Here is a 64,912-nt window from a genome sequence, read left to right as displayed (position 1 = left end):
CTAATTAGATTTTTTCCATCACAATTGGGTAACGGTAGAGTATATTCATTTTCTATGCTCAACTCCATCAGCTATGCCTGTGACCCACTTTTGCTTTGTAAAGAGCAGAATCTTTTTAAAGTAAACATAGAAAGCTTATGTAGGGCCTATCTGTTCACATGAGAGGGGAAGATCCAGTTCCGTTTATGGAGCGCAATGTGCAATTTCTCTTGTAGTTCCACCCACAGTTGTCATTGTCACCTAGGGATTGCCTAATGATCTATAGTTTTTTTGCCAGCAGGAGCAAAAGAGGAGGCATTCCATTTATGTATCAGAACATAATGAAAGCAAAGATGAAAACAGATTTAGATTTAGTGATAGTTCTTGCATTACACCTACAATAGATATCCAATAACATTTTCCGAATAGACATCCAATAAGTTTTCTCTAAAAGTAAGAGGATTTTGAAATTACTTGAAAAGATAGCTTTAAAAACATGCACAGTCATGCGTACGTGGTGTGCTCATGGGACAACATCTCTAATTTTCAGGAATAATGCTTTCCAGCATCCAGGCAATTTCTTAACTGGTGAAATGTTCTTTCTCACACATGTAGAAGGGCATGTCTGTAGACACAGTCACAGTAGAAAGCTAACACCACTTGGCTTAGGCAAGCTCCAGGGGTGTGCATATACCCTATACAGACACATATATGGATAAGAATTTATCCTATATAAACAGACAACTGTGTGCATAGAGGAAACTACACATTCACAGCTGGGTTTTTCTAAGATAAGTTTTGGACCCTTATATCTTAAATTGCTAGAGAAAACCCAAACTGAAGGGTTTCAAATTTTTCCTAATGTGTTTCAGAGGCTTCCCTCCATTAAACATATAAGGAGGGACCTGAAGGACAAAAATGGGAAGCTCTAGCAAGCTAGGGTCAAATGATTTCTCGGATATGACTGCTAGTAAAAAAATTAAAGACAGGAGACAAAGTAAGGAAATTAGTTGCATTACTTGAATAGATGGCAAAGAACAAGCAGCAAAGAAATTAGCATAGAGAAACTGGTGGAAGCTGTAATTATTCCCAAAGTTGCTGATACAATGGTTCAACGGTAATTCTGACAAGAAATTAGAGATAAGAAAAGGCACATTGAAACTTCTGTTTGAAACGTGCTTTCCTAAGAATCAAAGACAATCAGATTTAGCCTCCTCCACACGTCAAACTCAGGGAAATGTGGCACCTTAGGCAGAACCCATCCATGCACAAGCACAACAGTGGGCTAATCACACCAATCTGCAGTTAAAGAAGCACAAAGCACACTCGCAAGGCATGTTTTCTACTCCTGGTACAATCCAGTTTAAATCACATAGACCCTCTTCTGTCATCCAGCAGCATAAGGGCTGAGGAGCAAGAAATTTCCTAGCATTCACCTTTCTTAAACATTTTATATTTTGGAATATTTAGGATGGCTTTTTCTTCTACCTGTGACTGAAAATACTTTCTAGGATTCCATGCATGTCTGAATCAGAAACTGAGATCCCCACTCTTTACAAAGATAAATGGGCAAGCACATAGTACCTTTTAATCAGAAAGGCTTGTCTCCAAAGCATTCACCTGTGAAATGTATTTTCACATTGACATGTTTCTATAAAATAGCATTGTCTGTAAGCATCAAAGACCACCACCCCTACCAAGCCCCAAACTTTGCTAGGGGAAAGTTGAAATGGTTTGTCCCATTTTCCCAACAATTAAGTCTATGGGTACATTGACAAGTGGGATGGCCCAGTAAGAGCAGTGCTGAGGACTCAGCACTTACATAGTACCATGTCTGGGGGTTACTTCAGATGACCTCCAGTCTGGCCCCACAGAATGACTGTGCATTAGCAGCTGCAGCACATCAGGTACACTGCTGAAGCACGTGTTCCTGTTTAGACTCATCCAAAAAAGAATCCAGTTTTTGTGCTCTGAGATGACTCTGTACTATGAACCACAGTGGTATACAGAGGAGTCACTTAAGAAGTACAAACGTGCTCTGAAGTAAGTTACCAATGTCAACACATGCACACTAACTTCCTTTGCAGAGCATTCCGTGCCAGCTTTCAGATGAACTCAATTAGGCCTCTGCTACACTACAGAAGCTAAAGCATTCATGGATTTGCAAGCAAAACAGGGAGTTCTTAAATAGAAGCAATAAAAAAACCGAAAAACTTACCACAAAAGCTTACCTCATGTGTGAGTACTGCTGTGCTACGGGAAAGAGAAAGGTTCCTGAAGCAGTGTTGAGCTTGGCCGGAAAGAAACACATCTTAGATGCAGTTAGCACTTGCAGAATAACACTGCTCAGTTGTAAGGAGATTGTTTTAATCCCCTGCTTGATACAGAACAGCTCAATCTGTGAGTTTAAGGACTCCTGAAAAAAAACCCTGCAAATATTCAATATGAACAGAACAAGCACAATATATTCTGTACCAGGAGGCTGGTATTTCTGAAGGTATTTCTTCTGATTTGAACAAACTCTGTACTGGAAAAGATGGTGTCAGAAGGGTAGTTCTGGTAGCATTCGGGGCCTTGCTAAAAAAAACCAAACTGCTGTCATGACTAATTAGGTCAGCAACTTAGTGAAGTTGGTACTGTAGCCAGAGCTTTAAAAGGGATGAGGCAGTGCATTACAGCTTCAGAAAACGCAATTACCAAGCGAAACTGACACAGAAAGGCTGTCTCCCCTGAGGCAAGCCGCAGGGTGCTGGCACTTTACATGACCCAGAGCCCTGTCACCTAGGGCAGGTGAGTGGGATTACTGCAATTTAGTTGGGGTGAAGTGAGTTCAAACACAAAACCGCAGGAAATCTGCATCAGAACCGAAAGAAACAATAGGGACCATTAGTAACATTTCCAGTCGAAAAGAAAGCTAAAGTCTTTTCCACTAGGCTCACGGCGCTGCCGCTGCCGCCTGTCACGTCCCCTCGCCGCTCACGGCGCGCCCCGCAGGAGGTGGCAGCCGCCCCCGGGCCCGCTGAGCCGCTTCCTCACAGGCCGGGAAGGCCGCGGCCTGCCAGGCCGAACCAAACACCGCCCTGACATCAGCGTGCAAACATTTATAAAAACTGATAAATTAAAAAGTCACACACTGGCCCTTAAGCAACTGCCTCCCAGACCCCTGCAGTTTGCCCTGTCTCCTGGTCTGGTGGGAAAGTTCTGGAAGAATCCTCCGGCCCTGCGCTGCAGCCGCTCCTGCGGCATCAGAACTCTGAAATAGGCTGCAGAGGTTTTCATTTCAAAAGTGCACCTGATTCTTCACCTGTATTGCCTAAAAAGAGTCAAAGACATTATAAAGCATAGACACGCTCTTGCAAGCAATGATTTTTCCCACAAAATCATGTGGTTTTACCAGACACCCACCCGCCCGCAGACGCAGGCAGGGCGCTGCGCTCCCCTGCTCCCGGCTGAGCCACCTCATCACATCAAAGGCCTGAAGCACATTTAAAACAGCAGACACCTCTCCCGCTAGCAAAGTATGGAGGCAGATGGTACATACAAAGCAATAGGTAACAACCAGTAGTAACTGGTGGTATGACTTGGTTTAGAAACATTTGTCAGTACTCAGAGATTAGTACACGTTACTGTAATTCTCCATCTCAGCAGCCTGCCCTGGGGAATACTGGAGATCCTCCATCCAACATTTCTTAAGCCATTAGCATATTCAGTGCTAGATGTATGCTAAAACACTTTAAAATATAGTGAGACAATAGATTTAATGGTAGCTCACAAATTACTTTGCTGTCTTACAGTCCTAATCTACTCTGATCTGCACCATGCTTTCACAGCTGTGCTGAGGTTCTGCTACAATGCCCGTAATGTTTCATTAATGCTATTTCTGCTCATTCACCAGTTGTGTGAGGTTTGTAACCCCCCCCTCCATTCTCAAAGTGGAATAAACACTCATCTATGTCAAGAAGCCTTTATCCCTCCTTATTTTATTATGCAACTCACAATACCAGTCTGGGCAGACAGCAGCACCTGGCACTTCAGCTTTTTGCAGTATGAGGCAGCTCCCAAAGAATCCACTCCTAGCATGGCCAGGACTCTCCAGTGGTAGCATGGCCTTTGCCAAGAGTGCAAGCCATGCTTCTCCAGAAACATGACAGGGAATCAGAAGTTCATCATTCCAAGTTTAGTACCTTTTGTTCTGGAAACTAAAACCATATTATGTCCACTGAATGCAGTGTGAGATTTTACTGGGATTTTTGGGAAGAAGGGCCAAGGGAATGGACTAGCAAGGTCCAGCATATTTTATGTTGTAAAAAACACAAAAACAATTATTTCCTTTCCTGTCCTTTGAGAGTCCTCTTTATTCTTACATCAGTAGAAAGTAGCATGCTAAAATAACTAGGTGAGAAAGGGTCAAGCTAAGTGAAATCTCGTTAAGAAAAGTGTGCCACCACCCCATCCCTGGAAGACAGATGCAGTAGAGTACTACACTATTGCAAAGGCCAAATGTGTGTATTTTAATAAGTTAGAAGAAATCCAGATACAGAAGCCATAGAGTCACTGAAATGTTAACAAGTTAATATATTTCAAAGCAAATACAACAGTGTACACATAAAAACCATTTAATACAAAGTGAAAACCATTAGATGCACCTACTAATGCAGATTTTTGGTTATTTTCAGCTCTTTCACTGAAGCTTGGAAACAATGCTCTTCATTTCAGTTACACCAGGTCAAGTGGTGAAACTGATCTATAGCAAGCAAATCACTGCCTTTTCACTCAACTGGGAAAGACAGCACCACCACAACTGACAGTCTCTCCAGAAGGGCATCCAAACAAAACAGGCTGTGCACATATGCCCCACTCGCTAAGCGACAGAGGAAACCAGATGTGGATTAATTGCTGCTTCTGAATAGTAAAGCTCAGTAAGTGCATCCTTGCTGTATAAAAAAAATATTAAAGTGACAACATAGAAAACTGGCAACAGATAACCATGTCTACCTAAAATATACACATATGATACATAATTAAAGGCCATGCTGGCCAGTACGTAAGTCTGTTCTGGAGCAAAGCTTTAATTGCACAGATTAGAAAACTGAACAAATGCTTTTACAGAGCAAAGCACAAAAGCTTTGGTTTATGCCGACACAGTGAACATTAAACCTTCAATTTTTATTATAACATCTATTACAAAAAATGGCTCCTTTCACTGCTACATGCAATAGTTGTTTCTCTATGAATAAGCACTCCATTCCATACCATGAAATGAAGCTCAGTGTCTTATTCAATGAACCCATTAGCTGTATCTAGACTGGGAATGCATTACATTTTTATGAAAAGCTACTGAATTACAAAAAGTTTTACTTCCTTCAAATTTCCCAGCCCTCCCCCCATTTTTAAAATGCTGCATATATAAAAATAACTCAAATATGGCATGAAAGTGGGATTCTCAAGGGAAGGCAAAGAATAAAGGGCCAAAAGGAAGCCTGCATTGGCAACATTAACAAATTGCATCCAGTCCAAGGAGAATTTGCACCCTATACAAAGTGAGCTTCCCTATGTTCCAGTTCTTGAATCCTTTTTGGTCTCAGTCTCTGGTAAGCAGGCTTCACATCTGTGGCATGAATATCCTCTGAGCTAGTTTTTTGTTCATTTGTGTTTTGTTCAGGATCACCTGATGCAAGTGCAGAACTCCCAGCCAGTTTCACAGTATTATCCTGGTGAATCACAGAGCTAACACTGGTTGGTACAGAAGCTTTAGCAAAAGAAACCTCTTCATTTTTCGATTTGTTAGAGGGTGGTTTATAAAATGTCCCTGGGGGTGGCTGCAATGTTCTTGGTGCCCTGAAGGCAGCAAGAGGATTAGCATCAGGACCATTCTCTTCTGTTCCTGTCCTTCCTGACCTGGCAGAAGCAGAGTATGGCTTACTAGGAAGAATGGCATTAGGTGAATTGTTACCAATGCTGCATGAAGATAAGGCACCTGCAGTTCCACTCTCAAGAGCTCGGTTCTCCTGGGGCACATTAGTCATGATCATTGCTGTCCTTTCTGTGATATCATACTGTTTATATTGCTTGTCCCAAGTTTTTCGCAGCATCTGGGTATTGTAACAAGGAAGTCTGCAGCAGGTGTTAACAGCAGGGAGTGCCTTCACCTCTGAAACTTCTTCAATGGTAGGGCTCCTGCCGAGCTTCTCTGGACTTACTGCTCCCATATTGCGTGAATTTCTATCATTCAAAACACAGGGAGGAAGTATTCTGTCTACAGGGAGGCTCACAGGGCGAGCAGCTGGTTTTGTCCTTGGAACCCGCAATGCGACCTTGGTAATCTGACGGTCGGGTTTCACAGGAAGTAAGTTAATTTTACAGCTTTCTTCACCCACAAATGATTCACTGTCTCTCTCTGAAGCTGGACTCAGGGCATCACCTAGAAACAGATAGATGTTACTGGATCATTGCACCAAATAGAGAAGTCAGCAAGACTTCTGCCAACAGAATATGAACTTTATTAGTGATCCCTTGACAGCTGGTGTTTTAATGGGTTAGCAGTTTTTAGATACACCTTGTATATATACTAGGAGTATACTACTTTAACCAAATGTTAGAGTTTAAATAGCAGTAACACAGATGCTGTACAGATGTAACCAAGGAAGACACTAAAGGGAAAAGGCAAAAGAAACATGGCACTTTTTTTTTGGCTGGTACTTTCCGAGCCCTGAATATTTTCAGTTTTAATATGTTTCAGAGTGTTGCATTTCTGTTCAGGTACAGGACATAACTGAACTGGTAACACCAGCTGAAAATCAGTATAATTAAAAGGGATCACATATAGTTACTCTTAAATAAAGTAGATGACATCATATCTACATTAAAACAAACTACTGTAGCAGTACAGGCAGATAAGCAGAAAAAAAGTGTTATGGAAGATTTAGAGTTAGGTTAGCAAACCTGGCTTTTTGGAAGCAGAAATATTAGAATCCAAAATGCTGGTAGCTGATGATTCTGTCAGAGAATTACTCTTCCCAGAGCCTTCTTGTGTAGTTCCAGTGTGTGGCAATGATACAAATTCTGGGGGAAAACAATGGTCAAAATATGTTAATTGCTGGATATTGGTTGCAGCATCATAGTAGATTTCAAAGATCCAGTCACAGCATAATTATCTTTTTTTAAAAAATATATATAAAAGGGAGAAACCAAAACATTGTTGTATTCTATTATCAAATATTTTAAGCTCAGATTCCATAAACATTTAGGATTTAATTCTCTGTTCCTCTTGCAAGGATAAACAGTGTATCAAGCAACAATAAAGCAGGTTTCATCTCTTGCTTCTGTCCAAACTGAAGAGCTGCATGCACTACAATCTAACGCATCCATGACTGCTTATTCATGCACCCCCAGACTTAATAAAAGTGCACTAACCAGTTACAGATGTATCTACTCGTTCTTTTGTGCTCCTGTTATTGTTTGATTCCAGAAACAATGCAGCTGTTTCTGAAGCTCTGCTTTCACTTGGAGCTATCAGAATACCCTGTTAAAAAGTCAGAGCAAAAGTAAATGAGAACTCAAGAAGAAAGGCACTCCTTTACAAAAACAAACAAACAAAAAACCAAAACAAACCCAAAACAACCCACAAGGAGTTGACAGAAGTGTGCTCTGGAATGCTGCAGCATTTGACACAGAAGCTAAGATGGCACAGGTAACATTGCAGCAGCCCAAGAAAAGTCACTCACTTCCTTTGCAGCCACAAATGACTTCCTCTGCTGCTGAGGCTCCCTCTCTTCTGCTGACAAAGCAAGTCTGACTGTAATGGCATTTTCTTGAGACTGAGACGTGCTCAGAAGTGGATTCAATGGAACATCAAATATTTTTTCATAGTATGTTATGAGCAGCTCCACTACCCGGGCCTGATAAGGGTAATCCACAAGTGATGACAAAGAAACTGTAGCATCTGTTTGACGTGGCCTGATCAGAGTTGGACCAAATATTATGCCAAGGTTGCTGGCTGACATTTTGTTTTCATCAGACTGTTCTGTAACCCTGCATAAAGAGGAAAAAAATCCCAAGCCCCAAGAGTTAGGTTTTACTACTTCAGAAAGATTTTAGATATTAAAATATTGTCGTATGTCTAAAGAAGTTGAAAGACAATAAAAACCTGAAGGTGGGTTTGGTAGACAGGCAGAATCTTCACTGCAGACTGCATTTAGCAGCAGCTTGGACTAAGTGCTTTCCATGCAGGGTGTTTTTACGCCATATTTGGCTAATGTTAGTTGTAGCTATTTGGCATTTCTGGGGAAAAGAACATCTATTTTCTAATTAATAACTTGGTTGTTGCCCAATATCACCCATTTTTATTGGTAGTGATCATCTTGGTACATTCTCATACATCATCATACAATCCAGAATTTGCAGGACAAGGACGTGATATGTAACTGGAGAATGGTTATTAACAAACATGATTCAAGTTTCAATTTTCTGTAAAGAGCCACCAGTTCACTGCCCTATCTAGGTCACATCTTGATTTAAATCACACCTAGGTTCATTCAGCTTCCCCAAGTTACTACTTGCTGACCACAATGCTAACAGAGAATCAAGAATAACAGAGCTCAACTCTTCCCATCCTTTCTTTGCATTTCATATATTTCTCATCTGAGAATTCATTTCATTGGAAAGAGAAACAGCAACAGAACAATGTCACTCAAGGCCTACGTGACTTCTTTCTCTACAGTCACCAAAAGGGCATGCTACACAGCATGTAGCAATTAATTTTTCAACATCAGTTTGCATTTAAAGTCTTTTCTCACCTGTGAAGGTGTCCAATAAGGTACTGAAGAGTGTTATAGTTTGGTACGGGCAGTTGTTTCAGAAGATCTTTAATTTTAATGATGATCCTATTCAGTTCAATACAGATTGACTGTCTTTTCTTTGATTTGGGGCTAGCTTGCTTAGTGTCCAATTCCTCAGTAATATTCTGGCTTTCTTTTGCAAGTCCAATGAACTCATTGTAGAGCCGAAACAAAATCAAGGGTTCTGGAAGCTGAAGAAATAAGAACATTTCAGAAACACACTGAAGCCTGAACTTTTGTTTCTTTCCTGTTTAACTTTGTCTGGTCTGGCATATTTTTCCAGTCTCTGATAATATATTACACATGGTATCAAGTTTGGTCCATGGTATCAAGTTTGGTCCATATTCCATCTTTAAGATTGGATTTTAGGCCACATAACATTTCTTTTTAACTGTGATTTAACTATTCTCTCAGTATGAAAAGAAATAATACAACAACAAAAATAATGTACAAGAAAGACAAAAACCTCAAACGTGACCTGGCTATTTGCACTGCCTAGATAGCTTAGATAAAAACAAAATGTAGGAAGACTAGATAAAACTCTCAAGTAGGGTTTAGCTGAGGATTAGTCGAAAAATGTATGAAGCCCAAGTTTCTAACACTATTCCTGCATTTAAAAGGAGTAGGTTTACCTTAAAACCACACCAATAGATCAGCTACAATGAAGTAGTAAGACCAAAAGAAAACATTATTTGGTTATTTAATTAATCAACCCCATTCAAAATTCAGTGCAGTGCCTCAAACTGACACCCCAGTATGATGTATATAATATGCTGTCTTTTCACTTTAATAAGTAGGCAGAGTACACCTTCATAATTTTTCAAAAGCTCTTAATTTATGGTGATAGTCATAGGATTGGAATGCCCATCTCTGACAGCCAGTGTGAGGAAGAAGACACGACCATACAGCTAAGGATTATTCCTTTCAGGGTTAACAGTTTTTCAGAGTGACTCAGTAATTTCACTGGGCAACATCCCATCTCATTTTTCCAGATATATACTGAAACTGTTTGGGAAACTCCATCATGAGGCTTTAAAGCTCTGTTTTGAGAGAAAAAGATTTATAATCTCTCCATACTGAACACATCATCGTTCAGTAGCTGGAAAGGCTTTAGAATTTAAAGCTTCACTGCAAGTTGATAGAGAAAAGCTTGTTCAGCATACAGAACTAATATTTAAAGACACATTATGGCCATGTGGAATACAGATTATAATTCCAGCAGTCAGTAATCTCACAGCTTTACAGGCTCCATGTGAAAATAGGCACTCAATCTTCAGCTGCAGGACTGCAGAAAAAAAGGATTTATTTTTTTTTTGCTCTTGTACTGAAGAAATGTACTACATTACTATGGCTTTCCATCTGACCTTTCAAGTACTTACCTGGCGGAGATACAACTTGAGAACATTGCTGATATCATGTGCATAGAGTTCTGAGAGCTCAACCAAATCCTTTCCATTTTCAAAAGCTTGACAAAGCTTTTCAACTCTTGATTTGGCTCCATTCACACGATAGATGCCCTAAAATTAAAAGACCAGCACAACTCTATTTTAATTTGAAACACAAGTGTAAACCACCGATTATATCAACAGAACAGCATTAACATCTTAAGATTATTTAAAAAAAAAAAATAGATTGTACTTAAATTTTATAGACAAACTTGAGCATACCTTGACATTCAGTGCTCTGTTTTCAATTTCTGAGGTACACTTTTTGATGATGAAAGGAATGCCATCAGGAGCATTTTTAGCAGCTTGGGCAAATTCCACTCCAATCAAGTGAAGCCTTCCATGAAGTTTTTTGTGCCCACATTGAATAGCTAAAGTCTCCAAACATTTTTTATGGCATGCGAGTGAACACTACAGGGAAGGAAAAAAAAAAGCAGAACATGGTTTAATACACTAAGAAGTATTTCTGCTGTTTGATATCCCATGTGTGAGCAAAAGGAAAGATTGATTAGTCTATTCTGCTTTTGCTTTGAGTTCATGATGATCCCACAAGCCACAAAGTCTGTACTTCTTATAATGCAAGTTTCCAAATCTCCTGACTTCACATATACCCCAAGCAGCAATTTAAACTATTTTCCAACTTACCTCCTCACATTCAGCTCCGTGAAATACCACTAAGCTGTCACATTCTCTGCATTTAGATGGAGCTCTCAGCTTCCGTAGTTTGTGTGTCTGTGCTGCTTTGGACATATTAGCATTTCTAAAAGGTCCTGGAGAATTTGCAGTTTCAGATGTCAGATCATTTAAACCTAGAGAAAATTTCTTTGTTACTGTAATTCTAATACCTACTGTTGGGATAGGTTATTGATCTGATTCTTTCATTACAGAACACAGAATTCTGTAAGTACTAGCAACTACTGCAGTAATCTAAAACACTTCAATCACAAGGAAGCAAAACAATGTTACAGTTTATATAACAGACACATTAACTAGCAAATAATCTTACATAAAATCAGAATAAATCAATTTTGTATTTTTAAGTATTTCAGTTTTCTTCTCTATTAATGGCATGTGAAAATATGAGGACATTTAATTCCAACTGCCCTGCAGTTCAGACAACTATTCCTGTAAATTTCGTTCCATGTATTTCAAAATCCCGTACTAGACGATGAAAGATGATATTATGGTTTGCCCTGTAATGCTTCTGAAACACTTAAAAAAAGCAGTGAAGAATTAACACACATTCACAGCAGAGCCTATATAAAAAAAAAGAATCACTGATTCTCAGGCTTCTGTGAGAATATAAAAATATTTTCTACAGGATTCTAAAACAGAAGAGCAACTGGTGCTTTTTGTGACCAATTTTTTCAAGCAATTTACTTAAAATGCTATCAACAACCCTGAACCGAAATACTTTTGTTTTACAGATAAAAACCTTAACATTAACACACACAGTTAGTTGCCCAGAAAGCTTCTTAGAAGTTCAAGTATTAATTAAAGAAGCAAGTGAAAGTCTGCATTTATTAACGCGTCGCCATGCTTTAAAATCTGGACCTAAATTAGTATTGTTAACCACAGGGTCATTCCTAGAAGGCAAAGTATACATTTAGGAAATCAGGACTAACTGAAGAACTTCCTAAAGGCTTTACTGAGAAAGTGCCACAAATATTTCAGAACTAGTTTGTAAGTACTGCAGACGTCCCACAGAACTATTTCTGATAATCCAGTTATTCAGGTTTCAGTACCTGTGGCAACGTTGCAGTTATACAGTCAGAATTAATTTGAAAATTAGAAATGGTTTGGTCAGATCTGGGACAGACATTACCAAGCATATTATCTAAGCTGAAAAGGGGAAAATTTTAGTTATTACCCTAAACACCTGGATCCACTTTTTTCCAATTATCAACTCTCCATACCTGTACATTTCACTTTGAAGTTTAGCAGTGATCTCAGCTCTAGTGCCATGCAGCTAATTTTAAATGCAAGCATCTGGAGGGAATGGTTAGTGGATCGTTTATGTTTACCTCAGGGGGGTGAAGACACTAAAAATGTTCAAAGGCTGTCCATATAGTTAAGCTAAATGTATGAAGACAATTGTGCTCTTCTTCATTAAAATGACCTGAACACTATTCTTCAGCTCTCAACCTCAAGTGGATGCACATTGTATTGGAAGCAATGCTGCTGGTTATCACAGCCTTGTTAATGTACTTTTCTTAAGCACATTAAAGAGAAAAGCCACACCCTACAACAAAAAGCATCTTCTGGGGACTTCAGGTATGGAAACAACATTACCACAGTCTGAAGGAGATGGTGGCTCTCTTTCATCAAGATCATCTGCAGATGACATAGTACCAGTGGAAGGTGTTCGGGGAAGTCGTCTTTTAAAATCCCCTAGCAGATGAGAAAAATTTTCAGGAAGCTGTAAGTATCAGTTCCACCCAACTGCTCACTTTCATTACAGGCTCTGTCCAACACTAGCTAAACTAACAATGGTGTCTTCATTAATGTAAAACAGTTCAAAGAAAAGACTTCAAATTAGTACATAAGTGAGTGGAGCTGTACCTGGGCTAGCTGATGGAGAGTCCATGGATCGTGACTCGCTGCTTCCCCCTGCACTTTCAGAATCACTGCACATTCCTCCACTCTGGTTGCCAACTGACCATGATCTGAATGGTGGTGGCCCTCGTATTGCTTTTGAAAAGGAAATCCACAAATTCCAAATGTCAAGGACAAAAAGCAACCAAACAAAAATTTTTATTGAAGTCTAAGTCTAATGATGATTAAAAATAAGACAAAATTGCAGAAGTTACATCAACATGAAATATAGTAAAAAAAGCCCAGCATACATTCCTGTAAAAACTTCAGGATGTAAAATTAATTTCAGAAATGTGACACTCATGCTTTTGCAAAAGACCCGAAATCAACATGAATCTAAGTGTACATACAGGCAATTCTCCATTTCTCCTTAGGCTCAAGTACATAACTTACTACAGGCTTTGAACTTTAAAACACATTTTTGACCCCTTCAGTGCTATATTTCTGACAGTCAGACATATAGCACCTGTATTTTTATTTAGAGACTGAACTCCAGTTCAGATGAAATACAGAACTACCTTGGATATCTGTGCTGCTGGAAGATCTCTTCTCTCCCATCTTTTGTGAACGATGATACATTGGGCTTCCCACATCTTCTAATGTCTGAGCAGGAAAATCTCCGTAACACTGAGACAAGTTACCATGTGACATATGGACACTGTTGGTTGATTGCTTATTAAAAACCCTTCAGAAAGAAGAAAGTAATTTGAAGAGTGAGATATAATTAAAAAGCAATGTTTGTTTGTTTTTATCCCCAAAATGCTTAAATTTAATTGCTGTTCATGAACATACATATTTTACATGTAATTATTAAAGCCCAGATTAAAAAGAAAATAATAAAAGGAAATGGGTGGCAATTTTTCATTAAATATGTGCAATTTCCATATGTTTCCCCTTCGCCCCCTTTTAAATCAGCTTTTCCACGTCTTCAAAGTATTACAAGTGGTATTTTGCAGACTTTGAAAAAACAGCAAAGCTGTTAATCTAAAACCCAGAATAATTCAGAGGCTACTGCATCCTACTTTTATGCTTTCCTCCAAAAGATTCTTTGTCCTGCTATGAGGAGCATTCACCTATGAACATATAGGTGTTAAAATGCTGTGCTTTTTTAAAAGCCACAGAAAACATGTTGAAGCCACCAGAGCGCTTATAGTCAGCCTCTTGTGAGAATCTGCTCTCAACATAAGGACAGAAAACAGTTAACAGTAATTAATGGAAAATGTCAAAGCACCCTGTGGACAAAATGGCCTGCTAGCCAAGTTAGCATCAGGAAGCTGTTCATTAATCAGTTCTACTCTATCCAGCTGAAGGAAATAAAGATTTAAATACATTAAAATTTGCATTTTCTGAGCTATTGTCCCTTAAAGGGATGCAGACCTAAACAATAAAAATGATCACTTCAAGTACACAAGAATGACAAGGCCATGTCAAAGAAAAGAATAGGTGGAGAGAGGGGGGAAAAAACCTCCTATAAATCTTAAGCAGTAAATAGCTGGGAGAGCACACAAGAGTTTGAAATTTCATGCTCATCAGTTTCTTGGGGAGCTGAATAGTTAAATCCCCCTAAGTCAAAGTTTATGAGTATAGCTAAATCAGTCTCAAAAGGCAGGAAATTTACAGACAAGAACTAAGAATCTCAGCTTTAACTTTGAATTTCCTGGCTTTTGTTGGTAGAAATCTGACTCAAGCATTAGGTTTTTTGTATTTAGTTTCCTTTTGAAAGAGGATGACGACACTTTCCTGTAGAACTGTGAAACAGGCAGATTGGAATGGATATTCTGGTGCTTTAGTGCCAAGAAGACTATTTTACAACAAGTTAAAAGGTGGAAAAGCAGTTGGCATACTGATACTAGGAGTTGCTTTTTTGTCTTTTAGTCTTTACTTCCAGATTAGCTGTATCTTTAATAAATTAACAGTAAAACCTGCCATTGCACACAGGTTTGAAAAATATAATTTAGTTATAACATGTGGATTTCAAACTTGTTTTAGTCACATAGCATTAGACAGAAATTGAGCAACACTTCCTGCCAAAAAAAAGTTGCCCAATGTAAACAATATGACAGAAGGTAATGTAGCAGCAAGGTCTGCAGAAGAGGAAAAGTACCTCCTCAGGCTTTCTAAATTGATTATCAAATACTAGATGGCCAGACCCACACTACAGAGTTCAAAAGTTACATTTTTTATATTGAGCAGAATCTAAGTTAAAATAGTAACAAGTCACTTCTTGAACAACAACCATCAATGGTTTAGCAAGTCTTACCAGACAAAATTCCACTCTGCTTCAGAATTTAAAGTCAGGTTTCAAAGTCAACATTATATATAATCTACCAAAAGATGACTCAAAGAAACAGAGAATGGTAAAGCATGATGAAGTGCCAGGACTAACTGTTCCTCCAAAGAGGCTGTTTTACTGTTAAAGATATGTGCCTAGCATTTAATTCTAAACCAAGTATATGCCACCTGTAGTTTGGGACTTACCCATCAACTTGGGAACTCTGGATTTCAAAACCTGATTCAATAGGAACACCTTCCTTTGGCAAACTTTTCACAAACTCTGAATACTGCTGACCAGGGTCATAAAGTTTGGCACTCTCACAGAGGGACTGGCAGTTAACTGGAAGAGATACAACCTGAGCATGCTGCAGCTGGAACAGGTTAACTGTTGCCTGTTAGGAGAAAAGAATTTTAGTATTTGTAGATCCATCCACTAAATATGTCACTTGCACTTTGCTCAACCCAAATTATCATCACAACAGAAAAATAGTTGAACAGTAAGACTAGAAAAATTCTAGAAAATACAAAATTTGTAGGGATAGACTTTCTGCAAGGTTCCTGAAAGCCAACTGCAAAAACTTCATATGCAGTATCGATACTAGTATTCCTCTTCTCTCTGGGTTATTAAACACTGTAGGTAGTGAAGGCAATTCCAAAGTCTACCCACTTTGGGTTGATCAAGATAAACAACAAGGTTTGTTGCTATCAAAAAAGGCAATTCTCATGCTCTGCTGAGAATGTTAGTCACCATTACAATTATGAAGTTGGAGTTCCAAACTCAGATAAACTCCCTATCACCTTGAGACAATAAATGGACAAAACTTCTTGTCCCAGCAGAAGAGATTAACTGAACACTTTCTTTGTTAAAGTACATAATACTTCTAAAATATTTTATCATAAGGCAGAGACAAGGAAAGAGACACTGCATAGCTGCTTCTTCAGCTTGGGGGTTGCAAATTATTGTGTAATTTAGATATAGTTGAATTGACAAGTTTAAGCTTTCTACTGGTCTTACAGGATGGTTTTTGGTTTGCTTGAAGGAGGGGAGTCAGTTTTATTTTCCCTCCTCCACCCCAGCATTAAATTGTCTTCATCTCATCTAAAAAAAACTACAGATCTACTGGGATAATGTGCTCTTAAAGATTTATTTAAAATGTGTATGTAGATACACTGTTTTGACAATCCTTGGCTTATTTACACACATTAATAGCTATGGATGCTGTAGTAATCGAGACTGTCAAGATAAGCAGGCTCCATGCTGCAGCTTGTTAAGGGTGAGTGTCAGATGGAGCCAGGTTTTTTCCAGTGATGTCCAGTGCCAGGACAAGGAGCAATGGGTGCAAAGTAGAGCACAGGAAGTTCCATGTAGGCATCAGAAAAAACTTCTTTACTGTGAGGGTGACAGAGCACTGGAATAGGCTGCCCAGAGAGGCTGTGGAGTCTCCTTTGCTGGAGACATTCAAAACCCGCCTGGACACGTTCCTGTGTGATGTGCTCTTGGTGATCCTGCTCTGGCAGAGGGGTTGGACTGGATGATCTTTCGAGGTCCCTTCCAACCCCTAGGATTCTGTGATTCTGTGCATCTGCCAAACAGATTTGCTAATGCACTAATGAAAATAATGGGAGTGGGAGCTGTACTTTTAAGGAACCAAGTAACACTACTACTAGCAATATTCTTAGGGAGTTTTTACAAGAATTCTGTAGGCAGGGTTCTTGCAAGGCAACAACAGCTCATGAAAAAAACCCCGAAGACACATACAACACCCTCTTTTGTTAAAAGCCTAGCAGAAGGAGAACACTACAAACATTAAAAGTTTTCATTCTTTTTCTATTGGCTTGGCCTCCATCCTTTGAAAACTTTCTATTTTAAGCAGTTAACACTATAGATGGGGCTTTCTCTTAATATTTAGATATCTGTGCCAAACATATCTTAAAAAGCATACTTACAGCTTTAAGAGTAAGATCACACTGGTAAATAAGCTCCCGAAGCTGTGTTAAGACATCACTTTTAAAGTTTTCCAGATAATTTCTTTTTTCTTCAACCTCTGCCATGCTTGTTTTATAGTGTTCATTGGCCTCTTCAGCCTAGAGGCCAAAACAAGCAAGAAAGGTTTGATGGACTACAGTCCTTGATACAAGGCAAAAGCCCATTTAGGAATGGAAGCTCCCATTTAGGATAGAAGTCCAAAAGAGCATAGCATGATTAAAATTAAGAATTATGAGCAGAACACTTGCTCAAATGCTCCAACTGGGAAAGCACAAGTAATACCAAGTGCAGGCTTAACTTTAAATGCAAGGGACACACGTACTTTTTGAAGAGCTTCCTCTTCTAACCTTCGCTTTTTTTCCAGTTGCTTGCTGAAATCTTTCACAAAGCTTCCACTCGAGCTAAGATGTTCCTCCTCAGCACGAGCAGTGCAGGATTTTGCCTTTTCATACTCATCTTGACGCTGTGTATATAGCAACTTTGCCTTTCGTAAAGCAGCTTCCAGCTCTTGCTGCAGAATGCAACAGAAGAAAAAAGCAAAACAATTATTTCAATTTTCCAGTTATTTAATATGATGTTTAAAGAGACTATTATGCACAGGTCTGTACACTGCAGTTCAAAGTACATAGTCATAGAAAGATAACGTCTTACAAATAAAAATGTCATGAAATTGACAGTTATTTACTACATAACAGCCTATTTTGAAGGTTTTGTCCTTTTGAAGAATTTTAGATTGAACCCTTAGATGCAAATGAAATACCAACCATTTTTTTCTGTTCTCGCTGCCAGAGCTCCTTGATATCTTTCCTTTGTCTATCCAACTCATTTTTCCTTCCAAGAAGAGGCTAGATGGGAAACATTAACAGAGTACATAAAAGTATATAGTCTACAAGTTTGTCCTTTTAAATAATCTGTGCTGTTACAAAACTTTTTAAAACCCTAAACGATATCTGGTCCTTTTCAAGCTTACCTGCACAAATTTGTTAGACTGGAGAGCAGCAGCTGTTTGTTGCCAAAGTTGATTGCTCTCAATATCATTTTGGAAAGCATTAATGAATATAGATTGGAATGGCATGTAATCCTAAAATTAAACAAAACAAAACATTGATGTCCTAGGTAAGGTAGAAGTATGAAGACATTCTAAATGGTTGTATAATCGAACTAGATTTTCAATTATATTTCATAAGATATTTATATGTGTGGAAGTCAGAGTAAGGTATGAATGTAGAAAATGAATACTTTCTCATTTATGTCTCATTATACTAGAAAAACACTCTGAAAGAGAAGTCTACATGTCCAAATCACAAAGCATACAAGACAGAAAAAAGCATACAGTGAAAACGACAAGGCTATTCTGGGTTTTTAACAAAAAATAATGTAAATATCCAAATTTCCTTAAGAGATGGGAAGACAAAATGAAACCGACCTTTCAACTAGTGATTTACATGAATATAAATTCTTAAAAATCCATTTGTCAACATTGCCAAAGTTTCACTCTTGGGCAAGACATCAAGACATATTTAAGACTTAATAAGAGCCCAAACCCCTAAGATATACTCACCTGCTGTCCAACAACAGCTTTAGCAGTTTCAGCCATTTTTGCTAAGTTTTTAGCACACTCCACTTCTGTTAAAAAAATTAACAGTTACTGTTTACACTAACAACTATACCACATGCTAAATGCTTTTTACATTCTTCCTCTAACCAACAGGCTATAGAGGGGACCACCTTCAATTTGTTACAGGCCTTTAATTATAGGAAACACACAATAGTTTTGTCCACTTCAGTGGAACAGTTACTAATTTAGAAATCACATTATTGACAGTCTGCAGAACAGAGGCCTGACAACAGATTTAATTTCATCATGACAAAGCTGATTAAAAGCCAGAAAGAGCCACTCACCCAAGCTAAGCTTTTTTTCTACCCATCCAACTACATCCTTGGTATATTTTGACCACGCTTTAGCGTAGGACAGAGCTGATTCAATCCCGCTGTCATTTCTTAGGAGCATGTTGTCCACCTCCTCTGCTCGAAGATGTCCTGAAAATAAAGCATTGGACACAAAGAAGTGAATTTTAGACATGACCACACACTGAGAGCAAAGCCAGTATTAGCCAAGTGTGAATGCTTAAGCAGCTCTGATCTTGAGTTGGTCTTTAATGCTATTTGACTCTAAACAGGACTGACAGAGGTTTTAGAACAAATTAAAGGGTCATAGTGTTTTATCTGGAGTAGTCATATGGTCAGCATAACATTTTTTTAAAGAAAGTGACCCAACAAAACACCAATCATATGATGACATGCAGAAATGCTTCAGGCCTTGATTCTTTCCACCCCCAAAAAAGCAATCCACGTTGGTTATTCATAAAAACACAAAACCTGTGCAATAGCAGGTTTTTACAGTGAAGTTTTAATGGCAGCATTGGTATAAAAAAGTCACCAAGCAAGCCATTGGTAACATTTTAGAAGATGAAAACACAGGTAGTGTTTTTTAATATTAAATTAATGACCTACCTGGAATATCATCCCTTTCATGCAGTGAGCCCCCAGACTCCACAGAAAGATTCTCAAAAGACTGGTGTACAAGAAACAAAATATTAAGTTAGAGAAGAAGAGCTCTCACTAGAACTTAAAGCTAACAAAAACTGTGACATCTGTCCCTTTTATTTTGCAGATAAAGCAAGAAATTGTGCTGTAACTCCCTCTCATGTAAGGTACAATACCCTCTAAGCTCCCATAGCTGTCAATTGAGCCATAAAAACCAGGAAGGAGTCATTATATATGCTTAAACTATCAACCTTGAAAGGCTGTGGTGAAAGAGTTAATTGTTTAACAAATCAGGTTGATATTTAAGTGACCTCCAGCTTTTCTTAGTTCTCTACCTCTTGTAAAAAGTATTTAATACAGACCTAGTAAAATATACATATAACAGGAAACATTGTACAAGCCTTTAAAATCCTGTCTTTCTTCTTAAAGGGAATAAAGTTATGATTTCTCCTAATTTACTTGCAGGTGTGCACTGTAGGCACAACAGCTGACTAGTAACACTTGCTAATGAAGCCCTGATAATCAGTACAACCTGACAGAATTTAATCCAACAATAAAGGGAATTTAGCACAAAATTTCATCCCTTTGTCCTCATGATGCATTTTGCTACTCCTTTAGTTGTGTGAGTTGAACTATTAGTGAGACTGTGCCATAAGCCAGGCCACTGAACAAATTTAAGTGAATAGTTTACCTACTAACTAGCCCCTTTTTAAAAAACACAAAACCCAACACAACCCTGCATCATTTTAAATTAAGAAGCTACTCTTGAAAACAAAGAGAAGGCAGAAGACAAAGGCTGAGAAATAGCTGCAATGTGGCCTTAAGATTTACAAGAACAGCTTGTTTCCACTGAAGGTTTTGGTGCTGTTTTATTTTCAGGCTTAAAGCTAAAACAGAGCACAGCAACTATGATGCAAGTAGTTCTTCTATGTTTGGTTGTTTTTTAAAAATGTAAATGGTAACAGATCATTAATCACATAAAAATTCCTCAACAATCATTGTTTACTTCACAGCAAAAGCAGCTTTTCCATATACCAAAACATGCAAGGTATTGTTAATAATTTACAATGAACAGAATCAAACCACAGTCTAAAGAAATGCCCCATTCCTAAGAAAGCAGAAGACCAGTACAATTGCTGTACAATACAAGAGAGCTTCAGGAAAATGGAAGGGCTTTTTCAGAGCAGATGAGTAATCCATCCAAAGTTATCAACAAAAGAGTGAAAACAAAAAAACAAAACAACTACCCTGAATTTAGAGATGGATTAATATTCAGTCACACAGAAAGCCTAAACATTCCTAGATTAAATTCTGCTTTGGGTGTAAAGTATTAGTCTCTTAAAGTTGATTTAAAAGTGGCATACTGTTGTTAGAAAAAAAAAAAATAGAGGAAAACCCCATAGTTTATATAACTCAGGAGGCACTTATAACTTCTGGTCCTAAAAATTATTTCGCTTTCTATAAGAAATAAATAATGTCAGTCCTGAGAATTGTTCACTCCTTTCCAGTAATTCAGGCACACAATCTAACTAGGGCAGTTAATCAATGCTCATTCATCCCACTGCAAATATGAAATGCCACGTTTTAAAAGCAAGCACATGGACAACTACTTTTACTTGTGTCCTACAACTTGTTATCAGAATTTGATCCATACAGCTTGCCCCCTCGAGCATCCAATGACTCATCCCAGTGAGCCTAGGGAAAAAAATGCATCCTGACTTCTAGATAGATTTCACTTCTCAACTTTAATAAGTCTCTTCTGCCTTTTTTTTCCCCCATTACTCAGGAACTCTCACCCTGACAGAGGCAAATCTGCATGCATTTTCAAAATTTTATCCTTCTCCTTTTTTGTGCTCTCAGACCTACATAGCAGCGAAGAGTATTCAAATAGCTTGTTCAGTAATGAAAGGTCAGACATGTCTGTCTCAGCTATTCCAATGTATTCTAAAGCTCTTCTGTTTTTAATTAAGAAATGTCTTTGCTTCCACCTTGTACTTCTGGTTGAACTACAAGGGCTAAAATGAGAACAATTACATTTGCTAAGAGGGGGCATATGTATCATTTAACTCAAGTTTCCAAGTGAAATGCCTGAACTAAGGAATGTAGACTCCCCTGCAGTCAAGAGAAGCAAGATCAGCCTCCCCCCACCTTAGGGCAATCCTCAACAGCTTAGTTAGGGAGGTCCCTAACATAACAGGCAATTAAAATATCTCTCCTTAATTAACCCGCAAAGTATTTACATGTTAAATCCTACCAAAATGTTATGCTCTAGTTTTTTTTAAGATACAGCCAGCTGCTATATTCAGCTACTGAATGTACTCATCTACAGAAAAGTTAATACAACCACTTAAATATTTTGCATTTAACTCCCCCTAACACGCAACTCCTAGTTGGCCTCTGAATTCCTCTCTGAATTGCAAATCAAAGTGAAATGCTTTTTCTGTTAAATGTGTATTCATTTGCCTGAATGAAAATGCACTTAAATTTAAGACAGATTTCCAGGAAATTGAACCATATTATACCCTACCTGCTCCAAAATTTTTAGTTGTTCCCTTCCACAGGAAAAAAAGAAAATAACACTAAAAAAAAGGTTTTTATTTAAAAACTGGTGACTTCTGGAAAATCTAGAAGAGAATTTCTTCTTAATTTCACTATATGCTAATTTGCCCATTGTCTTCCCCCACCCTCATGTTATAATTTAGCTAAGCATTCACTTCACAACACAATATATGGGACCATTTAATTTCACAGGAAGACATTTTTGCATTGTAAACCCATTACAAGACTAAAATGTTGGCAAATTCAACACCTTCCTTCTAGTGAACAGATTAGCTGAAATAGTACTTGTTCAAATTATCTCATTTAAGTTAAATAAGATGCTGGGGTTCTTTGCTATTTTATTTCATACTTTTTATGAGCAACCCAATTCTCTGATTCTAAGTCTCCTGGAACCAGTTTCCTGAGAAGCCTCCTTCCCCCCTCCATGTAGTTTACAAAGCTGAGTTTTGTAGCAACTACAGAAGTAGAGCTTCTGTGATCATCTTTCATATGTATCTGTTAACAAACAGTGAAAATTTAAGATGACTTCTTGCTGTAGCTGCACAGCACTGCTGCAATCATGGCTGCATGAGAGAACACTAAGTTTCAAGTACATTTAAATGAAATATTTAAAAAACCCAAAATCTAAAATTTTCAGCCGTGCTACAAGTTGGCCTTTCACATGCATCAATTATTATCTGCATTTTCCTTGCATGTAACTTTTAATTTGACTTGATTTACTTGAAAGTCTACTTCCAAATACACAAAAGCTCAGAAAAGAATTTGGTATGAACACTTTTAAATCTCACCTTCAAAGTGTATAAAGGGCAGTTTAAAATGATTGTTTTTCTTTGACTACCTATAAGTTGACAGTGCTATTTCAGTTCACTTAATGAACTGTTGAAACAGCTACAGCACAAGCTGGTCTCTGGAAGAAGAAAAGGTTATTTTTTAAAAATAAATATGAGTCTTTAAAAAGCCAAAAAGGGGTCATAAAAACTTTTCCTTCTAGGTCTAACAGGTCTATTCTAACTACTCCAGCATGCAAATCATTCAAGTATCTTAAGTATTTAGGTCTTTTCACTTAACCAATTTAAAAATCTCAAACACAATTATAGAAGGTTATCATTTACATATTTGAGCACTAGACCTGTTGAGTCATCACTGGCATTTAGAAGAGAGAATACATTCAAGTCTCTGAAACCTTGAATGCATTTTTTTCATGCATTTAATCTTGTTTGAATACCCAGAAGACTCCCAAGTGTCCCAGTCCCATGACACAGAGTTTAAATATAAATTCAAATCTCCTCTTAAATTTACAATTCTCCACTCCAAGAGAACGTGTTCAGCCTACCCGACTTCTCCGAGATACAGGAAGTCCCAATGACGAGCCATTGTCTACATCTCCCATAAGGAAGTCTGAAACACTGCCAGAAAAACAAAGAATTGTGTTACTTCATTACTTTAGCTCACCAAGCAATTTCAGATGACTGAGAACAAAGATTCAGATAATGTTTCTAGTATCATTTAAAAATTCTGCAAAGCAATTTTTAAAAGTGGTTTTATATTCCCTGCAATTTCTATACCACCGTAATTTTCCTTGCTAAGAAAAACAACACAAAACCACACAAACAAAGCTGTAAAACTGTTCTGGATTAAGTTAATTTGAAGCAGCTTTATCAGCTAATATTGTCCAAAATAAAACTAAAGATTTTTTTGTTGTTGTTCAGTCTTAATTTGATTCAGCTCCACAAAGCTCTTTAAAAACACCTTCTGGATTCAAACTTACACGTTTCCAAACGTGAATGCCAATGTTTCAATAGAAGAAAATATTTCACTGAAGAGTTCTCTCTTATTTTCTTCGTTAACTTCTTTGAAGTTCACCGCTTAGGAAAAAGATGAAAACCAAAAGATGAGAGGTAGGGTCAATCAAGCAAGTTTACTACACCTAAAGACAAATTTTATACGCAAAGTCTTATACAGAATGTACAACACTATACTCTTCCTAACAAGTGAAAAAACACAGTTTGAAAAAATAGTAAGAATGTAAACACTAAAAAATTACCACAATCCAAATGCTTCCCACAACGACATCAGATTACTTTTTCACTTCCTAGATCTTCCCATGTAAGAAGCAGCTTTGTGTGGGAACATGACAGTAACGTGAGGGGAAGAGAGTCAAATCACACAGCAGCACCAACACCACAAAGCAGCTCAAGAATGCAGTTAAATATTTGAAAAACTGTTTCTTTTCTGGGTATGAATGTCAGAATTCAGAACAGGAGCAGTAGTTTATGGGGGTTCCCCCCAACTCTGCCCCAGCTGTATCTGATCCTATGTATGAATCCAGAACACACGATTTCTGTCTTGAGTTCAGACAAACAAATCTATCAAAACGTAGTATCCATTGCAAAACCCTTTAATTATTAGCTCCATTGTCTGGCAAAAATCCCTCAGTTTTGCCTACTAATGTTGGGGAAAAATCTCAGCTATATAGCTATTGTTCCAGAGTGGGAAAATGAGTGTTCCTGGACAAAGTGGACAGTTTGAACTGGTGATCAAGATCAGTATTTAGGCACTCAACACTGAACCTTTAATGTGCTTCCATGACAAACTGGAATAATGAGGCAAGAATGATTCAACCAGAATTTCTATTAATGACTACTGGACAAGTGGGACAAGGGAAAAAGAAGACAAAAAGCACAACTATTTTTGTCTGTTTCCAACTTAACTCCTTAATCATTGGTTACTGGAAATTTTTTTTAGATAAATTGAGTATGCTCCCTTAAGCTGAAGCTGAGAGCTCTGGATGGAAGATTTCCCAGTTTTACATTGGGAAAACATGACTACTTCATATTAGTATTTATTTTTGAAAAGCTTTTTTTTTTTTAAGCAATGCAATATTCTTAATTATCTAGGTACCTAAGTTTACACTTATGATTGTCTGTTTCAGAGATATTGCAACAAGACACATATTCATCACTTATCATTTTTTGCAAGACCTGTGTCAATGTTAATTTATGCATCCTTCTCACATTTAAAGCACAGTATGGAAAAAAAGGACTACAATGACTTCTAGAAGTAGCAAAAATTAAATCACATTAAAATGTTGCCCATTCTATACACATTTTCTTAGCAAATTAAAGTAACAGATTTGAATCTTAAAAAGTATTCAAACTTCCTGCCAGGTGCTTAAACACTAATGGTAACAAACAAAGTAAGTAATCTGCTCCCCCATTTCACTTCCTTTGTGAAAGGAAAAGTTTTTAATCAGTAAATTAACACAGCTGAATCCATTCCTTTTTACACAACATGCCAACAGGTCTGATCAACATTTTTATAATAACTATTTCTATACTAAGCTAATAGGGAAGACGTATTTTTCTCATAGGCTATTTTCACAATTACTCGCAGATTTGGAAAAATGTGTTGTAATAAGCCTACAGCAATTACAAAAAATACTGCCTCGTATTACACAAATATTAACAGTCTCTGTTGCCAGAGTTCACTGCTAAATTAAAGCTTCTCCTATTTCTTCATAATTACATTTAAAAATGCCTCTTACATCTTGTTTGAAATGAGACTCAAAGCTCTGCAGATGATAACTTTTTAACAACATTGTAAACAGCAGTGGATTTCTTTTTTTTTAATTCAGGTTGGTTAAAAAACCTCACTTTTCCACAGATAATGTTGTTTATACATCTAAACTTTGTATTACAAATCATTAAGCAACAACAGCCATTGCAAGATCTATTGATTACCAGTCAATGACTGGAAAGATCACACCAGTGCTGGCATGAAACGCAAACTGTTAAAGGGAACCAACAAAAACTGTCCATATATTCAAAGCACTTACCACCAAAACACTCGTATATCCATTAGCTTCACTGTCTTCAGAGAAAGAGCACTTCTTTCACTTTGCTAATAAGACATCAGTATAGATTGCCTCCCCCTAAAGAAATGCCGTCCTGTTTCACTCTGCCTTCCTGTTTCAGGAAGAGTTTTGTTAAACTTTACAAATTATATACCAGAGAAATCTCTTCTTTTAAGAATCCATGACAAATGGAATAACCAATCTCAATTTTCTCAGAATTATCACTTCTCCCAAAAAAAGTTAAGTCCAAGCTCTTGGTAATTCAGTGGAATACAAACAGCTTTCTTTTAGCTTACTGCCGCTGGAATGCTGATGTACTTAACATCAACTTTAGACCATGCACGCTCTTTCCCCAGGACATCCTGACTGCACACAATAGCTACTGACAACAATGAACTACAGTAATCTTTCCATGTCTGGAAATGACAGCTATCTATCTATAGTTCTGCAGATTTCAAAGCAAGTATACAACTTAAGAACAATTTTAAGTAAGACTTAAGTTGCTACATACTGAACTTCAAAAAAAATTGTATGACAGCAATATATTAAAATCCAGATTCCACTATCTGAAATGCAAGCCAAGCTTGCATAAAAGTGAATCTGTATTTCCAAAGCTAGCAAAGCTGTCTTCAAACTGTGGTGTGTTTGATAACCACATCAGAATGCTGCAAGACAGTGCAAAGTTCTAACTCTAGAGTCATGCCATCAAAAGCTTTCTGAATCAAGCACAGAACGTGCTGGGGAACCAGCAACAAGCATGGAAGTTTTGGAAGCCAGAATCCCAGAAGCTGAAGTAGTGCCTAAGGACATCAAGACCGTAGTGCAAGCAGGGCATTTAAACTATGGTGCTTAAACAGTTCACAGCGAACACAGCACAGCACACAAGCTTATGAGTTGCTCTCTTGTCCCTTCCAGTCAAATCAAGATGGCAGAAGGGACACAGCCATGCCAGAGCCTCCAGGAGTTCATTTGCTTCCTCCTTCCCCCTCCCCACAGACACATGCAGGACTGGCAGCAGCAAAACTACCTTGCCATCCGCCCGCAGAGCCTGCACAAGTCTAAATCACACCAGCTTTACTCTTCGCAAGTAAATTTTCTCATATAATAGACGAAGTAACATGACCATTTATTTCCCTAGACAAGAATACAACTTCAATTCATACTTTACTAGCTGACTTTTAAACAGTAAGCAACTGTCTGACTTGGAACAGAGTATCTTCATAATAAATTTTCTGTCCTTAAACTCCCAACAATGCTTTCAATAACCTTTCAGAACTATTTCAAAAATACCACCAAAGCAAACAAAAACTCCACCCAAGACACCACATCCAAAAACACTCGCACCCCTAAAACAAAGACTTGCAATACCTCATTATTACCTCTCATCTATAAAAACAATAGTTAAAAAAAATAATAATGGGGGAAGGAACCCGAGGAGAGAGTAGTAGTATGCAGACTGGGAAGAGGCAGAAAAGTATTCGCAAGATCTCACAGCTAGAGAGGATCCACAGGCTGTCCAGGCCCCACTGTTCTACTTTTAGTTCTCAGTGCCATATAATCTCACTAGTCTATAGTTACTACCAAGTTTGGTAGCCTCCCCAACTTTAGCTAGATACCAACAAGACAAGTTTGAGGAACTGTTTCCTACTCCCTCTGTAATAATTTTGCTCTGAATTTCCATCACAGATACACCAACAGAACTGAAATTACTTCACCTTGCTAGCGGTATTTAAATTTTGTGCTGAACTATTAAACCCCATACCTAAAAGGGGAACTTCTACAAGATAATTTTCAGCTTTACCAGGAATCTGTGTTCATTCTGGTGATTGAGTTACATCAAAGGGTGCAATTTAGAGCAAGAGAACACTACAAACTTGAATTCAGCATGGGATCAGGAGAACCATGTACTCTGTGGCCAACAACTATTTAAAGACACTAAATGGGAAAACAACAACTATGAGAATGATGGTGAATCACTTTGGGAAGTAACTTCCAGAAACAGGAGTATAAACAGGTTCCAGACAAAATCCTTCAGAAAGTCTCAGCTCCTCCAGATCAAGTGAGGCTCTTGAGTAAGCACGGATAAATTCTCCCCCAGCCCCATTTTCCTGCAACTTCAGTCTGAAGTGGTAAGGTGAAATTACCTATTCTGCCAAAAATAATTATCTGTAGCAAGATCAAGATAACATGCTATAGCTAGTTGTTCCTTCAATCTGTCCAGAAGGAAAAGCAGCAGACATACAATGCAGAACTGTATGTTCATATTATTCCCCCTGAAGGGCCTGAGTAATAGCTGAGAGACTTGAAGGGTAGGCACAAGCACTCTAATTTTTGCTAGCATTAAAAACTTTCCCACTTGTATTAATTTAAAAGGGGTGGTCTGTCTGCACTGGACATTACATTTAAGTTGCAGTGCAACTTGTCTTACTTAAAAGATTACAAATCAGAGTCACTCATAGTCATTAGTTTCAAAGTTAGTGTAACTGATATCTTTAAGAGCAAAGCCAATCATTTGCCAAAAAAACCATTTGCCCCTATGTGAAGTTCCAAATACAAACTAGATTTGAAATCCTGGCATTACTTAGAGGTTCAAAAAAGTCCTTCTGGAACTTAAACCAGTGATGCTTCTAGTTCTGAAGGGAGGGGAAAAAAAAACAACCCAAAAAAGTGTAAATCACAGCTTGTTTCTATTTCATCTTTTCCTAAATAAACATTAGAAATTTTCCATGCCAGGTTAATCTTCCTAGTCATAAATTTGACTAAAGATACAGAGTGCTTCCATGTCTTTTTATAGTTCTTTCCTCCAATGACAAAAAACAGATGAATCAGATGAACTTCTTTCATAACGCTGCATTAGCACAGCCTAGGAAGACAGAGGAAAAAGGATACTGGTTCTGTCCTACTAGCTCCTCACATGCTTGTAGCTTCCTGTTTATTCAAAAGTAACATTACTTCCAGTGAAATAACCACAGCTGAAAACCTGTGAAAGCATGTGTTACTGACAGGCCACTGTAAGCAAATGTGAGGTCTGATATGCTTACGAATCACCACAACATGCTGTATTTCTAATTCAGCTTCCTCAGTTCCAGCAGCTGTACACTTCAGTTTGAATACAAACATAGAGCAGTGTGATCCTCACAGAAAATTCAGCTGTAAAAAATGAACAGGTGCTACAAAGAGACAAACGGCCTTCACATTTACCATGGCTATGCTGGGGGAGGTAAGATATTCTCATACAGCAAAAGTTTTTATGTTCTCAGAGAAGTAGGACCAAAGTACCAAGCTGAAAGAGCTGAAGCCCTGTAACTCCCCATTTCGATCTCCAGACACGTGACGAATACAATACATGGCTGGCAAACAGTGACAGGTGTTACTGAAGTCTTCATATGAAAGTACTTGTTTGTATCAAAGGCTAAAAATACTGAGGCAGGACTGAGACCGCTTTCTTCAGTGTGATCTGGAGTTCCCTTTCTTTGCAATTAACTTGGGAACTCCACAAGACCAGGTCACAGGGCACTGCATCAGAGGAATGACAATTCACCACAAAGTGTGTTTATGTTTGCTTTAGCCAAAAAATAACCAGTTTACACCAGCCTCAGTTCTAGGTCCAGAATGAATGCTACTTATAAGACAGATAAATAGCTTAATGAGAAAAGTGTGAGAATGCTATGAACATCAATTGCATTCCGTACTCTTTTATTCCACCAGAAAACAATTTATTCAAGCTGGAAGAACACATTTGCATCAGATCAGCACTGTGCACCATTTCATCACTGTACTTTGGATCATGTAGCAGGAGTCTTATCAACTCCTTCTATATGCCTTTTTCTTTGAGATGTTTCATATTATATTTAAAGTAGCTCAAGTGAGCTACTGCTGAACATCAACTTTTCAGATGTACCTGAAGTGCAGACTTACAACTTGACCCACTTGTACACATTTGACAGAAAAGTGGCAAACAACTGTACTGCTTTTGTTTCAAGTGGCATTCTTAGAACAATAGAGTGAAGTTACTTTCAACATTCTGTAATTATAATGTATGCACAGTACCTTCCTAGCAGTAGTTTTTCTTTCCATGTAGAAAATAATGCAATTCCCTCCATGACTAACCTGCCATAAACTCAATATATTACCAGTGAGCAAACTCTACAACGCAAGCAAAATTTTAGTAATTAGTTTATTTCAAGTGAAAGCATATTTACTGCATGATCTAAAATCTATTTGGGGGGCAAAAGCTAAAAACTATTTGTGAATATCTGTATTGCTAGAAATGGCTTAGTTCTGAAGTTTTTTCTGCCGACTATCAAGAGAAATTAACAAATCCTAAAGTAAGTATTCAAATAACAGCTACTCATCAAACCAGGCAGAAAGAAATGCATATAAAGAGTATGTATGAAACACCAGGATTCAGTGCTATTGAAACTGTATGACAGAACAGTGTCCACCATGAAGAGAAAAAAATACATATGCCATCAAATTCAAAGGGCTGCAAGTACTCTGGAGGAATGGATTATATAATTCAACCAAGTGCTTAATTCTTTATTTCAGAAGCAGAAGGGTAGAAGCCTAGATCTGAAAAGCTGGTTCAGCACTAGAACGACAGAAAGTGACCTTGAACTTATCATGAACTTGAAATCAAACACAAAAATTGACCAAAAGGCCAGCATAATTAAGGAATCAATCAACAACATAAGACAAGGAAACAAGGGGGAAAAGCCCCAGAACAAGGAGAAAAACTTATTTTGCATCTCTGAAGGAAGATTTTTCACATGATTTAACACAGGCAAGAGGTGGAGATTTAACCCTACTCAAGGTGTTCTCCATGCCACATGGAAGAAATTGTACTGATTCCACAGTAATACACTGGACATATTCCAGAGTAGGAAGAGCTGAAGTCAAAGCCTACATAGACAAAAACCAGCCATGGGTTATGGGGCTTAAGCAGCTGTGTGCTTCACCATTTGCATTTGACACACAGAGGACTGCAGCAACAAAGCCCAGCAACAGAAAGTATTAACATGTGTGTCTACAAAGCTTTTTTTGTTGCTGTTGACACTTCTATCACCTTATGATCTGTTTCTGAAATTTATAAATGAATAATTGCTCACTTAGATATTTCTTTCACTGGATATAAATACAACACTGTCGTGAGCTGACATCCATACAAATTCATTAAATTCAAAGGTTTTTGGCAAATCTCTTAGTGGATAAATGTGAGGTTTATTATTTTGTGATATTATTCTGCTATACACTGGCAAATAAAAGCTCAAGATCAAAGGCTTATGCTTTTGGTATTCAGTGGGGGTTTGCATCTAGCTTCAAAATCTTACTACAGCAACAGGAGAATAAGCTATTTAAGATTACTTTTTACTTAGGGTATTTTTAAACATGGTAAGTTGTTACTATTACAAAAAACCCTGTTTCTTCTGTATACATTGAATCTATTACTCCAAGCCAGAGTAAATAAAATTAATAATTACAATTTTCCAAGAATAAGAAAGGTAGTAAATTCCTTACCTTTTACTTTTGCAATAACTGTTCCTGCAGCACTTAGAATATCAACTGAGTTCAGAGTCTGATGTTTATTTATCACTGCTTTTAAAACACGCAACAACTCTCCCAGGCGTTCATGTACTACCTGATGCAGGCCATCTTGATTTTCTACAAAAAGGAGAAACTACATTAGAACAGTGAATTAACTCCCAATCACATTACAAACCACTTTGGTGGTATTCAGTTGCACTGAAGGCCATATGGACACTGGGTCTGCTTAAAACAAAGAAATTATTTTTTAAAGAGTTATACTAGCATTTGCAAACACTTTACTTCTAACGTGTGTCGCTTACCTATAAACTCATTTATCCCAAAAAGTCAAGCAACTATATATATTTTTTAAATGAAGGACTCTATACCAGTACCCTAAGATTTCTGAACTAAACCATCTTCTTTTTCCTCATTTCATCAACCACCATTCTTAAAATTACATATATTCAAAAAAGGGTGTCAACAATACCAGATTTGGATTGGTCACCTAATACAAATTCAACACAATTTCTGTATATTCAAAGAATTAAACAAAGATTTTTTTTTTGCAAATACTGACTAGCTTTCAACTGAAGTGTCAGCCAAATCTTAAGCACCTTTAGTATATAAGCCTAGATCTACTAAGGGCTGTCTTCAAGCATGTCAGTCCTGATAAGAAGTTGAACAGCTAAATTATTTTGTAGAATTAGGCCTAATCTATAAAAATTCTCAAACAAGGGGCAATGTTTTTTTTTACAGCATATGCCTCTCACTATACACCCTTTAATCCACCCCCCACCTTATTTTCTAAAAAAAACCACAAGCTCTTCCGTTCTGTTACAGAAGAGGTGCTGGTGCACAGAATTGCAGTTCCACATGCACTAGAGTGCTGCGTTGCAAGTTGCAGTAAAATGCTTTCAAATTCAGGAAAGTCTAGCTTATGAAAAAGAAAAGAGGATCTAATACAAGCTGACTCACTTCCCCACCAAGCAAAAAGGAATGGCAATTCTGTGTTGTCTGTGGCCATGATAACAAACAGGTCAATACAGACAATTACAGCACAGAGCAAATTGATGCAGTGTTATTCAGAGAACAGTTTCAAGTCTGAGTCATTTTGTTCTGGCTACAAGATATTATATTTAGGCTAAAGGCATTTACATTTCTCTAATTTTTCTGAGGAATCAAAGTACAACATGACACATCAGTACAGTATATCACTACTGTCTGGTGGGTACACAGGAGGAATACATACGAATGACACACAATTGTAGCAACTGCAAAAGCAAGTCCTTTAAGGACCACTGTGCTTCAGGAGATTTCTTTCAACTCAGACTAGCTTATACATGGTCAAAGGAAAAACCTTTGCTCAGGAAGCAGACTGAGGCAAAAAGTTTATCTACCATTCACCGGCACTTTGTGTGTTTTTTCCGGCTGGAGGGGAGTAGGAAGCTATGTATCGTTAACAGCACACACAGAAGTCTAGGAAAATCCATCTTACACACCAGTAAGTAAGCTCTATGTAACTTATTAAAGAAACCTAGTTGCAGCTTTGTCTTCATTTACATGTGTACATCATTGTTTTTAACTGAGGACTCAAACACAGCAAAGGAAAAAAAATGTTGAGACTGGTACTAAAATGTGGCCATGATCTATTACATACAGATTAGTAGCAGAGGTAGTTTATGACAAACACACATTAATCTAAAGCCATACTATAGTTGAGAGTTTGAAATTTAATGGCAAAGCAATACAAGCTTGAAGCAGTTTCCATGCAAGCAACAAGTGCGCAAGCTGGGACCTTGGATAAGAGATGATTTGTAGGGAATATGAAAAAATTCTAGAATATCATGAAAGGTATGAAAATAGTGGGTAGAATCAATCACTTAACAGTGTCTGTTAAATATAAACACCTCAGTTGATTAAACAGAGCAAGCAGAAGCCAGATTTCAAACATCAAAGGGTGATTTCTTCATGTAAGAGACCTGTGGAATTTCTTGGCAAAACAGCATTGGCACAAGAAGTTTACCTGGAAACAAGGACAGGCTGGACAAGCTCTTATCAGTTTCCCTGGTTACTCATGGGTTACTGATGAGACAGTAAATGCCTTTACCAGGTCAGGCCATTTGTCCAACTAGCCTGTGCCTTCCACAGCAATGGGCAATGATGCTTAAGAGACTAGACCAGACACTTTCCACAGTCCAGTCCTCTAGCACCCACAACTGCTTTACCACAGTTCCTATGCACTTCAGTCACTGCTTACAGACATGCTGTCTTTGAATTTATTTAATTCCTTTTGAGCCTGCCCCCACAACTTTTTTCCCTCCACTACTATTCCACTCTTTAGTCTACTGAACTACTAAGCATTGTACTAAAACAATGTAACCTGCAACAGCTCAAGAACTCTCCAAAGCAGAAAGAGTTCAGAGGATGGTAGAAGTACCACATGTCCAACTTCTTCACTTTTCTCTAGCTATTAACTTTTGGCAGCCGTCAAGGCTCAAACACTGAGTGAGACCCAGCTGTAGTCTGAGCCAGCATGGCCACTGCCACCTTCCAATACTTGGAGAAATTCTATAACTGTCAAAATGAAACCAGATAATTTTAATGGTCCCTTCAGGCTTCAGTCCATCAAACTCTCAACTTCACTCCCATCAATGCAGGAATAAATGCTGTTGGGAGTACTGGGCAGCTCCAAGCAAAGGCAATAGAGAAAAGGAAAGACAGCAGAGCTGTACGGATGCCCACAAACCCCAAGTGAAATAAACATAGAAAATTTATCTGAAAGTTATAGTAACTTTCCCCCCCCCCAGGAAATAGAATATTAGATAGCTTAAAGGTAACTCCAATTAGTTCATTAAGAAACATGTCCAGTGTATAGGCTTAAGTTTTGAAGCCCTTAAGGAGCAGGTAGTCTTCAGAGGTAGCACCTTGTCTCTTCCTACAAACCTCCAGAGGCAGATAAATATTCCATAATGCTTCATTGTGCCTAATGCTTTATATTGGTAGAACTAGGACAGATAGGTTTCAGTGAAGGTATCTGAAGGCTAAAGGCCACAAACCTTCCCCACCAACTGTCCCTGTCCAACCAGAATACATGCAGTCCTCACATGAAGGGCATGAATACTGTGGTCAACTGATTAGCGATGGTCTGCACAAGTGCATGGTTTGACCAGAAGCACCTCTTGCCCAGCCAAGATGAAGGTGCCCCTGACTTCAGATGCAGAAATGTCCACTCGTAGCAGGAGAGAAAAGAGTTCCTAATCATGGGATCAGGAATACCGATGTACATACCCCATAAACATGTTTTTTTAAGCAACATGGTGAGCAGATTTTTGGACAACTAACAAGAGGGAAGGGGAGACAAGGAAGGAAAGCAGTCAAACCAATCCACAGATTATGGCCAGCCAGAAAGTCCTCAGTAAGGAGTGCATCACAGGCATGCAACAAACTGCATTAATTACTCTGGGGAGTTCAGTGTGACCCACAACTACAGGGCTGTCATTACAGGATAAAGCGACCCCTTAAGGTTCCTTACAGGTTGGGTCAAGGAAAAAAAAAAAAAATCATAGAAAAGACTAAGTAAGAGCATATCTGCTCCCAAAATCCAGTTTCTTAGTTTTAAGATTTGCTATCTCATCAGACCAACAGAGTTGGATTAAAAAAACAAAATAAGTGAGAAGAAAAAAGCAACAACTTAAGAGATAGAAGCCTCTTTAAGTCTGAAACAGAAGCAGTAGTCTTCAAAGGGAAATGCAAGCTGAAAACCACTGCTGAGTTGAATTAGATGTTTATCATACCATCCAGGAGAACATTATCACTAAAATAATGCATTCAAGCAGCAGATTAGTTATTTGTACTCTCAAAAGCAAAGGTCTGGCTACACCCAACTGAGATATCTTTGGATTTAATTACAGAATTATTTGTTTACAAAATATCTGAAACATTGTTTCTGTGCCTCCAGAAGACAAAAGGTCTGTGACACAAATGGTGCTTGAAGAGGGGTGGGGGCAGAAGCCATCAGGAACCACAGCTACACTGCATTCTGTAACTGACACCCAAATAGATACTAAAACAGAGATTTCCTGTTCAGGACAGATGTATAAACCTCTGGTAGTAAAACAATCCAAATATGCCAGATTAATAGAAACAGTTTTAATACTAAGGAGCCCAAAAATGTTTCAGAAACCAAAACAACAGTAGAACAGATACTGTTTACTGTGGAAAACATGCATGAGGAAATGTGCCTTCAACAAGTTCCTGCAGCAATTAAATCTGACTTAAACAGTCATAAAAATTAATATTTACTTTCAGTTTTTCTTCTGGTCCTTGTCTTACTGTACAAATTCATTTATCTACATGAAGTCAAGCAGGAAATTCCTCCACCAATGGATGCTATATTTGTTTTAAAATCTCTCTGAAACTTAGTAACACAAATTGCAATACTGTAGAAGACTAGTTCGTACTTGGAACCAGACTACTGTGTCTGTCAGTGATCCTGTAGTACAGAGGACCTCCTTGGGCACCTGAATACAGCTGTTTGCTTAGGTGACTAAAATCTCCTGGAACGTCCTGCTAAAATCAGTAAGCTTTCTACCCCCAAAAGGAAACAAACAAACAAACAAACCAACCACAAACCAAACCAAAACAGGGCTCTTAAAACTGGAAAAAAAGAACAAACCACCAAACCAAAAAAATGGCTTGGAGAGAGCTTAGTCTGTCCTACAAATCTTTTATTAGGGTTTAAACTATCATTTGTGTTATCTGAAAACAAGCCCTTCCAAAATATAAAGACAACCACACAAAAGCATACTCTGTAGGAGAAGTGGAGAAAAAAGAATAGGGTAAAAAAGTGTGTATTCAAAGCTGACAAATCTAATGCACAAGAATGATATAACAAAGCAGCTGGGGAGCCTGTCAGTGTTAGCCAAGCCACCTCAGTAGCACAATGTTGTCATTAGCATCCCACTCCTCGATGGTTTAAGTCACCTCATTTTAAAACCACTCATCTGTCTTTAATGTAAAGCCACCATAAACTACCTTTTTTCTCATTTCAGGTGTTTCTCAACAGGAAGCCTTTCTTTAGTAAATATTAAAAAGCAATAATGCCTTTACAGCTATGGATTCTATTAATTTAAAACAAAATGTGCTCATCAAGCTTGCCAGTGCCAGTCACCCTCCCTGCCAAGTCAGGGCTGGTCACAATACATGCAGTCAGGAAAGGCACTGCTGTGTCAGTTGGCTGGTATTCTTTTGTCTGACCTGATTTATTGTTGCCCCAAACATTTCTGAAGCTGTTTGTTTCAACAAATGTTTGTCAGGGCAAATTTAAATACAGACTAATGTACAGTTTTTCCCCTCCATGACCACTGCATATCCTACATTGCTATTCAGACCAGTACAGAAGATGCATGAGTGATTCTGCTTACCACTTGGTCCACCTAGAACATTAACAGTTTTTAACAGTGGCAGACTCTCCCTCTGCTACTCAATTTCCACCAGTCAGAAAAGAAAGGGAGACACTAATACAACTATTGTTTCGCCATAGCTACAAGTTTGTTAAGAACTGGTTGGTCACAATGATGAAAATGAAAGATAGGGTATTAATCTAGATAAACCAAAAGTAGCACATCTGTGAAAAATTCCTGAAGTCTGATTACATGAGCCTTTCCAAGTAAATATTCTAGTTCAGACCATCTAATAAGGTCTTGCTTTCCATAAGAAGCTATTTCAAGTAGAAAGTTATGATTATTTACTTCATGCATTCAAAAGCTTGTGAGAATGCTACGGACAGGGAAAGATACTATCAGTGTGGAAAAGCCTGCCATTCATACTCTCTAAGTTTATAAACAGAGACCAGTCTTTCTACTATTTGAGGTGGGGGGAACACATAAAAACTCATCTTGCTTTTGAAAATCTTACTATAAAAACAAGGTAACTTGTATTATTGCACAGTTTCTCCATCTGCTTTCATGAACATAATTAAATGCCTTGACTTTGTTAAGCGTCTACCATGAACTAACTCTCTGCATGTTACTGCTAGATTAAGATGATGAATAAATGCAACTGGATGAGAACACTTAAATGCCAGTTGTGTACAAAGCCACTGGACTATAGCCAGTGGCAAAAACTAATAATCCTTGCTAGGTCTGGTCCCCATTTTAAGGACTTCCTTTGTAAATTACTGCTTTCCTGGGATCAGCCGAAGAGTGTGTACTTCAGCTCCCCTTTTACTTTCACTGAAGTACAGGAGCCTTAATTCTGGTTTCAAGTACCACTTCACATGTTCTGCATAAATCCCAGTCTCCTTCAGGAGAAAGGGAGAAACCAGACAGAATAGCCTTGCAGAATCATGGCAAGAAGCAGCACAAACTGGGAAGCAATTTCCCCAACATCTGAATGGCTGGATCCAGAACTTGTTATTAAAGTTTCAACAGCCAGCATCTCATCACTTTCCATCTTGGAAGGATTCAGAACAAATAAGTTTGAGTAACAGTCTTTCAATTTGCAAGACCAACATCTTGGCTAAAAGACTGTCAACTCTTATTTACTAATAACCTCATTTTAAGCATAAGGTAAACTACATCCTGTTTCCACTATGTTACACTGGAGGATAACACAGTATCAGTAGTTACACCACCTAGGTTGGAGGGGGGGAGCAGACAAAAGTCAGAATTGCAAAGCTAATCCAAAGTAAAACAACTTCAAACTGAAATCACATTTATCACCTTCATCAGCATCTGTATTGCATACTAGGAAACTATCAGCACTCAGTTCTGAACCTGGTCCAGACTACAAGACTTCCCAGTGAGCATAACAGAATAGGTGAAAAAAAAATCATACAATAATGATCTATGTGGAAATCTGGAAATCATAATTTCTATATCTGTTGTTCAGGAAACAGTCCCAGATTAACCTATAATTTTATTTTTTATCTCCTCCTCCTATTAGTCCTGATATAATATGATTAACAGCCTGCCATATTTGTCTGATTTGACAGAGGTCACTACCACACCCAAAACACAACAAGAACTCACAAAACACACAGTGAAAGTGCTTTTCACACTTTGGTTTGACCATAAATAAAGCTGACCTATGTCACTGCTGTCTAGTCTCAAGGAAGCTTTTGTAAGGCAATAACTATATGGGCTAGATGTGATTTTCATCAATAGTTCATACATAAGATGAATAATATTTTTGTCACTTTTGGTTGTGGTGTAGATATTTTATTTGTTGGTGGCCACTGTTCAGGAGTGATAAGAAAACAACAGTCTTAGCTATCACATTTCCTCCTTTACTTGGCTGTGTAAACACCCTGCTAATTGTCCAGAACGAAACATTTTAATTAAACAGAATGAAATACTTTAACTGAAAAAAAATCTCAAAATATTTCTAGAATAATTTATCCTTGTAAAATCTCTAAGAAGGCTGGAAGCTGCCAAAGGCACTAGTGAAGTCGTTACATTTCAACCCTGTGTTACGATGCATAATTAGCAGCTTCCTACCCATCCCTGTGTCAGGAAACATCACGCTTGAAGCTTTCAAATTAGAAAGCTAGCCAGACCTAGCTTTTTTTGTTAATCAGTATCATGGCAACCCTTGTTGTCATGACATCATTAAAAGACACTACACCAAATTCATACAGTCTTTGGCAACATGTGCTCCAGAATCCACTGCAACCAATATTTTAATCACATTATATTGCAGCAAAAGTGAAAATGAATGGAAAATAAACAGTTAAGCAACTATTTCAATGAAGAAAATGTGAGGAACGAGGAAAAGAAAGGCATAAAAATAGTAAACCAACCCCCCACATTTGACATAAAAGCTATAAAGTTTGGGGAAGTTTTTGAGAAGAATACTACATCGATCCAATTCAGTGAGAATGCATGGCAATATCCTGGAAATAGCTTCTTGAATACAGTATACTGAAAGTAGCAATGTTTGATTTCACTTATTATACACAAGTAACATTTTTATAAAACCAGGAAGGATTTAACATTTGGCAAGTCAGTTGCCTATTTACTGTTAAACTATGAAATTTGATCTTAAAATTAGCTAGTATAAATTTAGGTTAAAATTAAGAAACACTCTGTATTTACAATTTTTTAATATTTTAAGGATAGAAATTATCTCTTGACTTTTTGAAATAAACAAGGTGAAACTGCTTTTGGATAAAACAAAACTATACCGTTAATACAGCCTTCCAGATAAGATTTCTAGCATGAGCTTTTGTTGTGTACCACAAACACAAACCAGCCCTTTTCAGATTTGTCATTTGCTGTCAGGGATTGGCCAAAATACAGCAGTCTATCCACTTAAATTCAACCATTAACTAAGCTGACCAGTCTTTGTTATGTCACTTGAAGCTGTGGTGATTTTGGTTTGCTTTTAAACTGGGCTAGCATTCCTACCTCATTTTAACTATGGTCCAATCCTGTACTTCTAAACAGTGTAAGCATATGTAGGAAGTCCTTCTTGCCCGTGTATAAACAGATTCATTTTCAGAAATTAAATGAAAGTGGTAAAAATCAAGATGTCAGCAATATTTTCAAAAAGTCAAGAAAATAAATGGTGTAAATGCAAAATGCATCAGAAGAATAAAAAATCCTTAGACTTCTGCCTACACTGAAAGCATTAAAATATTTTCATTATGTTGATTTGCCAACTGACACCAACAGAATAGTTGTTAGTTCACATTCATTTCATATTTAAATTCATAGATGAGCTCCCCATTTATGTATGTAGGGAAGCCTTTCAGAAAAAAAACCCTACCACAATGCAGCTTCTCATTAATCTATTTCAAAATGCTGTACACCACATTCCTTCAACTTTTGTATTCTACTAGCCTTGAGATTCCAAGTCAACTAACCTAGATGTGTTCAGCCAAGCAGTTTAATCTTTAGAATACATTAATCTTTCATTAACCTAAAATTTAAAGAGCACAAACCAGTAATGAAAATTGCTGGAGCTTCATTATTTACCTGTTTCTGACAAATGAGAATCAACACACTATGTGACTATTTCATATACTGCTTGTGTAATTTCCTTGAGTCTGCCAGGAGTTTAAGAATAAAACTAGATGAAGATAATGCTTCAGCACTTTCACAAAACATTTTAAATTAGACTTGTAAATTGTCAAAGGGACATAAGACTACATTCTTTATGATTAGTACATTTGCAATAAGCCTGATCACTCACAATTCACCAGAAAGTCATATCCATGAGGATTAGGGACTATACTTTCAGAAGAATGCTACTTATTTCTTATTTAAGGATATTGCAGTAAAACTTAGCAGAGTAGTCCCTGGACTGAATACTTGCCAAAGACACTGTTATAATAAAATAAGAAAGCTTCTCTGCTCTAAGCAACTTATCTAAGTTGAAATATTTGTTCAAGTTCTAGAAACATATGAAGGAATACTCACTCAACTGTCCCAGCACAAATTTCTACAAAAAGAACAAGTCAGAAAAAGAAAGACTAAACCTAGAAAGTTGATCTTACCCTATCAAATTGGCACACAGAAGGGGCAGTAGGAAAGTTGTTTTATTCATTCAAAAGAAAATAAATTTAACCTTTGCTAACCTGCATTGAGAAATCATAAAAAAACCCTTAACCTTTAACTCACTTTACCTTTAGTCTAAAATACTATTTGTTCTACATGGCTGCTCCTTCCACTTTTAGCCTAAATCAGTGATTGAGTGAGGAAGCAATTTTACTGCTGCCTGCCCACCTAACTTTCAAAAGACCACACAAAGCCTGGATTATGAGATTATATGGTGTTAAACAAGAGGTGCATTACTTTGTGCATTTTTTTAAAGGATCTTTGAAACACAATTAGAGATGGCTATAGGATGCGATAATATTCCATTTCTGTTTTGTTAAGAAGGAAAAGCTTATCCAAAATCAACTTATTTAAGTGGGATTCAAATCACTAAAACTGCAGCCAGTACCATTAGTTGTCTAGAAAAACGGTGAACAAAAGGGATTAATGATTTAAAGTGCCAGCATTGAAGTCCTTCTGAAATAACCACCCAAGAGCATAAAGCCTGACTATACAACTTGCACAGGTGACAACAGTGATGAGACATTTGAATGCTCAAGTGGAAATACTTTCAAAATCTTCCCACTTCCTAGATTCAGGGACAGTCAATCCCTTCTGCAAGATAATGTTCTGGCATCAGATATTTCACAACAAAACATCTTTGACAGTTTCTTATTAATAGAAAACACTACAACACTGTCATTATAGCAGTAACTGGTGTCACATTGGCTTTTGCATGCCCCAAAAGACACCAGCAACCCACTGTACAGCTCACTGCACATTTTTTATTGAGGCATATTTCTTCACAAATACCTTTAATAGAAAGGTGAAAAATACAAACCACAGAACTTGTTTGCTTTACAGTTCTGGATTTACACAGCTGTTTCCTCCTAGTATGACTGAAGTTGTCATTCCAGCAATTTAAGTTACAGAATCTGAAAATTTTAGAAGAAACAAACAGAACTTGGTCAACTATATGTTTAAATAGTAGTCCTATGCACTTTAATTTTTCATCCAATGGCACAAAGCATTTGGTTGCTGTATAACACGCCTCTCTCATTATAAATAATCCAATTTATTTGTACACTCTAGACCTATTGCTTTCTTTCCAAATTAAGTTCTCAGCCATCTTCTCTAAAAACTCATATCTAGCCATCAGCTGAAGCCAGCTACAGTTAGTAGGAGTTCTCCGTTCCCTGCTGAATTTATTTGCTTATTCTTAACACAAGGGCTTAAACATGAATACCAGAGCATTTAATTTGACCACTCTGCAATCTTAATCCTACTGCTGGTTTCCCCTTCTTCACCACTGGCATAAGCTATTTATCACGGGCAATTTCTCAAGGCCCTTCACAAACTGTCTTCAGTCAACTATCACAATTCACAAGTTATGTATGCTACTAAACTTTCAGATAAATAATTTGCACATTATCAAAGGAAGCACAAAACATAGAGAACTACCCCTCCAAAGAGCTGCCTCCTTCCACTGCTCTCCTGCTGGCAGAGGTTAACCTACTTGTGTGCTGAGACCACAGCCCATGTGATGAACCAGTACTGTTCTGTTTTTTTGTACCTCCAGTTTAGTGATTCCATTAAACATAATTTTTCCTCTTGTCAGCACTGAAGTACTTCTGGACAGACTTTGAGTTGTGGTGCCATAAAGAACAAAGTACCCTATATACAATCAATTAATGAAACAAAAACCACCCCACAACAACAGGAAAAAACAAACAAAAAACCTAGACAAAAATGCAAAATAACTTGAGCATCATACTACAGAATACTTTCATATCACTATCAACACTACAACAGCAATAGGAATTGGCTAACACTGAGCACTCTTGAAGCTAATGCATCGGGATATTTCAGCTACATCTGATCTTACAAACAGAGCTAAGAATATGCTGTAGTCCAAAGCAGAACATTAACTGAGAACTTAAATCTGCTCCCAACACAAAGCCTTAAACAAATCATACCTGCATTGACTGAAAAAATCCAACACAATGCTCAAAGAGGACCTTTTAGAAATCACATACTACAAAACTGAAATTTGTCCCAAAATCCTATAGATGTCAAAACCTCTTGTTAAAAAGGCACAGGGTAAGAGGACACACTTTAACTCCACCATACAAATATACTTCCTGCAAGTTTTTGATCTACAAGCCTGTAATTAATTTTAATCAAAGACAAAACTATTTTCAATTCATCTTAGCTGAAACTTCCTCATCAGGCCTTCCACATCCTGGAAACCTCTAAAACTTGAAAAGGGCTAAGACATTGCAAAATTTAGAAGAAACTGCACCATAAGAGCCTTTGTTTTCTTTTAGCATTCACAGTATGCATAGCCACATACATAATACCATGGGTCATTCTGTCTCATAACTAAGTAGTACTAACAACTTTCTAAAGTAATGAACTGCTAAAACACCCACCTGTGGGCCCTGAACCCAAGGTTAACACAGCTCAGAATATCAATACATTTGAAAAAGGGAACACTATACACTATACTACAATAGCTCTTTGGAATGGCTTATATCACCAGAATCTGAACTTTAAGCTTTCTTATTTCCTCCATACATTCTCCAGTACCCATTTACAAAAAAAATTAAAAAAATTTAGAAGTCCATATGTTATTTCACATATTAACATGTCAGGAGGCGAAAGACCAAAGTCCCAGTATTCTTTCCCTGATCATCATTCTAGACCAAAGCAACCAGAGTCATTTTAAATTATGCCTCACAAGCAAAACTATTACGTAAACAAGTGCCCCAGAAATAAGTCTTGCAAGTTCCTTTTCACTGCTTCTTGCATTAAATATATTTTAATTGCCATTTGAAATATAAACAATAAAGGGGTTTTCATTCCCAATTTAGATTTCATCTATAACTGGACTTGCTCAAATATCTGAAGCAGTTTAATCATGACACAGTACACAACTCTGAAGAGGTAAGTTTGATAAACCAACTTTTGTCTTAAGCTGACAGTATGCCCAAAATAATGATAACCAAAGTTGGCAAACAAGAATTCCTACATAGTTTTAAAAATTAGCCCAAGAAAGTACCTTCAATCTGTAAGCAAGGAAAACATGGTAAAAATAAAAAGTCATTTGTTCAGCTAAATCACAGCCTCTCAAAAAAAATTCTGCAAGTCCGATGTTTTTCAGGTACACTGTTCTTTAACTAATGTCATTAAGATGAAAGTTTAACCCAAACATAACTATTTTCTACAGCCTTACACAAGTCGTCTCAATCTCTTACAAAACAGGGCATTTTAGGGAGAGGAAGGAATGAGCCCTCATAAAATTCCTACTTTCCTTAAAAAAAAAAAAAAAAATCCCTATTTACCTATCAAGGTTGAGGCTCTGTATTGAATCTCCTACCCTGCCATGCAGTTCTAACTCCCATCCAATAATGAGACATGAGATCTAACATAACTAAACCACTGCAAGTGACAGATCAGATCAACATTTGCCTGGAATTAAGAAACAAGTCAGCTTTAGTTCTGTGACCTAACTACATAAATAGGAAGAACAAACACTCCCAGTGAAACCAGTGAAAAAGGAATTATTTAGTCCATGAGGTCTTCATTAAGTCAAGATCATTAAAACAACAGTCACAACTCATAACTCTGTGCTCTCAGGCATACAAAAATTACTTGTATTGATGTTCATGTTCTATGTTGCAACTCTGATAAATTAATACATCAGAGAAATAAGAAAATGTAGTAATTGTGTGGATACAGTATAATACATTTTGCCAAGAGTAGGAAACTAATTTAAAGCAAGAGGTTTTTGTACTGTTTTTAAACACAAAAGCTCTTATATGTACACAGGAATTTCTGTTAAGAACATAAGAGCTCACAGTAGATACGGATCAAATCTTGTTTCTCAGGTGCTGGGAATTCTTTAAGTGATACAAGCTTTCATACCCATATGTTCCCCTGCTTCTTAAGCTGCAAACTATACTAGATGAATTTTTGTTGTTGAAAGGCCCAACTTTACATTTAGATTCAAAAAAGGAAACTTGACTGTTCATTCTCTTCCTCACCTTTCATCTTGCTAATCTTGTAATTTCAGTGTCATTACTCTAGCTACTGTGAGGGAAAGGGAAGGCAATTCTAACTAACAAACTAGTTAAGGCTCTTTAAGCATTTTGAGATTCTTTTCTAAGAAATGTGAAAAGAAGGAAGAACTGAGATTTACCTCATATTGCATTTTTTGCACTTCAAAAGCAACATAAAAATGGAGAATGCCTGCGCCCTCTTATAAATAGTTCGGAGTTTTCCTAAAGACAGATATGCTAATTATGTAAGTGAACAGAAATATCCAGATTGCACATAAGAGTTGATTTTACATTTTAAACATTCACAGGCCTTCAAGACACACACACCCCTCCTGACTGCTGATCTTAGACACTATAGCAACAAGTGAACATTTGTTCTGAAGGAATGCGGAGTATGCAACTGGGGGAGGGGTAGTACTATCAGCCACAAACTTATCTGCTGGTCCACTAAGTTATTATTTAACTTCAGTCTTCCCTGAAACTGAAGAAAGGCATTTACTATCCAACATTAGCAACCTACATTTAACAATCAGCTTACACTTTGACTATGAAGAACACACCTTTCCTTGAACTGAACTTCAAGAGAAGGTTGGGTTTTCTCCTCTGCTTATTTAGAGTACTGGAAACAGCAGAATTGTTCCATGACTGCAGCTTAATTAAGCAGTGCTCTAATATTGCAAACCTGCAAAGAAAATGCCCAGCTCCTGTGGCTCTGTTCACAGCATCTGAAAGTCCAAGACTCCGTAGCAAAATCCTGCAAGATGGCAGACTCATAGAAAACGGGAAGCTTGGCCAAAACAGGTTGTGGAATGATATGGAGTGAAATACAAAGAATGCTGGAAAGTTCTCTCTCTCAGCTGAAGAGTAACATTCTCAGGGAAAACCATGGTCCGTAGCTATGGGTGTCTCCCAGACACTTTGACTGAAAACTGCTTTTTATTGAATTCATGTGGGCTTGCCTTCATTCAGTTTTCACTAGTTCTTTCACTAAGTTCTCGGCAGAACTCCTCAGGTTTGAGTAATCTGGCACTGGACAGGAACAGGACTCAGAGCCAGGGATCTTGGTGTACTCTGCTCTGCTCATAAGAAGAAAGGACAGTGTGAAAGGAAAGCACGGGAAAATGACCAGGAGGTCTACAGCTTGCTGAGGTCCTAACGCTTGATAAACAGAAGCTGTTTACATGCCTACCTTTTTTTTTTTCTTCAGAGTTTTGCCATAAAAAGCATCAGAACCTATTAAAAAATAATAACTACTATTTGCTTGTTAAAAAAAAATAGGGATATATTTACTTTGTTCTTATCCTTGTTTACATCCTTTACATCTTTTAGCTTGAAAGACTATTTCACATCTGTCAGAGCAGTTTCAATTTCAGATTGACAGAACTAATACTTAGAAGTGACTCTTACTTGGAGATATATGAAAGGATGTACTAAGAAGTTTCCAGGTCAGCAAGACTGGAAGCATAAATGTCTTTGCATATAAGAAGCAGGTTTTAGGAAGGCAAGTTTAAAAGATGACTGTCCACTTCAAATATGCCAAAAGCTTAGAGCTCAGAAGGCTGATTAATTTGCCATCTACAAAGGGCATTTTCTGCTTGCTGTTCTCTCCACCCCTCACTCTTCCACCTTTTAAATACCATCAAACTTAACATTGAATAGAGGGAACAAAAGAGCTGGTACAGGGTGCAGCAGTGTGTGCTGTAATACCAGGGTGAAGTGACACACTAACTCTGCCTAGACCCTCACAGTCTCTTTCCATTTAAACCTCTGGCCACTCATTCCTTTGCTTCTCCCTTTTTTGCTGGTACTTAGTACAACCTTATAGTCAGTTCACAAAACTGATCTGGCTGAAGACTAGTTCCTTTCTTCCAAGGACTAGTTTTCAGAAAGATCTGCCCCCAGAATTGGCTTGCTATGCCAAATATCTACTGCAAGTCTTTGAGCTCACACTCAAGTTTATTCTCTAGCCTGCTATGGAAATACACTATTACCATCATTTAAACCAGAATCCCAAACATAACAAGAATTATAAGACAAAAACAACAGTTCTAGATGCATCTTTTAGATTTACAGTTACAGAACTGTCCCATCAGTTGAGCTGTTGGTGAGGAAAAAAAAAATCTGATTTCTGCAGGAGCATCTTCAGAAGTTACTCCTTCCAGCTGCCTGCCATGATCCAATTCAGTCCTGGCTTTTCTGCTACTGTGTTTCACAAGGTCACTTCTGCCAACCCCGCTATGGGAACATCACCATACAAAGCAGCAAACACAAATGGTCAGAATTCACCTCTTAACCTCCTCTTGGTTCACCAGGAGGATGAACAATGTTATTGCAGGCTAATACATTTAAAATACAGTTACCTCTTGTGGATCAAGCTTGGGTAGAATTACAAAGTACAAAAAATGTCCTATTTTAATAACAAGTTTCAGGATTATACTTCAGCTATTACAAGTATATAATACCTAGATCCTGGAAGTGATTAACATTAAAAATCCACTTCAGCACTGTCAACATCCTCAGGTGATGTGATTTCTGTAGTAGGATTTATTATCTACTAGACAGTTTGTTTTCCCCTTTTATGTGCTACATGGAATAAGAGAAGGAATATACTATGCTTTACATAGTATATTATACATATATATATATACACATATATACATACATATAAGGTATATTTACACCTTTTCCTTGAAGATTCTTAAAGGTCATGTAATCAATTCACAAGCAGATTATTTACATAGTTGATAATCACTACATTCTCACTAGCCCTGAAAGTTAGATGCCATGACGTTTTCTTTCTCTTTTCTCAAAGATTTTTCATTTAGGACACAAAATACTATCAAACAAAAACCTAACACATTATTTCACAAAAATTTTCAATAAATCAATCCAACTTCCCTCAAAACAAACAAACAAACAAACCCAACAAAAAAACCCACAACAAACTCAAACCCTCCAAACATTCCTTTCAGAGACTATTGCAAAGAAAGGTAAACACTTTATCAGATCCTTGTTTAGAGCAATTTGCCCACCTACCAAACATTCAGACTATGAGATGTCATTAGGTAGGTAAATTCATCCAGTTTAAGTGTATCAAAGACAGCAGCCTCCACTGAGAAACATCAAAATTGGAATAAAGAACAAACAGCAAATTACACTTAGCATAAATTATCATAATTTCAATCTGCAGTCTTCACTACAATAGCTAATGAACTTAGCAAAACTGGACTAACTCACTTTCAAAAATACTGCCTGAGAAGAAGGACATTAATGATTTACCTTGTAAGAAAATAAAGAAAAATCAAATACTGACAGTAATACACTGACTTAATTATATTAAAACTATAGACCGTACTAAAAAAGCACACATAATAAAGCCTGGAAGAGCTGAAGAGAAAACATTCATCTTTGATTGCCAGGCTCTAAATTCAGTAGACAGCTTCTGGCTTTCAGTATAGCATGCAAATAATACCAATCCCCGTGAACCTAAAACAAGGTTTGGGAGTCACTAGAGATTACAAGTTCCTTATTTTGAGGAAACTATTTCACTTGACACACCTTTAAAATTGTCCCACTGAGCTGAATATCTTACCCTTCAAAATTAAGGACCTGAGGTTTCAAGTTAGGTAGGATTCCTGATCCTTTTGAAAGTACTGGTGCTACTATAAAGAGGATGCAGACATTCCTGACCAGGCCAATCAGCTTCACCAGTATTTTTACCTCTGCTTCAGTTAAAATAAAAATAATCTTATCAAACTCTAAGAAACCAGACAGCAAAATCTGATCCTCAAAGGGAAACCTGAAATGAAAGGCAAGAGCTTCGTATTGCTATTCTGCTTTCTAAAATACCTGGGAAAAAAAGGGTTTATTAGTATTTTAGAATAAGATACTAATTTCCATTAGTTGAAGATAAGATGAACTTGAGGAAAAACATTTTTGCCCATGAAAAGGATGCAGAATTACCCACATGAAGCACACAATATCACACTTTGAAGATGACTTCAAAGTCTATGATAAAGTAAGCAATAATTCATAAATATGTCTTAAAATCCAGTCAAGATTATATATTAACACATGAAGTATAACTACTTCAGCACTTTTAAACCACATGCAAATTTTACCCCTATAGCTATTCATAATGAAACACAATCTTTCCCACACTCCCAAGGGCAGACCTTACAGTATGAAGCTTACCTTACATTCCTTAAAAAAAAAATTAAAAAAAGCAGATGTCACAAAACTAGTTGCTGACTATCTTCAGACTAGAGAAACAGGAATGTTTCCCCTATCTCTGATATGATAAAACTAAAAGCTACTATTTACTGTTTAAAAGTGAAACACTTAGTAAACTTAGTAAAATATCTCCTAATGAGGAACTCAGACCGTGTCCTAAATACCTTTTGTGTGGTGCTTTTAAACCAGAGTAAATGAACCTCATTTGAGCAAAGACCACACAGTGGCATCATTTGCTTGAAGCAACAGTGGAATTTTTTATATGCATATAACCAGCACAGACTGTAGTGTCACCAATCTCATACATAGATACCTGTTCTTAAATACATTCTAAACTTTGCATATCTATGCAATAAGCAATATTATTTTTGAACTGATAAATCCCACAACAGGAGCTTGTATGAGGTAAGCCCTGCACATTTTGACCCAAAAAGTGGCTTACATACTTTCTACAAAACTTTCATGAGGTACAGGCCTCCCTGTATTTTGAAAATATTGTAGGGTACATAGCAGTTCCCCCATCACTGCTATTCTCCAAAAGAATGTATTTATTATGCATGTAGAAGTCACTCAGCCTCAAAATTCAGCAGTGCTTACTTGCAGACACATTAAACCCATGCTTTGGAACAAGACCAAACTCTCTTCAAGGTACAGGATTTAGCTTAAGTATACCTCATGTACTTCAAATTTTGAAGTTTTTCAGTACTGTGGTCAGGTTATTAAGCATATCTCCATGGGAGGCAAACAACTTCTAAATGCCCTCTACCATGGAAAGATCCTTTAAAGGTCCCTTCCAACCCAAAGCATTTGAAGCTAATTCCTTTCTTCCATGCCACTACCTCTAAAGATTACAGATAGCTCCAACCTTTAGGTTGTACTTCACTGTATGTCCTACCATTTCAAAGAGGGGTGCAATTTGAAGATACCAGTTAGGTTCTCACATTTTCAAATATAGCTGAAAAGTTACCACTGGAATTCAAAGGAAGAAAATTCACCAGCTTTCAAGTCATTATATTTTATGTACTTAGGATGCACATTAAAACTGAAACAAGAACTAAATCTGGGTTACAAGAAGGAAACCAAATGTCATCAATAAAACTGGAAACTCAAATGAGCAGTCCTAAGAGTGGCACAGATTGCAGGTAATGATCTGAGCCTTCTAGGTATTAATTCAACATATTCTCTCAAGTTTGGCCTTCTAGGCAGGGATTTCTGAGGAAACAGTTTGATTTTCTTTTTATCAGAACGGAAAGAAGATTGACTTATTTTGCATCTCATCAATATGTTTGAATTATTTCTGACCTCATAAAGTACTAATGATATATATGAGTGAGACCTTTCAGTTCTAACATGAAGACACGATGACAATATAACTATCCTTACTAATATCAGGCACATTACACAATCTTACACATCTGGAAATTTAACTGAAGACCAAATTGAGAGAGTGATGCACTGTTTGTGCACTTCAATCACTACAGATTGAGTCTGTCATTAAGTAGAAATAAATTAAAAAATAAATACTGTGAAACAGCACTGGATTCACTGACCTAGGTTCAAAAAATGCCCAGACCTCCTCTTTAATAAGGACATTGGTAAAGAATCTTGACCCTGTGCCTCCAGTTGGATCATTAATAACAGACTGTTACATTCAGTGAATACAATGCCTAGATTCAAAAGGGAATTTAAAAAAAAGACAGCATGAACTGAAGTGTATGGAACACATGGTATTTCACTCAACACGAGGCAACTGCAGCTTCCTCATGTCCAAACAGCTGACAAACTTTTCAACTCTATAGTTTAATTCAGAGATTTTTTTGTTTATGGATTTGAGGTGGCATTGTTTTGTGGGGTGGACGTGTTTTGGGGTTTTTTTATGTGGAGCATCCTTAAGAAACAGGTTTCCTACTTGGTAATGTCAAGGTTTTTAAAACTTCAGTTTACACAACAAATATTGTTAGGTGACCATGTGAAAATAAAGTAAGTTATAATGCTGGGTTTACCTTTTTAAAAAAGTAATATCCAAAATTTATTCAGCATTATGACAATGAGACTACTGTAAGAAATTAAATTATATTAGCATAAGTAATGCACAGAAAAATAGCCTTGAAAGCTACAGGAAATTTCAGTTATATAACACCTCTTAAAAGAGTTCTCAACTTACACTTCATGCTATATATCAAATTGCATTGGTACCATACAAAACATAGTGCAAGTCTATAATCCAAAGGCACTTATGATCTAGCTCAGACACCAATATTTACTATAATCCAACATAGCTTAAATTTTTCACCCAAGATATTACTACATCAGGAAAACATTAAGTGAATGATGAGTGAGTAACTGCTAGGCTCTTCCAAGGCAGTTCAGATAACACAAGGAGGGAATACAACCATGAGCTGGTGCAGAATTCAAGGCATGCACAGACTGGAATCAGCCTACTTACTGATTCAGACCCCAGCTGTGTAACAGCTGGCCCTGATGAACAGGAATCCCTGTTGTCAAGAGTGAAGTTACTGTGCATTAGAAAGCTTTTCAACAAATCTGCCAAAGTGGCAATATTACAACTAACAGTAGATGTAGGAGCTACTGAGAGAAATTAAGAGGTTGAAAGACCTACAGCAGACTCTAGGATCACCTGCCAGGCTAATACAAGAGCCCACTGGTGCAAGCCTGTTGCACCACTTATGCAGCATATACACATGAAAATATTTTATTTTCTGTAGCAGAATATTTTTTTTTAGTTCTTATTTCATAAGCTTCAGAGCAAAGTTTACTACTCAACAAAATCTACAACAGGGCAATAGATGAATGCTGTCCAAAAAGGAAGAAATTAACTTCCTATCCCTGCAATTGATTCCACCTTAGAATAATTAATGCAACCAATTTCAGGATGGTGTTAAACTGCAAGTATTAGGAACCAGAATTCTGTGTGTAACAAGTCTGTTCAATCACCTTATTAAGTTTTTGTCAATTTTTGGACAGACAACTGCCCAAAGATAAGTAAGACAGAGAACTGCAATTCAAAACTATGCAACTTCCAGAAGGTTATCTCCAGACAGCAGTAAGCATGCCCAATATTATAGAACTCATCATATTATACAATATTGGGGACAGAGGTCAAAAAAACACACTCCCAGCTGTGGAAAAGAAACATTTCTCCTTTATGAATTATCAATCCTTTAAATGGAGAACACTTTCACAAATTATTTCCACAATGTAGTATAAAACAAGAAGACAACTTCTGTCTTCTATGATGGCTCTTTACAACTTCTGAGTCAAATTCTTTAAATTGAACATTAACAATTGCTGCATAGCAACTGAAACACTTCAGTATTTTGATAGTCTTTTCCTGCAGGATCCTCATTTCAGTGTCAGTAGGCAGCAGACACTCCATCTCACAAATAACTCTGCTCATCCTGTGCTCTCAGCAAAAACACTGTTGATATGAAGTGATCACTAGTTTCAAGTTATTCCTCTGTTAAGATTTGTTCACACCTTTTGGCAGAGCTATTTCAGCTGTGTGCGGACTCACCTGAAACACAGAGGTGACTGCAAATGCTCAGCACTCAGGACATCTTAAACAAAACTGCTCTGGATGTCATTTCAGCTATTAATGTGATAAAATTTCTGTACAAGTTAAATAAAAGCTTTCCTGCTGATGACCAAAAATTAATACCATTTCGACCAGAACACACAATAATGCACACTCCTCCTAAGCAAGAAAATTAGGCGTTTCCACCTGCTGGCAGAAGACGGTAAATACTTATTTTGCAGAGGAAGTAAGTGCAGGGTTACATTCTACCTTAAAAATCAAACTACTAACATATAAGACTTTCAAAAGCCAAACCAAAACAGCTTAGAAAACCGAAACGTCACAATAATATTAACAGACATTTTTGGAATTACAAACAACATTCAGGTGGTTAAAAACTAATCAGTTCATGGTCTTGCAAACTTTTAGCATCAGCCCAGACAGCCTGCTAAAACCTCTTCTCCCTTGTTATGATTATGAAACAGATTGCAGTGTTCTGATGAGGAAACAGAGAACCCAAACTAGCAACCACCATTTCCCGTAACCATCACACTGGAGGAGTAGGAGGGGGGGAGGCAGCGTGGATAAAGGGGGAAGGTAAAGGGCAAGGGGGAATAGCCACAGTAAAGACTAGCCAAACAATTATTCAGAGTTTAAAGAGTTTAAGAAAATCTATTAAAAATAAAGAACAACTTACAAACCTTCTGAAAGAATTGCTTCCTTTAAGTAGAGTAGCACATCTGCAAATTTTCTGACATCATTCACCAGTTGCATGATGTACTCTGGATCCACAACAGGATTATCATAGCAGTCAGAGTTGGAGCTAATGCTGCTCAGAGAGCTGCTCTTGGTGCTGCGCCCCATTCCCCAATTTCCTGAATTAGAGATGGTGAAGAAGTTGGAGGTAGACAGTCGGGCTAATCCCAAACCACGCTTGTTACTTCCACCGTTCTGCCGCAACATCCCAGCAGCCGCTGTGCTTAGAGAGCTCCTGCAGTCAACACTCAGTGCTGCTTAATGTCCATTTGTCGAGGCAAAGATGAAACCCTTAAAAATGGAAGGGGGGGAAAGGAGATGGAGGAGAAAGAAAAATGTTACTTAGTATAGAAATATATGTGAAGTAATATATTTGTACCAACAAGATCTAAAATTTGTTTCAAGATGACACTGCTTTACATCGTAATGCTTAACCGAAGTATTATAAAGGGTTTTGACTGTTTGAAATTATTTTAACTGTATAGCAGACACACAGTGTTGCATAAAAACCAATGGTATGCAGAAATTATTCCAAAAGCTAAATATGAAGCATGCTTATTTCACGCACAAAGTTTCTTCCCTGAATATTTATTCTGGAAACATTAAGAATCACGTTCTTTACATTTATCCTGACACCTATTCTTTACCATGAAACGTTACTACAACCGAATACAATTGCAAAAACACTTGATAAGATAGAGACCATCAGCAACAACCCTGCTTGCATCAACCACCAAGCTGCATTCAGCATCCTGTCTCTCAAGATAATAGACAGTCTTGATCTGATAGGATGAATTTTCTTTGTGTATCTTGTGCTAAGCAAGAAACCGTGGCCTATCATAGCTTGCCTCAGAACAGAAAACATCCTGACAGAAGTTATGCTATATTTTAATATGAAAGGCAATCAAAGGAAAGACATATAGAAGTGAAAAGATTTTAAAATAATTTGGCATCAAAGTTTATCTGCAAATCTCAGTGTAGCTGTCTTGAAGGGTGTGCTCTCCAGCCTCAAAAGTTCCACCATAAAATGCAGACATTTGGGGAGATTATATTGGTATATCTAAGCAACTACTTGTGTTCATTTCATTTAGGAAAAATGGAATGCTACTGCAAATTTCCCAATGGCAGGTTAAGCGATTCATTTCAAAGCAGCAGACTCCAGGTGGCAGAGTCAGGTATGATTCCAGTAGCTTGCACAATGCCTGCTACTATTCCCTCCCCACCAGGAGAAATTCTCCATGTTTACACTATATGGTAAACACTACAGGAAAAAAAAAAAAATTGGAACATGACAGCTAAAAAAAAATTAATGTGGGCTGTAGACATACGTGCAGCAAAATCTCAAATTCAAGTAATTTGAGCTAAAAATAAAAGTTACTATGATCTAAAAATGCAGGTTGAAAAGGGTTATCCTGCATACGTTTGTATTTGGTTAGACCAACTGAAAAAGCAGCACCTTTAACATTTTGAAAACTCCCATTAGGTATTTCAACAGGCATTATTCCAATGTGCTTCTGTATTTTTTTTCCATCATTTCTGCTTTATTTTGCTTTGCAATTTAAAAATATCAGAGGAAATGTGGTCAAAGCAGTTGTTTTTGTAATTACTGTGGTAGGCCGTTCAGTAGTGTGTGCTGGGGGGAGGGGGGGAAAGAAAACTTCAGAATTCAACACAAATTAACTGCTCTAATTTCTGTTTACTGTTTAAAGTCAGTATCTATAAGAGTACACATGGGACTACACAAATAAGGCAGATAATTAAGCAATTCCAAACACTTCAAGTAGACTGAAGTGAGATTTAGATTAAACATTAAGCATAATGTTTAAGCAAGTTTCTTCTGTTCCCACATATAATTCTCACAGCTACAAAGCTACTTTGCAATTCCACCTTGCAATTACAGAAAAAAAAAAAAGCCACATAGCCTTCTCTCCTTTTAACAACAAGTGTGATATCTATTTATATCAAGACAAAGATTTTCATATTATTTAAAAGACAAGCCTCTTTCAAGTCTGGCCAGCTCCAGAGTCAAGTAGCATGATGTGTTAGACCTGTTCCTGTAGCAAGTACACATTTCTAAAGCTGTGTTACTGTAGAGATATGTTGCACCTTGTTCAAATTAAGACGAGCAATAAATAGCACAATAATGCCACCACTTTGAAAACTGTAGAAGTGATTACAAAGTTTTCCTCAGCGGAAAACCTTGAAGAAACTTTTGCTGCGAAGCAGCAGCAGAATCAAACTGTTTAGTACAAGTCACCTTTTCCTCGTAAAGATTAGCCCCTACATCTGCTCCTCCTGCGCTACAGGGCAGATGGGGAAAAGTTTCCCTCACAGAACACATGCCTTTCATTACTGAGAAGTGTTTCATATTTCTGCAGAAGACTCTGGCAAGGAAAAGAAAAGCGTCCACCAGCTTTTCTATAAATGCCTCCAGACTCCTCTGGTTAAGAGCGAGACATCGCCAGTACCGCCGGAAAAAGGAAAAAAAAATAAAGCGCCAGATATTTCAGAAATTTGCTCTCCTAGCACATTTACCCGGTACGGGGGGGGCGGGAAAGAAAAAAGGCGCTCCCGAAGGGGCCACGTCTCTCGGCCGCTGCCTGCCCCGGCCAAGGGCAGGGCCGCTCCCCGTGCCCCGGGCGGGGGTCGGCGCTCCGCCCGGCCCCGCATTCCTGGCCGCCGCAGCCGCCAGACCGCACGTCCTCCGCGGGCAGGGACGGCCCCGCAGCAGGTAGCGGGCAGAGGCCGCCGGAGACCGCGTGAGGTGCGGGGCAGGGCGGACCCGCGCCCTCGGCCCCGCCAGTGCCGCTCTGGGGAACCGCCGGGCAGGGAGGTGGGCGCGGAGCGGCGAGACCGGCAGCGTGAACCCGACGGGGGAGAAAAACGGGCGTCGGGCCCGTCCCGCCGCCCCCGCTCCCCCGGCCGCTCACCGCGGTCACCGCGGCTTCTCCCAGCGGCGACGGGCGACGCGACCCCCCGCCCTCCCTCCGCGGCGCGTCCCACCTCCCCCGGCCACGGCCCTTACCGGAGCGCGGCTGCCGAGCGCAGGCAGCAGCCGGGCGGCCGCGGGCCCTGCGCACTCCCGCCCCGCTGCCCATCCAGCGCCCGCCCCGCCGCGCGGCCCGCGCCGCCACCCCCGGGGTCCCCGCCGCTCGCGCCCCGCCCCTCGCGCCTGCCGTTGGCCGCCCGCGCGCGGCGGGCGGGGCTCTGCGCGTGCCCCGCCTGGGGGCGGAGCCCGGGACCCGCCCCCCCCCGCCCCGCGGGCGCGCAGCGGGGCGCGGAGCGGCAGGGGCGGCGGATGGAGGCGATAAGGCGAACAATGGCCGGGGAGACGCGGGAAGGGAGGATTCGCCCTCTCGGAGCAGCGCCCGCGCAGCCGCCGCCTCGGGGCGAGGCCCGGGCTGCCCGATCTGCCGAGCGGGGCTCGGACCCGGCGGGCGCGCGGCCCGTGTGTGTGCGCGGGGCCGGGGCAGGAGAGCGAGAGGGCGGGCGGGCTGCCCGGCGGGGACTGCTGCGCGCAGAACGAGCCTCAGAGGGAGAAAAGTCCGAGTTCAGACTCCGCGTGTTTAGCAAGCAGGATTCACTTTCAAGTGATTTTCCCAACAAGAAACAAAAACACTGCGGCAACGGGGAGAATATCTTTCTCATACTCAACCTCCCACACTTTCTGCTCCTGATTCCAGCACGTCATTCATTGTACAGCTTCCAGCATTGTTGTGAGATGTGAGCGAGCACACACACACTTTTCCTTTCTGCTATTTCTGGATGAGTTCTGTTGGCTACTTAGGGAAAATAAAAGCAGTAACCAAATAAAAACGAAGCACGAGACTATACCTCCAGTGGATTCAGCTACCCAGACAACCCTAATTTTGGCATAATTTAACTTCTGAATTTAGTTGCATGTGCACGTATATGCACATTTTTCTGGTTAAGAACAATAAGTTAGAAAAGCAGAAATTTGCAGCATCATACAGAAACTCCAATAGTTCCCAGCATCATCAAGACCTTTATATGTTTGTACAGACTTCTGTTATGTCAGCTCCCAGTGACTGAGGGCAGCAGAAGTTTTTCAGCCTTTTAGAGGCGAGGACTACAAACCCACACTATATTCTTCACTAAGAAAAGGACATTTTAATTCAGCGATCATAGATCCAAAGCCCAAGCTCTGTAATGGGATATACTTTTGACAACATATCAAAACCCTCAGCATCTAATTCTTAGCCCAGACGTTCAACCCTAGCAGTTTCAGGCTTCACAACTTGAATTTCCCCATTCTTGCTCCAGTTTCCTTCCCTGTCCCCTCCAGCACACCACTCATTCAGGATTTTGTGTCAGAGCACCAACCTTCTCCTTGGTCCATCCTTCCTCTTCATATAGGCCATAATGTCTTCCATTGGAATAATTTTATTCAATTTCTATTGGAACGTATAGAGCCAAAAACTAAGCAACCAAACTAAAAAAAGTTGTAACACCACTTCCCTCTAGGGTCAAAAATAGACACTGCTTAATACTTTTTCTTGACCTTAAAAAAATTTTAAATAAAAATGATGTAAATTTAGAAATCCAGTAAATGGTTATAAATTCTTCAAGCTTTCTAAGTACGAAGAAAAGCAAACAAGGAAAACAATGCCTTGAGCTTCACAGAGATTTTGATCATTCAGGTGATTGATCCAGCAGATGTCAAAATCATGCCAGAGTAAACAATTGTAAACTCATTTAAGGTGAAAGCAAGGAACTACGGTAGGGAATGCGAGTTAAATAGTACAACCAACAATCACACTGTTAGAAAAAGGTATTAAAGGTTTATTGTGGGAAAAGTCATTGAAACCATTAGATAAGTGTCCAGTAGCAATAAAAAAGATAAACAATTCCACCTATACTTATCAATAGAATACAAAGCAATGATACTGTTTGGCCTGCCAAATCTTTGTTAGAAAGAAAAGCAGGTAACTACAGCAAGCTCTCTCTCTTCCTTACAGGCAATTTTTCAAAACCAAAGTGGCTTTTCTTGCCATAATTACAGCACTCCCAGGCACATTTTAGAAAATGCAAGGAAGAATAAACATAGCTGTTCTGAGAACATACCCAGCTCTAGTTCTTTTGCTGTTTCTGAAGTATACATACATTGCACTGTGCTTCAGCCTCTCCACACGTTAGTCTTCTCTCTCTCGTCTTGGCTCCCACAAGGGCTAACCTGCACCTAAACAAGAATTCAGCAATTTTAATTTTTTTTTTTTTTTAAATCGGTTCCAGAGGTTAAATTGAGAGAGGCAAAAATTAGAAATACTAAGATTACATGGTTTTATGCTTATGTAATATTTTGTTTCAGGCATTTTTGATTTAAAGCATAAAAGTGTTCTACATTGTGAGAGGCCTAGCTTCAAACATCCTGTGAAAATAGGATTGGAGCTCACATCTGCCACATTATGTGAATGTTAAGTGAAGTTTTGGGTTTTTCTCAAAGAAAAACAATTGTCCTTTTCCATGTTTGTTGCTCAGAGCTTTTTCCTCCCCATTTTCAGTTTGGCTGCCAAATGGAATACAGAGTCCTCTGCCTTCCCCATGAATCAAGACTAGCACTAAGCAGCTGCAACCATGTCCCAGACCGTACAGTGTTGATCACCTCCTCAATTGCCTCAAAAAACATTACATGAAAGAGAAATTGAAAGAACAGATCTACCTTCAAGAAAATAAGACTTGTATAAAAGGCCAGGTCTACATCCTGCAACTTTTGCTGCAGTAGGTAAACTGGAAGGAGGATTAAGGATCTGGCAGCTGCTGTATTTTGGTCATCCGTTGCGGCTCCTCAGAACTAATGCCTCTTTTTAGCCAAGTATAACCTACAGCAGCACTAATGCAGGCTTCAGGGAAACATCAGAACTTGAGCAGGTGAAAGTTAGTTTTAAGTCACCTTTTTTCTGTACTTCATCCAACTATGATAGTTTGCTCAGAACGAACAATCAGTTGGTTTAATGAACAATCAGTTATTAGGCAAATAGAAAAGACCAGGGCAATAAAATAGTACAGCCTCTCAACAATATATTATCCAAGAAGAGACACCAAAATCACATTTGTTTGCATTAAAAATGCTGCATTTCCTGCGAGCAGTCACTGGAATCTCTAATTCAATAAGAGCCACTTGGGTGATTCTTTTAACATATTAAACTCACTGTGAGCAATAAGAGGTTTAGATATTTGTTATTATTGTTAATTGCCATGTCAGCAAGGGAAGGAACAGCTGAGAAGGGAAACCAATTTTAGCCACACACTGAGCATCACTATAAATAAAATTAAACAAATTACTTAGAGACGGAACCTGGTAGAAGTTTTCACTTTCTGCTTACATTCCAGGCAGGAGAATTCTGCTCTTTAAAAGCATTTTCATAAACCATTTCTTAAAAAAAAAATCTTATGTACACGCTCCTACAAAAGGCCAACATAATTTGTATATCAGAACGTGGCTCCTGTTAAAGGAAATATGACATTTTTGATAAAACCTTGCCCACAGCTACATTTTAAGCTTTAATGAACAGCCAATGAAGACCAGCTAGAACACAAATCTGAAAATTATTTGTATAAAGTCTGAGGAAAACTCAGAAAATTGTTCTCCCAGCCCCATTGCATCTTCAGTTTTAAAAAAGAATTTATTTTTTTCTCTTGTGAGAGCTCCTTTTTGGCTGTAATAAATGCCACCCACCTACTTGAGAACACATCAAGATACCCAGATTCATACATACTTCCTAGAACATCCTACATTTCAGCCAGTGCACCAAATGCCCTTAGGGGAGCTATGTGGGTGAAACTGCAGCAGCCACTGTGCACTGGAATGAACCTGCAGAGCCAACTGATAAACACCCTGTCTCCTGTAGTCATGCTTCTCACCCAGGGATCAGCCGTCTCTCTACTCAATCCTGATCTTCAAGGCATACCACATAACACTTCAAAAGATGAGCAAGGAAAATAAAATTCATAACTTTATCAGGTATTAAACCCCGTATTTTTTGTTTAATTGCTTGTTACAATTCATCCCAAATATAATCCCACCATGCTTTTTATCATGATGAATGGAGTCTCTCTCTTTTCTATAGGAGATAATAACCTAATCACCTCTTCCCTTGCTAATAGTCCTCTTCTCCACTAATCTCTCCTGTATTTCACAATTATTGACTGTTTTTTTCTCTCAGATGATGTAGCTGATATTTAGCCTAATGCAGAGCAGTTATTCTCAAGCCTGATGCCCCCAAAATGGTTGGCTTTTTCTTTTTAGTTATACCAGCTGATCTAAGTTAAAACTTAACACCCTGGTCTTTCCTCTTTTTATGTAACATCCCTGCTCAGGATGAGCTACATACCGTCATAATCTGTTCCTCAAAACTGATGCAAGGCTGGAAGTGTGATGTGAGAAATGCAACTGGACACAGAACAACTCCATTTGCTAATGGGAGAAGGATCTCTGGATTTTCTCCAGGGAAAAGCATCACCACTGGCACGGGCAGCACCCCATTTCCCAACTTTTAACGAGTAGTTTCTTAAAAAACTTCCACCTTAACTAGCAATTGCCAAGGAGGACAGTGGGTGGTGAGGAATGAGAGGAAAGACTGCATGAAGGAAACAACTTCCAGAACCTTCACAGCTTGCCAAACACACTATTAACCAACAGTAATTACTGCAGGGCAACCTGCTGCTTTGGGAGCCGGGAGGCCTGCAGCTAACCACCCTGGCTCACTTAGCCCCACCTGCTGTACCGGTACCAGCTGGATTTAAGGGAGAGAAAGCCCAACAATTAAGGGTTAGCAGAGAAACAGGCTGTTTCTGCAGGGAACAGGAGGTCTGGCTGGGAACTGCTTGTAGGTGGTATGTTGCCAAAGGCTGTCAGCCGGGCTGTTGGTTTGATGTGCTGGGTAGCAGGACGACTGCCTGCCAGCTGAGGGAAAGGTGGTGAGCAACACTGCGGGCTTTGCCTTGCAGGAGAAGGGGGCTGCCATGTAGCTTTTGTTGGCTTTGTGCTTTGAATTAAGGCTTGGAAATAGATTATAAGGTATAGAGACAGTGTTACCCAGTCTCTGAAACTCCTTGGGGTGCCAGGCCTATGGGGTGCTGGGGGAGCTCCTGCTGTGTCTGGGTTTCTTTGTTGCTGCTCTGGAGCATGCCAAAACCCTTCTGAAAGTGCTGGCCATCATTACTTTCAGCTGTAAGGCAAAAATTCTTTTATAGGTTCTTGAAAGTTTTTAGTAGCTTAGTTTTTAGTGTGGCTAAAAACTTTTTCTTCCTCTGCATTTGCATAATTGCTAACAGAACAGTAAGTCAATTCAAGTGTAGCAAATAAACCCCCTAATCCTCTGTAGTTTTTAAACTATTGTTAGAGAAAATGGTGTGTAAGTTAAAGATATTTCTTTGCCAAAGAGAGCAGTGTATTTCAGGTTGGGAGAGCAGGTAAGTAGCAATCAAATGCAGTGCATATGATTAAGTGGTTTCTACTTCCAGATCTATGCTGTTGCTTCTTCCTTCCTTCTCCTGTTTCTGATGTTGTGGCATGATTGTCCAAATACAGTCCTGAAAAAATGACCCAGGTTAAAAGAAACCCTGTGGTTAAAGGCCTTGCAATTCACTGTGATCCTTTTTGCCAGGACAGTGAGTTGGGTTGGCTCAATGCTGGCAAACCTAAGTGTAGTAGTTTGAGATGGGGTAGGGAGCTCCAATCTTGCAACCTGCTTTAGGTGAAGCTGCAATAATTTTTCTCATTGTGGCTTAAGGTTTTCTGTGTGAGTCTCACAGACTATTTGGCTTCTATATGCAGTTTTGTTGCCAGGGATCATATTTTTATGCTGGATCCTAGACAAATAAAAGAGAGGCTCAGCTAAAGATCAGCACCGTTGATATTTCAGCTGTTGAACAGTTTGTGCAGGAAGAAACTGTTTCATGTTCAGTTTTTATGCCAATATATCTGATTCAGATACAATGATGTATTTTTTTCAGGGGGTTTTTTATCCCATGTTGGGGGAGGGAGGGGGTGGAAAAAAAAGAAGAGTTAAACCAAAACTATTCCTACCTGCTTGCAGTTACATGGACGAAACCCCAGCCTCATACTGCATTCATAACAAGACATGTTCTTCTCAGTACAGGTCTCCCCTCATAGGAGTGCACGTGACCCTTGTTTAATGGGTGTAGTCAAATAATAAAGATGGCTGATACTGGCTAGTGAGGACAACTGGGCTAATCAGGGTGAATTTAAAGCACAATGGCTGTGCAGTTTTAACAGTATGTCTGAACTGCAGCCAAGGACTGCTTAGATACTGAGGAGGGAAAGGTGATGAACCGAGTTCTCCTGTGCGTGACTAATGGCCAGTACTTGATACTTCAGGAGCAAAAAGTTTTGGAATATACAGGTTATTCTCATAATTACAGAGCAAGGTATACATTACCCTTACTATAGCTCATAGATACTTAAGTTATATGCTAAAGTAGATCAATTTGATTATTCTGCTTTCTAACTACTGAGGCAGTATCTCACCATAATATTACCACGGCCAGGAAAACATAATCCGGCTGTAAAGTATGGCTGATCTGAAATAGTACTGAAGTTCATATGTTGGTCACATTACCTGAGGAAGTATTTTTTGCATGAGGACCTTATTCAGTGGTTTTCATCCTGGGCTTTATAACTTGAATATCTCAGTCAAGTTCTTTCTAACATCATCTTACCAAATTAAGTATTACAGTCTGCTTTGTGATACAGTAGTCTTAATAATCTGTATTAATGTAGGTCTTTAAAATGACATTCCATTTTATTGAACACTGGTGAGTATACATGCTAGAGGGTATAATATTAATGAAGTTGCTAAAGTGACTGCTGTGTGTTCGTAGATTTTTGGTGTTAGTGAATTCAGATCAGTATCCTGAGGCAACATTGTCATGAGGATTCTGTGGTATATCACTAGATTAGCAACAAAAGGTGTCAGGAGAGAGCTCTACTCCTAGTCCTGAGTAACAGTTCACATAACTGATCAATGATGTTTCTCATATAAAGAAGCCTGCTCACATCTGTCAATGGTAGTTATGAAAGCCTCTTGATCATTAATACGATCTTCAGACAAAGCTTCCTGGAGAGGACTTGCCACTCTAACATTCTTATTTTATATTATCAACATTCTATATTGGGCCAGAGACTGAGCTTTTCCACCCATCAGTATTTCTTTTCTTTTGAAATATTAGATCTTCATTCAAGTAATATAATTACAGAGGAAAGAAACATCTGTCATGCAGTTGTGAGACTTGTTCATGTGAACTGACCTAGTACAAACAAATGCAAATAGAAAAGATACATGAATGGGCCCTTTAACAGTTAGAAAATTAGTGAACAGCTCTTAAATGTCTTTGAGTATCCTAATCCCTGAGCTACTGTACAAAACTTCAGGAAAAAGAGTGAACTCTGATCAGTTCCTGATGAAACATTTCTAGATGCCCTGGTCCTCAGGGACAACTCCTGAGCTGATCTCTGCTGTGAACCTTCCTTGCAGCCTAGGTGTAGCACTTAAATTCCTGAAGGATAATTTCCTCCTGACCATAATAACTCTTTGCTCAGGGCACAGTTTGTTCAGCTGTCCTATAATGAGGCTCCTAAATCTTCCTATTCACAACACAGGGAGTGTAGGCGCCTAATACAGGATCTCCTGCAGGCCATGGGCTGGGACTCCCAGTGTTATAGTCCGTCAGTCTCTCACTGGACTTGGCCCAAAAGTTGCTAATCCAACACCAACAGTGGTTTGTCTGTTTTGTTTTGTTTCCTGTTTTTGCTTTAAATAGTAATGATGAATCTAATTAACTGCAAGACAGCAAATCTTATTGTAATATAAGATTCAAATAACGGATCTGAGAAGACTCTGGCCTTGGTTTAGATGACAGAATTTATTTATTATTATATATAATTTTCTTGAGCCATGGAAGACAGGTTTTCTGCTCTTTGAGGAGCTCCTTACTGAATAGTATGTGCAAAATCACAACCATTATTATTTTATGCACATATATAAATCTAAGAAAATAAAATTGCTTTATCTAAATGAGCAAAAACTGCAGTATTAAACAAAAATAAATAACCTAAGCCATGTTTTTTTATATCCAAGTCATTACTGGTTCATTGGCACCTTAGCAGCATGTAACTGTGTTTAACAGCATGAATGAGAAATTCA

At 38.4% G+C, this 64,912-nt stretch overlaps 1 protein-coding gene across 5 annotated transcripts; it reads right to left on the bottom strand.

Moving 5' to 3' along the window:
- Window positions 1-4,539: 4,539 nt before the first annotated feature.
- Window positions 4,540-56,822, bottom strand: ARHGAP29 (Rho GTPase activating protein 29). Of its 5 annotated transcripts, none has more exons than XM_051625088.1 (24): window positions 56,752-56,822; window positions 53,672-54,017; window positions 31,594-31,737; window positions 23,992-24,088; window positions 23,557-23,629; window positions 19,632-19,692; window positions 19,020-19,157; window positions 18,679-18,743; window positions 18,088-18,198; window positions 17,882-17,962; window positions 17,440-17,628; window positions 17,078-17,215; window positions 15,335-15,522; window positions 13,375-13,541; window positions 12,824-12,952; window positions 12,554-12,652; window positions 10,907-11,070; window positions 10,484-10,672; window positions 10,196-10,333; window positions 8,775-9,007; window positions 7,704-8,010; window positions 7,393-7,501; window positions 6,922-7,041; window positions 4,540-6,400 (listed from the first exon to the last, which is right to left on the bottom strand). In XM_051625088.1, the coding sequence occupies exons 2-24, from the start codon at window positions 53,931-53,933 to the stop codon at window positions 5,511-5,513; spliced, it is 4,092 nt and encodes a 1,363-aa protein (XP_051481048.1). In that variant the 5' UTR covers window positions 53,934-54,017; window positions 56,752-56,822; the 3' UTR covers window positions 4,540-5,510. The 5 variants fall into 5 exon arrangements, with proteins under 5 accessions (XP_051481048.1, XP_051481049.1, XP_051481050.1 ...); XM_051625089.1 differs by having other exon boundaries at window positions 12,557-12,652; XM_051625090.1 differs by lacking the exon at window positions 12,554-12,652.
- Between the last annotated feature and the right edge of the window lie 8,090 nt (window positions 56,823-64,912).

This window comes from Apus apus, chromosome 7 (assembly GCF_020740795.1).
Source record: "Apus apus isolate bApuApu2 chromosome 7, bApuApu2.pri.cur, whole genome shotgun sequence".
In the NCBI taxonomy this organism is placed as follows: Eukaryota; Metazoa; Chordata; class Aves; order Apodiformes; family Apodidae; genus Apus; species Apus apus.
The sequence above is the reverse complement of the archived record's forward strand: the minus strand, read 5'-3'. Positions and strand labels throughout refer to the sequence as shown.

What these genes read in the sequence shown, in the direction of transcription:
- ARHGAP29 (XM_051625088.1), bottom strand. Translation starts at nt 53,933, where the DNA reads ATGTTGCGGCAGAACGGTGGAAGTAACAAGCGTGGTTTGGGATTAGCC. An exon ending in CTTATTGGACACCTTCACAG is followed by an intron (nt 8,011 to 8,774) that starts GTGAGAAAAGAC and finishes CTCTTTATGCAG; the next exon opens with GGTTACAGAACAGTCTGATG. An exon ending in CATTTGTGGCTGCAAAGGAA is followed by an intron (nt 7,502 to 7,703) that starts GTGAGTGACTTT and finishes ACTTTTTAACAG; the next exon opens with GGTATTCTGATAGCTCCAAG.